The sequence below is a fragment of the Lynx rufus genome, unplaced genomic scaffold, assembly GCF_022079265.1.
Source record: "Lynx rufus isolate CCGP_SWC_20201006 ecotype Redwood Valley unplaced genomic scaffold, mLynRuf1.p SCAF_18, whole genome shotgun sequence".
Lineage (NCBI taxonomy): Eukaryota > Metazoa > Chordata > Mammalia > Carnivora > Felidae > Lynx > Lynx rufus.
In genome coordinates this window covers 30,747,359-30,818,894 of record NW_025814832.1, presented here as the reverse complement: position 1 = coordinate 30,818,894, position 71,536 = coordinate 30,747,359, and positions in this window count along the sequence as shown.

Below are 71,536 nucleotides of genomic sequence, written 5' to 3'. Positions count from 1 at the left end.
CGGGCTTGCGGGCTTCCAGATGGTGTGTGCAACACCTCCATTCTCCCCCTCTCGCTTCCTTCTGATCCGGCCCCCCCCCCCAGGACCTACGGAAACCTTCCTTGTGCTTCGAAACTGACGCTTCCACCATGAAGCCACCCTGGATTTTCCCAAGTGGAACTTCTCCTTCCTTCCCGTAACTTCCGTTTATGTCCCCTCTCCATTTGTGGTTTTGTTCTAATTACAAACTCACCTGTCGCTCCTTGAGCTCGAAGGTCTGAAAGGCTCCCCGAGGCCGGACACCTTTATCTTTCATCGTCTCCAAGAACGTGCCCCCAAATCTGCCTGGTGCTTAGCACGCTTACTGTGTGTGGAGGCTACTGAAGAAATGTTTGTTGACTGGAATTGAGATATATTCCAGAAAGACGTCTTTTACATTATTCCGAGCAGAAAGAAAATCCTTTATTAAAAATAGCAGTCTGAGTAGAAATATATAGTTTGTAGGAGGGAAGGGCCCTGGCCGAGCAGGCAGCACCCAATGGCACAGAGCCTCCCTCCTGGGCGCTCCCCACCCCCCACCGGCCCCCTCGGCACCCCTATAACCCCAGTCACCCACCACACAAAGCCAGCCACCGGCAGGGCGACGGGGGCCTAGAGAACCATCTCTCGAGGGAGGGCGGCCAACCATACTGGAAGCTTCTCAGAGAGCCCCGCAGATGAGAGCCCACCCACCCCACGTCGGACTCCCAGTGATGGTGAAGGACCTCTGAGCAGCCATGGGCCACCGTAAGAATCCGTGTAGCATTTCGAGAAGCCATGTCCCGGCCTTCCTCCTCCCGTCGATGGGCCCGATGCCAACCACGCAGCAGTTGGTGGAGACGGGGCCCAGCCCCTCCGACTGCCTCTGTCGCTATTCACTTGCCCCTCCAAGACCTCCAGGAGGGCCCTTCTTCCAACATATCTGAAAGGCAGTGAGGACTCCCTTTAAAAGCCAAAGGACTCAGTGGCACTGGAGGGCTCAGTCAGTTGAGTGATTTCAGCTCGGGTCATGATCTCGAAGCTGGAGAGTTCGAGCCCCGCGTGGGGCTCTGTGCGGAGAGCACAGAGCCTGCTTGGGACTCTCTTGTCCCCCCCGCCACCCTCTCTCTCTGCCACTCCCCTGCTTGTGCACACACTCTCTCTCTTTCAAAAATAAATAAACATTACAAAAATAAATACACAAAATAAAAGCCAAAGGACTCAGAAGTGCCCTAAAAAATCTAACTTGCAAATCAACTCCAATAAGTGGATTAAGTGGAGTGTGTAACAGGCCACAGCATCAAGGGCTGCGTTCTCCACAGTGAAATTGGGCCATTACCCTCCCTTGATCTTAAGGGGCTTGTCTGTAATGAGTGTGGGGCTCTTCCTCTGAGTAGCTGGCTTCCTCCCCTGCAGGTGGCCACAAGGGATGGCAGAGACCTGGGCTTGGGCAAGCGACAGCTTTGCTGGGGGCTGGCTCGGGACACAGAGGCCTGTTTACCAGGGCTCCAGATGCCCCAGAGATGAGCAGAGACTGTGGGGGCACCTCACCCCCAAGACGTGCACCCTCCCCCCGTTTCTGGGGGATCACAGGAACACTGAGCCCAGCCAGTGAGGCTTGGCTCCGCCCCACCCCCTCCCAAGTCCCCAAGTTGTCATTCCCCTCCAGCAAAGACACGCATCGCTCCTCTTGGCCTCTGCAGGCACCCAATAATAGCGATAATAGTAATAACACAAAATAAAGAACACTTAATGTGGTTTCTACGTTCAACATGCCGATTGCGGAAAACCCGAAACGCACTGCAAGGCATCAGGAATAAAATTAAAATCACGTAATCCAACACTAGGGTAGATACTGTTGGCATTTTGGTACATTTGTGTCAAGACTTCTCCAGAGTGTGTGTGTGCACCTCTGCATCCATACTGTAAAGTGTGGTTGGGCTCGTGCTATATACGCTGGTCCCTTAGCTCGAGATGGTGCACCTTGTCTCACGCGACTGAACGGCCTCGGATTTCCCGCCCACGGCTGCCCCACCCTTTCCACTCGTATGTCGGTCACTGATGGGGTGAAGGTCTGGCTGCCCCCATCCCTGGCCAGGAGAGAACGCCCAGCCCAGGAGGGCAGGGAAGGTAACAGCATGCATGAACCAACCGAGTGGATGGCTTATAAAGTTAAATCTTTAAAAGACAAAGAGATTCAGAGTTAATCAAAGAGTCGATTTAGTCAGAAGGTTGAAGGAGATACAGCCGCTTCCCCGCTAAGCTTTAAATATTTAGCAAGTGAAGTCACCTCCTGTGTCCCACTCAGGAGTTCCACCTCTCTCCAGACTAGGACATCCTACCGTTTTGACCGTCATGGCCCCCCTGCTTGGCTTGCTCACCCCCACATCAGATCCCTTCACCCGTTACCACATCGATGCACCCATCAGCCGCTAACCAACGTGCCTCCCTGCACGTTCAGGAGCTGGTGCTCAGGGAGGCTTTCCCTGGGAGTTTGGTGGAATTAACGGGGGCATGAAGCCTTCTGGGGCAGGGGAGGGTGTGTGCATGGGGGCGGTCAGGTGGAAGGCGAGAGCCCAGAGATTAATACGGAAGGGAACCACCCAAGGCCAAGGGGACAAAACCAAAAACAAAAAAACCAACACTAACTATTTCTGTTCTCCTTTTTTTCAGTGGTTCTCAGCCAGTGATTTGGGCCCCTAAGGGACGTTAGGAATGTCTGGAGACGTTTTGGCCATCACAGCCAGAAGCGGAAGGTGCTATGGCATCCGGGGGGCAGAGGCCAGGAATGCTGTTGAACACACGGCACATGGACAGACCCCCACACGGAAGGAGCAGGCTCCAAACGGCAATAATGTGGAGATTGAGGAAGCTACTTTCTCTTCTCTTCTTTTGTCCCTGTAACACGCACTTACACATTCCAAATTCACAGATGCAGAATCTCATGAATCCCAAAGGCAAGCCTGGGTGGCCAGCCAGAAGCACCCCCCGAAGTTCAAAAAAGTAGAAAAAAACCAGAAGGGGCGGGAACAGGGGACGTGGGCAGAGCCGTGCAAAGTCAAAGGAATTCACACACTCTCCCAAAGTTCTCAAGACCCTTGGAATGTCACCTGGGAAACCGCAAACATCGTGAGGCCCTTATCAGGTTGAGCAAGACGGGATCTGCCTGCAAAGGGGGAGGACATTGCCTGGGGAGCAAGTTGCACTTTGACGATTTTGTGGGCTGTAAAGAGAAGGGGACAGTGGTGGCAGGGTTTTGAAGGGTACGTTCTTTGAACGTTAAAGAGATTTGCTCTTCTTGGGGCTCTGTCCTCCACCCTGAACTCCTGAGACGAAGGATGGTTACAAATGGCCACTTGCTCGTGCATGCCCCTTGGATGGATATTAGGTTGACTTGATGGTGTTTACAAAGGCTGTCCTGTCTGGGGCGCCTGGGTGGCTCAGTCGGTTAAGCGTCCGACTTCAGCTCAGGTCATGATCTCACAGTTTGTGAGTTCAAACCCTGCGTCAGGCTCTGTGCTGACAGCTCAGAACCTGGAGCCTGCTTCGGATTCTGTGTCTCCCTCTCTCTGCCCCTCCCCTGCTCATGCTCTGTCTCAAAATAAATAAAAAGCATTAAAAAAAAATTTTTTAATAAAAAGAAAGAAAGGCTGTCCTGTCAAGGCCACACCCCTGCATAAAGGGCCAAGATCACCCTGTCAACTGTCCAAGAAGACGGTGTGTCCTCAGACCAGAAATTGGAGTTTTGAGATGAGCCTCTGGTCTTCATCTCCTGGCCTAGCCCGGAGGAGGGTGGTTGTCCAGGCGATGGCTCTCGGGAGTGGATGCCAAGATGATACTCGTCCAGCTCATCCTGGGAGCAAAGAGAAAGAGATTGGAGAAGAAACTTCACCTCCCTCGTGGATTATCAGGACAGTGTTTAGGAAGAAACAGAAAATCTGGAATCAACCTGCTGACCCCACTTAGTGATGGAGAGAACACCCCTTTCACAGCAGAGATGCAGGATGGAGTAGGAGAATGGAGAAATACAGATACCCCAAATATCTGTGTATCCTCCCTTTTTTCCCAAGGGTTCAGGTATCTCCTGGAAACTTCTAGAAAAGACCTAGCATTGGCATAAATTTAATCAGCAGATATTTATCTATTTCATGAGCATTTCCTGAACACCTACTGTACCCAAAGCACTGTGCCCCACAGCTAGCACGGTGCCTGGCATATAATAAGTACTTAAAAACTATTTGCTTGGGATATATGAATGGTTAAGAGATCATCCATGTGACCAAGGAGTTTATAGTCCAGTGAAGAAAACAGACATGACGGCTTGTACTTCAGGGCAGAATTCAATCAGTACATCGCCTCAGCCTCCTTCTATATCCACCTGCTCAGCTAAAAGCAACGCACAGCTCCTGGGGCCCAGAAGGCTTAGAAAATTTCTTCGTTCAGTGGACCCTAAAAATTAAATGGGAGGTTTTCCCCCAAATACACCAGCTCACCCTCCCCTCTTCCCTTTGCAGAGTTGAGCCTATGAAGCCACAGTGGTGCCATCATTTTCTGCTTGTCTCCATTGAGACTGCGCTGTCTGCTGGCAATGGAACAGTCTTGGCTGTGGGGACGGGGTGGTTAGAGACCACCCACTGGATGGGGGACACTGGCACTGAGTCTTGGTTCTCTCATCGGGAAAGGGGGCTGATTTTGTCTTCCATAGAGGGTGTTGTGGAACCACAGATGCAAAATGGCTGCACACACACGGTGGTGGGCACCCAGTACACGTGGGCGTGTCTCCGTCCTGCGATGGGCTGTGTTTGTAATACATCACATGGGTCAAGGCTCTCGGAGCCCAGGGTCTTCCTCTTCCGCATCTTCCCATATCTCTCCAGTGTGTGGTGCAGCATTTGCCAGGGTAGGTGCTGAACCAGTGCCTATCGGTCAAACATCTCACACCATGTGCCTGTTGTTACAAGGGTCGTATCTTCAAAGCCAAAACCTGTGACATGCCTAGCAAGGGCAAGCATGTGCAAGGCAGGGACAGATGGAACACTCTCAAGAAGGTCAGGCCTTCGGGTCGCAAGATCGGCACCAACCTACTGGCGTGTCTGACTTTCCCATCACTTTCTGGAAGTGCTGTTTTTCGGGGGGCGGGGGGAGGAGAATGGTGAGGCCCCCAAGAGAAATTAAGTGACTTGAGCGAGGCCACAAAGAATATAATATTCCCAGAATCACTAGCAGCCCACTTCATCCTTCAATACTTTCCTCTCTTCATCTTAAAAAGTGCAAGTAAGGTAGGAGGACATCTACTCAAAAGGAAAGAAAGTTTCCTATGATTCAGATTGCCCCGGGGGGGCAATGAGGTGGGGTGGGGGCAACAGGGTCATCTGGGCAGGAGAGCAGGGGTCAGCCAACATTTTCTGCAAAGGGTCAGATGGTGGATATTTTCGGAGTATAAGTACTCAGCTCTGCCACTGTCGTGGGAAAGCGGTCCTAAACACGTAGATGAATGAGCATGGCCACGTTTCCAATAAAACTTTATTTATGGCCGCTGACATTTGAATTTGGTTTATTTTTCGCATGTCACGGGATATTATTATTCCATTATCATTATTACTCCAATACCAAATGGTTGAAAAAGCCACAATCATTCTTGTCCTGCAGGCTATAAAAAGACATCAGGCTGGATTTTGCCTTAGTTTGTTGATGCCTGCTCTAGAGATTTGGGGATGTCAGCCAGGAGCTTTGCACCCTCTCACTTCATACCCTCATCTTCCTCTTTGGAAAAGAACCTTTGGGCCAGAGGGAAATACCTGTTCCCTTAGACAAGAGGTTCAGACATAAAAATAACGCACTGCCTTCTCTACAAAGCTGTTGGATTGGCTTGCCCTCCGAGAAAGTGAATCCTGATTTGCTTTGCCACTTTTTAAAAGGGGTGGACAGCCGGATATCAAACTGGAAACCTGTGTTCTAGTCCCCCTGGCTCCCTGACCGCAGGCACCAGGGTATGGAACCCCCCGGCTTGAGGATAACTTGTAAGAAATGGGGTGAACTCAAACAGACAAGCCGACAAGCCATGAGTCTCTCTTCGCGGAGTCCGGGAAACCAGATGTTGGAGGGTTACCAGATAAACATGGTTGCAGAGATTCTGGTCCATCGCTTTGAATTTGTCCTTTGTAAATTGAACTCAGGGGAGCATTGAAGGTTTATCCGTCATATTGTGGCAGAAATAAATGAGGAGCGGGTACTCTAGGAACTAAGACAAAAACAGTCTCAAGTCCACGGCGGAGTGCAAACGAATGCTAGGGAAGCCTAAGGCTTGTAAAAAGTAAAAATATCTGAACAGGATGCATGGGCAGAGAACATCGTTATCTGCTCCCCTGACTATTCTAATATGCCGCTTATAGAAGCCTGAGAAATCATCAGAGGCCTTAGGGCCTGGAGAAGATTTGGCTGGACCTAAAAGAAGTCAGACCAGAGGGAAGACAACTTTAGAATAACCTGAAAACAGAGACATGTGTTCACAGACGGACACTTTCATTCATTCATTAAATATTTATTTCCTGCTTATTATGTTCCGAGCGCTAAGCTATAGGTACTAGAAGAGGCACGCTGAACAAGATGAAGTGCCCGGCTTCGAGAGCCCGGGAGTGGGGTGAGGCTGGCAGATACAGGTTGGAAAGGTATCTTAGAGCCGGAAGAGTCGTCAGGGCCTCAGGGCAGGGGTGCTTCACGGGGTGCAGCCCCCTGGGCGGCTGCCCCCTTGCGGAAGCCTGGCTACCTGCAGCCTTCCCAGGGGGGCACCTGGGGAGTCTGGGGAGGATGGCTTGGTGGGTCCCCGCGGGAGGAGTGAGCGCCGGACCTCAGCACCAAGTCTGCTCCCGGGACAGGGGGCGGCCGTGAGCCAGCAAGACCCCGGGGAGACAGCTCAAATTCATCTGCCTGCCCTCCGCCTCTCTTCCTGCTCAGAAAATCACCCCTGCCCTGCTCTGCAGAGGGAGCTGCCCCAGGAGGTAAGAGCCACAGGGCCTGAGGGCTGGTGGGGACAGGCGAGGGAGAAAGCAAGTCAAAGGCTGTGCCCCCACGCCCCTGCGTGCTCCCTCCTGCCTGGTCAGCACCCTGTCCCTGGCATGGATGGTTTCATTTTTCCGAGGAGGAAAAGAACAAACGCAGTAGATAATTGTAGTGAAACGGCCGATAAGTAACGTTTGGTCTCCTTTTTACAACCATTCCCTAGGGCCCCATTATGGTAATTTTTCTTCTATAACTGGCAAATTGTATAACGAGTCAGATGATAAACCAGCAAGCAAGGCAGAAATTTGCATTTTAATACAACTGCCTGTATCAATCTCCCCTCCCCCCCGTCTCGGGAGGTCAAGGCCTCTGGATCCTGGGCCCCCAAGCGTCCTGCCCTCCGGGCTCCCTTCTCTGACTCCCGAGTGGGTGAGTCTGGGGCACTCAGTGAATGCAGCGTTCTAACTTCTACAGACGTTGTGCAGCATAGAGATAAAGCCCCAGGGCCCGGGAAGCAGCCAGCCGGGCCGACTCCAGCTCCCCCATTTACCCACTGGGGGTCCTCGGGCACTATCCTACACTGTGCCTCAGTTTCCTCTTCTGTAAAATGGGATGATCATACCACCTACACTATAAGACTTTTTAGTGGATGCCTGACGCATAGCATATGCTCCATAAATGTTCTTAATGATGTTGTTGCGGCATGAAGATGACGGCCATGGGTTCCGGGAAGGCCCCTGGGTTCTTAGGACAAAGGTTTCCCTCCTGAGGACTGTAGTTAGCAACTCAGCCCCGCTCCCTGGGCCCCTTACTTGTGCTCTTTGGTCCACACCACCCTCACTACCACCTCCCCGGGCCATGACTCTGTCTTGAGCTTCAGAGCCCAGGAGTCCTTGAAAGGCTCTGCAACGTGGGTGTCAAGAAACCAGCTCACGGGGTATGGAAGATCTCTCTCTCTCTCTCTCTCTGTCCCTCCCTCACACGCACTCACACACAGCACATTCATCGAGGCTTCCTCTGCACCACACGATGCAGGTTTGGCCTCCGCTCCATCACCTCCAGCGGTGTGGCTCTGGAGAAGCAAGTCACTTTCCCTGTCCACACACTGGGAGCTACAACGTCTCCTGTCGGGAGGACCGAAGGGGTTAACAGATACCCGTGCCTGGCACCCAAAAAACACCAGTTGAATACACCAATTAGTTGCCTCCAAAAGGCGCTGACAACCTCGGCCAGCTTTTTGGCATGGCGGTTACATTTGGCAGGGACGGCCGGTGCTTTCACGCTCAAGAGAAGCCAAGCGGTATCCAGAAAACCCTGCCAACAACCCGGGATTATTATTTTAGCTCCATAAGTGAGGCCTCTGGGGAGTTGGCACATGCCCTATTGTTTGAATTTATAACGCGGGCTCCTCCAGCAGCCGGGAGGGAGGAAAGGGTGGTGATAACAGCGGATTTTTTGAGGGTTATTTTTAGAATGGCATACAACCCATTGAGACCATTGGAGATTCCAAACCAGACCTCGGAGTTGAGTTGAGATTTGCCTGGTGATGAGGTTTTCGTCCTCCTCCTCCTTACCTGGGGCGGGGGGGGGGGGGGCTGCTTTTCATATGCAAAATGAGTCACAGACCATGATGAGGACTTTGGTGGTGGTGTCACAGCTAAGATCATTCATTCATCCATTCTGCACATATCTACTGACCTCCTATGGTGTCCCAGGTCAAGTCCAAGTGCTTGAGATACATTCGGCCGCAAAACGGACCGCATGTCCTACCTTCGTGGAGGGTACATTCTACTGTGGTGAGACACACACACCCAATAAACACAGAATGTCGGTGAATTAAATTGTCATTCAGAACATGTAAGTGATCCAGGGGGACCAAGTTGAATGCTTCATAGGATGTATATACATATATCAAATTATTGGCCCCAGTTTTCCACTCCCTCCTACTAGAAGAATCCTATATCCTGGCTCCCTGCAGTAGACATAGCAGCCCCCCACCCACCCCCTATCCAGGAAAAGTGAGTGCATTTCCCTGCCCCACTGATCTGGCCTTGGCCACGTGACCGTTTTAGACCATCAGTATGTCATCAACCACGATGTCGCAGAGGTTTTACACGTGCTCCTGAGCTCTGGTGTGGCTTCTGTGTTTCTCTCTGCCAGTGCCATGGAAAGAGCATGCCCCGGGTAAAGGAAGACATGAGAAGTAGACTTATATTCCGGGAAGCTTGGGGTCCGGCCTGGCTCAGCCGTACCCCGCCTGAATGAACCCAGTCACAGCCAACTTACAGACTCTCTGACATAAAATAAAATGCTGTGGAAAACGTTCCATGTTTGTCTTCTGTCGCTGCCATAGCAGACCGCCACACTTAGCAGCTTAAGACAACACACATGCATGCATGATCTCACAGCTCTGAGGGTCAGGAGCCCGAGAGGGCTCCAGGGTTTAGAAGGACAAAACGTACGTATCAGCTAGCAGGGTTCTTCCCAGGAGGCTCTGAGGAGAATATGCCACCAAGCTCATGCGTGTTGTTGGCCAAATTCAGTTTACTGAGGCCCGTTTCCTTGCTGGACATCAGCTAGGCACTATTGTTATCATCTAGAAGCTTCTCCCTGGTCCTTACATCTCAGAACCGGCAATGGCATGTGGAAGACTTCTCACCCTTGGAATCTCATTGACTTCCCCTCTGCCGCATCTTCCTTCTCCCTTTTCTGTCCCGTTGCTTTGACTTTTCTGCCTTTTCTTTCTGGTTTTAAGGACTCAGGCGATTACAGTGGGTCCACCCAGATATACCAGGATAATCTCCGCATCGTAAGGTCATCTGATTTGTCACCTTCATTACATCTACAAAGTCCCTTCACAGTGGTGCCCAGAATCGTGTTCAATTAACCAGCCGTGGGAGGGGACTCTTGATGGAATATCTTTAGAATGCTCTCCACTGCAACCTGTAGTTCGGGGCTGTTTGTTACACACACCATCACAGCAGAAACCTGACCCAGAGAGTGCTCAAGATGGGCCCCACTGAGAAGGTAACACCCAAGCAAAGACCTTCTCCAAGCTGTCCTTTGTCAACCTACAGCTTGAGCCTACTTTAAGCCATCAATAGTCATGTCTATGACAGAAATACCTAGGGTTGGGCACAGCAGCACAGTGGAGGAATGTGATCTCTGAATGACCCAGAGAGAAGCAGAGAGGTCCCACCGATGCCGTAAGCCACTGACTGCACTGTCAGATCCACCACTTTGGCCTGGACCACGGAAGTTCACAAGTACGACAGACATCGTGATCCGAAACAGCACACAGAGGATAGACGGCGTGAATGCCAACTCAGTGGCAGAGAAAAGAAACAAGCCTGATTAAAGACACGCTAAGTAGCAAAGAAGAACAAGTAAGGGAGAGTCAGACAGTGGAGTTGGGGGAGGTACCGTGAGAAGCACAAGGCTCTGCAGTGAGGTTCCTAACTACACGGGGATTCAGGGCATTGTTGGTCCTAGAGGCCAGGGGGTGAACAGTGACAACTACCTGTGTCCCATCACGTATGTGCCCCCCCCCAGTGCCTAACACGGTTACGTAGCACACCTAGGGTGCATGTGATGTGTAACAGGAAATCCCGTTAACTAACTGACTGACAACTCCAAGGAATGAGTCTGACCCCACCACGTTCCCTAGGACCAGGAGGGGGTCCCAGCTTCAGTCACTAGCAAGGCCGAGATGAATGACATTCACATGGTGACACGTGTCCCCAGAATGTCACTAGGTTGAGTTCCTCTTCCCTCAATCAACATTTGCAAGGCCGGGTACGTTGCGGCCATAAAGGCAGATGAGGTATGACTCCTGTCATTAAGAAGCTTGCCAACTCAGAGATGATATAAGATATCAGGTAGGTAACTCGGATAAAAAGGAGAAATTGATGGGTACCATGACCAAGTATAGAGAAAGTGTTCCGAGATTTCCCAGGAGGAAGATTACTTCCCGCTTGGGCGGGTGGGAGGGGGTGGAGAGGAGGGAGAAAGGAAGACACCAAAGCAGCATGGGGGGCATGGTGTTTGAGCCCAACCTTGCCCCAGATCAAAGGCAAGGTCCCCCGCGGAGGGCCTGTGTGAGCAGGTGAGGCCGTGGACAGCATGGGGCGGTGCGTCTGGGAGGGAGGTGGCAGGCTGGGGCCGGGGCCAGGCCCGGGAAGGTTAAGCAGCTGGGCCCAGTTCTCTCTGTGCATACTCCCACTGCCATTCACTTTCTCTACACTGAGGGGCAAATAACAGGTGTTTTCTTTGGAAGCTTCCAAGGATGAGGACTAGGAGGCCCTCTCAGTTATTCTTTATGCTGGAAGACTTAGGGGCTCAAGCTTTCGGGAATGGAAGGGATATTAAGGGTTACCCCCGCCCGGTGGATGCTGAGTCCCTGCCTGCTCTGTGTGCTGTTTCACCCCTGCACGCCCAGCAGACCCGGCTCGGATGTCACGCCCAGTACTCCGGAGTCCGCGGGGGCTAAGATGAGGCATCCCCGCCATTGCCCCCCAAGCCACCACTCTCCTGAGCCCCACTCGATCACTTCCAGTGGTGTCCAGGTTCACACCCCACACCCATACATTGTCTGGGGACACAGTGGAGGGAACAGTACCTTCCCATTCCCACAGAAGGGACCTCCTCCCGCCCTTTCCATCAAGTGCTTCCTTGAGTGTGCACAGAATAGCCCCTCCCAGCTGGCCTCCCCCTGTCCCTTCCTTGCCTTTCTGAGCCAGAAGGTGGCTGGAAGGCTAGAGAAATGTCCCAAACCTTTCAGAACCAAAGATCCAGGGTCTGGGGGTGAGGGGCGCATTCCTAATGGGAGGTCCAGAACCTCTCCAAGTTTGGAAACTGGTAGCTGTGCTGGAATGAGGAGGGGCTAGGAGCTCACTTCCTCCTCATCAACGGGCTGGAGAGAAGGATCCAGAGCCAAAACCTGAGCTCCTATGTTTCCTGTCCACACACTTCTTCCAAACTCTTGTCAAGATGAGACAAACTGCTTTTCCAGAAATCCAACCAGGGGGGTGTTAATAATAATGGCATCTACTGGAAAATGGCTCGGGGGGAGCACACTACATAACTGAAGGCCTTTGAGAGCTTGTGTGGAGAAATTCCATGTCCTAAGAAAGGCAGCTCTGGGCAGCAGCTGAGGACTTAATGGTACACACACAGGGCCACTTCCCAGAAGGACCCTTGCGTTTTGGTTTGTGCCCAAGGCCAGACACCTCTTGCAGGCTTAGTCCCTCCTGGTGCCCGTCCTCAGTCTGCAGTCCCCAAAAGACACACAAGAGGCCCAAGGACACAGGGAAACACACAAGACCCTCTAAATCAGAAGGCTGAGCGGCATCCCTCCCAAACCCCTCACTCGGACCACAGAAGGAACGGCCGGCAACCTCTCTCTGCTTTTCCTTCAAGGAAAGACGTGGAACGTGCGGAGGGGAGAGTCCTGAGCCCCTGGGCCTCCTTCCAGGTATCTGATCCCCATGATGGAACAACTGTACAGGAACCTTCTAAAGACGACTGCCTCGGGGCACCTGGGTGTCTCACTCAATTGAGCGTCCGACTTCTGTTCAGGTCACGATCTCGCGGTCTGTGCGTCGGGCTCTGTGCTGACAGCTCAGAGCTTGGAACCTGCTTTGGATTCTGTGTCTCCCTTTCTCCACCCCTCTCCCCACCCCCCTTTCTCTCGCTCTCTCAAAAATAAGCAAACACTGAAAAAACTTTTTGATAAAAATAAAGGTGACTGCCTCATCTTACGTGGCCCCATCTCCCTTCACGATGAAGAATGCGGAGTCGCAGGACCCAGAGCCAGCTGTCAGAGAGAATGGCATCATGGTCCATGTCCCGGGGGAGCTTGGGTATGCACAGGCGTGCACCCAGCGTGCCCTCTGGTCGCCGGGAGGGCCAGCGTCGGAGGTAAAGAAGGAAGCCCTGTGCTGAGCAGGGATTTTCCCAGGGTCTGTATTCACCCAGGGTCTCCGCCAGGGTCTGTATTCACGCCGACACAGTCCGTGCACTGGCCTCGTCCTGCCCTAAGCCCAGAGCTGCCAGCACTTGGCAGCCGGTACCCCAAGACGTCTCTGGATGCTGCCGGATGCTTTGATCTCCCCAGCAAGTGCCCGGCGGCAGTGGTTTACTATCTAAACACCGCATCCGGAATCTGACAGCGAAACAAGCACTTGGGTGACACCCAACTGCAGCACCAACACAGACACGCTGACATTTCCATCTGCCCCTCCGTCCCCAGAGCCCCCCTATGCGAGAGAAGCCACAGGCAAAAAAGTAGGTCACCCTGCTCCGGGTGGAACAAGGCAGATGCTTACCAGATGCTCAGCTACCTGCTTTTTGGGGTATGAAGCAGAGGTGTGATACGTAAAGGAGGGGGCGATCCTTTGCCCAACTCCCCAGCAAACTGCAGCTGGGTGAGTGGGAATATACTTGGGTCTAGGCCAGTGGTTCTCAACTCTGTTCGAATCTCTAGAGAAGCTTCACTTTAAGTAAAAAACAAAAACGAAAACAACACACACACGCACACAAACACTAACGTCTGGGCCCCACCCAAGACCAATTAATTCAGAGCCTCCGGAGGAGAGGCCAAGGTGTCATTAATAACTGGAATGTCTCCAGATACTCTAAGAATGTGCAGTCATGGGTGAGCGACCGCTGGTCAGGGAGCGGCGGGGACAGCCCGTCCCTTGGTGATCTGCAAGCGGGAAGAAAGGACGGGCAGGGCAGAGAACGTGGCTCTGTTCGGAGGCTCCTTGCATTTTTCTACTTCCTCGACCTGACCTTGAGTAACAGGTGCCTCCACCTGGAACGCCCCCTTCCCTCCCACTCACTGCATTTGACCAATTCGTCCTTCTTCCTCGGGTACTCACAGCACCTGGCGCGCACCTGCTCATCACGAGGGCTGTCTTCCTGTCCGTCATGAGTTCTGCCGAGATCTCCTTTCCCCTGCTCAACGCTGAGCTCTCGGGGGGGGGGGGGGGTCTCGGTCGTCTGCCGACCCCATACCTCCTGGCCTTGTTAGAAATGCGAAATCTCAGGCTCTACCTCAGAGCCCAATTACATTAGAAACCCTGGAGGTGGGCCCGGCAGTCTGAATTTTAATAAGCCTTCTGAGTGATGCTGATGCGGGTTTCCTATTCAGAATCACTGCTCTGGGCGCTAGACCCTGGCTGCTCAAAGTGTGGTCCTTGGGCCAGTAGCCTCAGCCCCTCCCTGGGAACTGGTTAGAAAGGCAGAGTGTCAGGCTATACCTAGACGTGCTGAATCAGAATCTACATTTTAAAAAAAATTTTGTACATTTTTTTTGTACATTCTTGAGAGATAGAGAGAGACAGAGAGCGCGCACGCACAAGCAACTGGGAGAGGGGCAGAGACAGACAGGGACAGAGGATCCAAAGTAGGCTCCGCGCTAACAGAAGTGCCCGACGCGGGGCTCCAACTCACAAACTGTGAGATTATGACCTGGGCTGAAGCAGGACGCTGACTGAGCCCCCCAGGTGCCCCCAGAATCTGCATTTTAAAAAGCTGTGCAGGGGATGTGTGTACGCACAGTCCTGCGTGACAGATGCTGAGATAGGAGATGTCCGGAAATACCCTGACTGGCTCACTGAAAAGGAAGGGCTGGTAAGCAACACTTTTCTTTTGTCATGAGGACCCTATCTTTCAACCCCGCGTCAGAAGATCTAAGCTTTGGGCCATCTGAGCGGCTCAGTCGCTTTAACGTCTGACTCTTGATTTCGGCCTAAGTCAAGATCTCACGGTTCGTGGGATCAAGCCCCACACGTTGGGCTCTGTGCAGACTATGGAGTCTGCTTAAGATTCTTTCTCTCCCTCTAAAAAAAAAAAAGAAAGAAAAGAAAGAAAGAAAGAAAGAAAGAAAGAGAAAAGAAGAAAAGAAAAAAGAAAAATCTCAGCTTTTCTCACAAGCTGAAGGTGCTAGGCGTCCATATATAGGTTCTAGAAAGGTCATCTAACACACAAGTGGCCTAGCCTCTACCTCTGAGTTAGAGAACAGCTTACAAGATCTGGTGCCGTGGTTGCTATATCTGGTCATGGCATCTTGGCCATCCACATTCCTGGAACTGTCCCCTGGACACAGCCCCTTAACATGGCCCAGGTGGTCGACTTGCTTTCAAGGGGCCACCGCTGTGGAGTGACGGCCTGAGTTGCCCCACGGTTGTCATCTAAGCCAGGCTGAGCTTCCCGCTCGTTGGTCCTCTCTCCTGCAATCTTGTCCCTTTTGACGTTCCTCAGACATGCCCCCGTGAAGTGAGCTGAAGAAGAGTGGCATCAGACCTTAGCTCCAAGAGTGGCACTCAGCTGGCGGGGCAGAGACGGGAAAAGGGGGGAAGAGGTGTTGTGGGCTCTCCGTGACTCACTGCCCACATTCCCTTCAATCCATTTCAGCGAACCCTCGAGTGCCCACTGTGTGCATAGCTTGGTGCTTTTCTCCTGCCCCAGCTTATCTGTCACATTAAAGGTCGTTAAAAATTTATTCAACATGAGACTGATATTGAGATGCTGGCTTCCCCTGACAGGTTATAAATAGCTGCTTTGAGTCCAATTTGGGGGTTTGATTTTAAAAAAAAAAAAAAGGGAGTTATCAAGGCATCCATCTGTGATTGAATCAGAGCCTCTTCTCCGTCTTCTCCCAGAACCCATCGTCCAAGGCCATTACTACTCCCCCTGCTCAGAGAATATTGTGTATGGAGCTTTAATGTCCCCTGGGGAAGTGAGACCATTACAGAAAAAAAAAGACGTATTTCCATCTCTATTCCAATACGCACAACCTAATTAAGATTTTATAAACACTCACCCAACAGGAAAACACACACACACACACACACATTCGCGCACACCTAAATTAGCAAGGCAAATATTGTCTAGATTAAGTGGTTTTCTTGCCTGTTTCTGTCCAGCTTTAATTAAGCTTCTGTCACTGGGAGGGTGTCATCAGTCGAATTGTCTGATTTTGATTCTTTAGGTTTGGGTCATTGGGTCACCAGATGCCCCTCCCCCCCAATTGCCCCTTTCCCTGGGAGTCACTACTCCGTCTTCCTGGGAGCCCCATCGGCTGCCTGTCCCTGTGGCTGGGCCCCAGGAGGAAAGAGAAGGGCCTCGCCACACAGCAGCCACATCTAAGTGGCCTCCCCGTGTGGCACCAGCTCACCAGGGCTGTTGTGCAACTGACCTTGGCAGAGCTGTACCTGTGGGACTGCCTGGTGGCAGTGGCATCCTGCCAACAGGCCCTGATGCCAGCTCTGGGGACAGGAAGCACAGGCTCCCTGGGCCCCCCTCCCTTGATCCCCATTTCCCAAAGTGCCAACAGCGCCACCTCTCTGCACCCTAAGGTACCGCCTCGGCTCGGCCCTGCCGGGGTCTGCTCTCCCATCCCGACTGCCACGCTCTTTCCAATGGAAGAAAATACAGAACATAATTAGCTTTCTCTTCCTTTTCGTGTCCCTGGGGCTGTTTGGAAGAGAACATTTTTTTTTCACACGTGTAGAAAATTAAATCTGTTGTGTTTTTGAGCAGCATGGACGGGAGGAGTTGAGGAGACGTGTCCCTGGCTCATCGGGGCAGAGCTGGGGGGATGGGGGACAGGGAAACCGCTCTTGGAGACAGAGTGCCTGGGGACAGAGAGGGGCCCGCCACCTGGCCTCCCGGGCAGCTTCGGCCTGGGAGCAATTCTCTGGTTCCCCGGAAGGAAGCCGCAGCTACACCTACCAGGTGAAACCCAATCAGAACTTCCCAAGAGACATGTCAGCAGTCGCAGGAAGAACAGGCATGAGGTGCCAAGAAGACCAAGCAGTGGTGACTTCTGAGTGCGTCACTCCTAGCTGGACCCAGCCCTCTGCAGCACATACCCTCTCATCCACGCGGGGACCAGGGCTGGGAGGCCTATGAGGGTGAACATAAAGATGTGGGTGTAATGATCCCATCTGAAAGATGGCAAAAGTGAGGCCTGGCGGGGGGAGTAGTTATGAGGACGCACCCCTGATCTGCCCGCTCCTTGCCCAAGAGACAAAGAGAACTCATGCTTCGCTTCCCGCACCCCAGAGGGAAGAAGCTTCAGCTCTTCTCTCCGCCCAGAAGATGCAGAAATCCAGGCAAAGAGCAGAAAGGCTGCTGCACAGACATGAGAAAGAGATTGCTGGTAGGGATTTATTTTCATTCAATGAGAACTTCTCCAGTGTAAGTCTCTCCACTAGAGAAACAAGAGAGTCACACAGCCTGCCTTTGGGGTATTTACAGTCTGAAGGGGAAATGATTAACTCCCAAAGCAATGGTGGCCGGAGAGCCACGTCTAAGGAAACGTGGACACGTGACGGACAGGCTGGCTGTCCGAGCCTTGCTGCCGAGCCTCCCTCGGGCCGCCCACCCGTGTGGCCCGCCGTCCTCTGGTGTCCCCGCTCCGCCCCCGCCCCCCACCCCCACCCTGGGGACAGCCGCAGCCGCCGCCAAGGCAGCCAGGCCCTCGTGAATTAGCTGAAGTGACACTCACTTTGTATACACATGTTTACAATCAGGGCCAGATGGTGAAGTGTTGGATCCGTTTCAATGCCACTCCAGCTTGCTTTGCTGAGCCGGGCTTGGCACGTGGCACAATAGCAACAAACGGGGAGGGGGCGACCCCTTTCTTAGACACCAGCTCTGGATGTGCTCTTGATCTGAGAGGATATTTATTAGCCCCCACTTAAAAGCAGCCTCAGCTTGCCAGCTGTCAGAACTTTTTATCAAGTCTCCTGAAATTCTACAGACAGAAGAAAGAAACATAGCCCATTCTGATATTTTCCAGAGCTTCTTTCCTTTTTTTTTTAAATAAATAAATAAATAAAGCACGCTTGATGGAAAGGAGCTTGCAAGCCATCACCGATGACAGTGTTTATGTTGCCAAATTATTTGTGCTAGCAGGAAGAGAGGGCGGACTGAACGCGGATCAAACGGAATGATTGTTTACCAAACTATAAAGACACCCTTCAGTGACATGATAGGGGAAAAGGGACATGGGTAGGATGCCGGCAATGTGCCAGAGACCGAGTCAGACAAGCCTGTGTGTCGCCAGGCCCATCGGGGACACCTGCACTCTGGGGCCAGAAGGAAAGCCGGACCGCGGGCCCGCGAGCAGAGAGGAGCCAAAGTTTCCGGCTCGCCCAGAAAGGTAGGTGACAGGAGAGCCCCTCTGCACCTGCCCTGAAAACATCCCCTCCCACCAAGACCCATGAAAACCAGCTAGAAGGAAAGAAAAACCAGAGATAGACGCTTGGAATCTCCATAAGGTCTCAGGAGAAAGCACCAGAAGTTTTGGGAAAGAACCTTCCAGAACTCCTCCAACAGAATGGGGGCATCTCATTCAGATTGTCCCTCTGGGAGGTTGTACGTTTACTCCAGGGATGTGGCCAGTATCGAAAACATCTTATTTTGAAATTCAGCTTTTGAGACTGACTTTAGAGTTGGTTCATGAGAAATGTTTTAACTTGAGCTGTTTAGCTTGTGGGGGGAGGGGAGAAGGGGGGGGTGCCGGTGGCAGGATTCCGAATTGGTTGGCGCCGAGCAGGTTCCAAATGGTGACTCACTGACCACTGCCCCCCAAAAAGATCTGGCTCCGAAGAAGCAGCTTTGTTACCTTTGAGAATGTTGGAATCTGCCTGGGCTTCTTGTTCAAGGTAATTCCAAAAGGAAACTCCAGAAATGGTTTCAGCAATAGCAACATGTCTGAGCATTACAGAGAGGCTAGGATGACAGACGAAGGAGAAAATTGCATGCTTTTGAAAGAGCACACACACACATACACGTACACACACATACAAACATATACACACATACACATATGCATACATACACATATGTACACACACACACACACAAGTCAGAGGACACACTCAGAGACTGGCCCCTAGGCACCCCCTTCAGTGAACTGGCCGTGTATTCAGCCCCACACACAAGCACAGGCCCAGTCAGATGTTTGGGTCCATTTCGATCACCGACGAATTCCCAGAGGCCAGGCCAGCCCAAAGCACGTGCTCAGGAAATATTTATGGAACGCGGACCAGGGACACAATGTTAGATGAGGTCTGGAGTAGGAAGAAGCGAGTGTGGTCGCCAGCCTCTAGGATGACCTCAGGGACCCCCCTCCTGGCACTCACATCCGTGTGTCGTCCCTTCCCACACCGTGCCGGGGGGCAGGGTCTCTGGGACCGAGAGAATATGGCAGAAGCGATGGGGTGGCACGTCTGAGATCAGGTTACGAAAGACACGGCAGCCTGGGGGAGGCCAGCTGCCATGCATAAGCAGCCCTGCGGAGAGGCCCACGGGGAGGGAGGCTGAGGCTCCCTGCAAGCAGCCAGCAAGGAACCGAGGCCTCTAACAACCGCCATCTGAGTGACCGGCTTTGGATGTGGAGCCCCAGACCGCAGCCCCAGCCAACACGGAGACACCGCGACCACAACCTCTCCAAAGACCCTGAACCACAACCTCCCGACTGAGCCGCTCCTGGATTCCTGGCTCCGAGAACAAACTGGGAGACAACAAATGCTCGTTTTTTACGCCACTGCATTTTGGGGGTAAATTTGTTACGCGGCACTAGTAACCAGTACAGTGAGGGGATGGAGGAAGCATGGCCTAGATACGTACTTTTGCTTTCAGCCCTGAAGGCTGTATTTTTTACCCAAACTCTGGTCCTTTTCTTCAAAATCTGTTGAGGAGCCCCAAAGAATGATGTGGCTGGTGATACCTATCTCGTAATAAGGAGTCCAGTTTACTCGTGTTTCAGGAACGTAGTCTCCGCTCTTTACGCTCACTCCCCACACTCCTCAGGTGTTTCTCACCTGGGTCAGGAGAGGTGGCTCTATTTCCTTTATGACTTTTCTTTTGTCTTCTTTTGTCATTTGACTTTCCAAGGGACTGCCTGGCCCCAGCTACTGCAGGTGACCTATAATAGGCACTCAATAAATATTCCCTGAATGAATGAATGAATGAATGAACGAACGAATGAACAGCCGAGGCCCCATGTACGCTACTTACAACAGGACGGCCTGAGGTGCACGACCGGGCTCTCTCCCCTGGGATCGGGGCCTGGGCAGGGCGGGAGGGAGCAGGAAGGGAGAGACTGGCTCATTATTACTGCTTGAGCTAATGAGCTGGGACTGAGAAGTAAAACAGCAGACTGCAGGATGGAGAGAGACGGAGACTTCTCTGACCATGATTATCTAGAAGACACAGCAGCAGATTGGGAATGAGCCGGTTTTCATTACTGGGTAATGAACCCAAATGCTAGAAGAAAGGGATGGTTGGCTGGAAAAAGGAAGGAGGCTGTGCTCACGCTCCGTTGTCAGGCAAGAGCCAGGGAAGCCCCGGGCAGCAGAAGAGAGATGCCCCAGACTAGGACGGGGCATGGGGGGGAAGCACCCAGGTGGGCATCCCTCTATTTTGTTCCAGGGAGAATGAACCCATCATCACCTTGAACAAGGAATTGAACCTTTGGGCGGAGCCAGCTTCCCCCTCTGGCTGCCGTCACCTGGGCCCCTGCAGCCTGCTTCCTGAAGTTTTGGGAATCTATCCTGACAAAACACCCCAGAGTCCGTGCTATAAGCGTGGATGTCCTGGGCACGAGCGCTAATGGAAATGACCCGTTGCCCACTGTGGAGGCCACATGACCTCCCTGAATATGGGAAGAGTGTTCAGGGCCTTGGGCCTCTGCTTTCCAGATTTTACAAATAAGAATAAGGATGCTCAGTACAATCTGAAGTCCAGATACACGGCGAGTAATGCATTTAGTATAAGTATATCCCAACTATTGCATGGTATATACTTACAGCAAAATTTATAATGAATGCATTTCTGGAATGTATCTGGAATCCAAATTGAACTCCGTCATCCTATATTTTATCTGGCAATCCTATGATCATCCTCCTCTACAACCCACCTCTTCTACCCTCTCCCATTCCCTGCAACGACACGGGTGGTTTGAGATACGGAAGTTCACCGCCTCTCGGCCTTTGGGCTAAGATCAAGCGTGAGATACGGAAGTTCATCTCTGTGCCAGCCTCAGAGAGATGCAAAGATGAACTGTATGATTTAGTGAGAGCGACAGTTACTCATGGTCCCACTTACTGTCGCTGCATGGCAAACCACCCCAAAATTTAGTCGCTTATATCAACCAGGTTATTATGCTCAGAGAGTCTCGGGCTGACCTGTCTCTGCTCCGTTCTTTGGGGCTTCGGCTGGGAAGACTCAGTGGCAGGGGACACTCACCTGCTGGGGGCTGGAATCACCTGTCTGGGGGATGACGCTGACTGTCTGGCTGGGACCTTAGCCCCAGGAGCCCCTGCACATGGCTTCTTCTTGTCATCTGAGCATCCTCACATCCTGGTCGTGGAACTTCCAGGCAGCTCAGGGATCCAAAGGTGAGTGTCCCGAGAGATCCCAGGCAGACTTCTGATCTAGTGTTACTTGCCCCGTAATCTCTTGGGGGAAACAGACACGGTCAGCCCAGATACAAGGAGAGGAGAACAGACCCATCCTCTCTGGGTGGCTGGAGGGTCAGAGGATCTCGGGGGCGGGTCCTGAACTACCGCAGGTGGAAGGGAGGAGTCCGCAGGAGCGGTGGGAGGAGCAAGACGGAAAAGGTGGGAAAGTCCTGGTGGCGCCCTAGGGACTGGGAGGGGAGGCCTGGCAGGGGCGGAGGGAAGCTCCGAGAGGCCAGGAAGGCCCAGGAATCAGGAGACCCGGGCGCGGCCAGGACCACGCGGGCCGGGCGCACGCACGGAGGATGGCGGGCATGGGTCCCCGCGGAAACCATCGGCGGAGGGGCGGGGGTGGGAGGCGGCCGGGAGCGCCGGAAAAGCTCCTGTGCCGGGGAAGGTTTGCCCCGCGCTTTCTCCGAATCGTCTGCCACCGACGCCGCGTTCGACTGACACCATCTGCGCTGCTCCTGCTCCCGGCCCCCCGGGCTCCCTCTCCACTCCCACCCATCTGCACACGCGGCTCCGCGCCCCCCACCCCGGCTCGGCTCAAGAACAGAAAACATCTGCCTGCAGCAAAGCCCGCTCCTCCCACCTCGCCTGAGCCGGGTTTTGGCTGCCAACACGCGGCCTGGGACCGGATTCTGCAAACCTGGGGACGGCCCTCCCTTCGAGGCCGCGCGGAGGCACGTGGGGACCTCCAGAGGGCAGAGAGTCGGGCCAGAACCAAGGCGCGCTCGGCCAGGGTCGCGGGCCGCCAGAGACCCCACACAGTGCCTTGCGCCCACACCCGCCTTGCCACTCCCCCCAGTGCTGCCTCGGGGAGGAGGCAGCCGCGTTAACCTTGGGCCTTTTTGCCTGGATGCTCACAGCAGCCCGCCTCCCCAGCGCACCTGCCTCCAGGACGCCAGCAGCTCGCCTGACTGTTGTTTGTGGTGGAGGGAGCTGGCACCACATGGAGACCGTGCCTTTTGAAGCCTGAGTTAATTGGATTTTACAGCATCTTCCCTTGCCTGCCTCGTCCTTATTAAATGGCAGAGAGGAGAGAAGGAGAGGAGCAGCTGATCATCATACAGGAAGAGGAAAAGGTTAGGACAATGGCCTCTTTGTGGAAAGTAATCAATGCTCAGCCTCCCCCCCCATCCCCACCCCTCCCAGTGCCGAAGCTCAAACAGCGCCTAGAACCTGGGGAGAGCGCGAAAAGGTTAGCTGTCTTTATTACTATTCTTATCATTACCGGCCTCGAAGAGGGTTGTAATCTCAGCCACATACCTACGTAATTGTGTGTGTGTGTGTGTGTGTGTGTGTGCGCGCGCGCGCGCGCGCACGCACAGGCATACACGCATGCATACATCTCATGCATTCGCACCCAGCTAACACGTGACCCGGGATGCCCTGCGAAGGACCCAGGGGTGCAGCACCCTAGATCTGCTGTTTGGATGGAGAATTGCCTCGTCCAGCCTGGAGTTGCAGCCGCTGAGTCACCTTGGGCTTCAACTGCTCCTGTGCATCCTACACGATCCGTGATAATGGGGTCCGAGGAGCATTCCAGAGGGATTCCTTCACCGTGCTCTCCGAGGCCCTTAGCTGAATCGAAAAGGGGTGGCTTCTTCAAAAGAGCGCTGGCAGCGTTGACTAGTGCAGTAGATTGAATTTCCAGCCGGGTGTGCCACTGCCCTGTGGTAGAATTCCACATCCTCACCTCTGCCGTGGCCTCCAGGAAGGTGGCGTGACCTTCCCCACCCTTGACATCAGGCTTGCCCGGTGAACCCGCTTTGGCCACGGGGGTGCAAGCAGTTGCAAAGTTAGTAAAGGCTTGAAATGAGCTCGCGTGGCCAGCTTGCCCTCTTACGCCCTGGCCGTCCCCAAGGAAAAAACATCCGTTCCTGGCTTGCTGGTCTGAAGTGGACAAGGAGACTGGCGGAGCAGACCTGATGCCGGCCAGAGCCTGAGTCCGGCTCGACTGAGCCCCAGCCGACCTGCAGAACCACCCGGCCAACTTCGGAGACTAAATGAGCCCCGGGTCGGAGGCTTACTGGCGTGTCCCATGGAGACCTCATGGTTGTTTCTACACACCTCTCCCATGGCCATGAGGAACCCAAACAGGGCACCTCACCCTGTCTACAGAAACGCATTTAGATAGATTGAAAACTAAATGAAAAACAAATATCAAAGCACAAAGAAGTTTCTAAAGGACTCTCAAATCTTAAATGCAACGAAGGGGCGCCTGGGTGGCTCAGTCACTTAAGCTTCCGACGTCAGCTCAGGTCATGATCTCGCGGTCCGTGAGTTGGAGCCCCGCATCAGGCTCTGTGCTGTCAGCTCAAAGCCTGGAGCCTGCTTCTGATTCTGTGTCTCCCTCTTTCTGCCCCTCCCCCATTTACTCTCTGTCTCTGTCTCTCTCTGTGTCTCTCAAAAATGAATAAATGTTAAAAAAAATTAAAAAGAAAACTTAAATGCAATGGAAAGCTATGAAGAAAAAAAGGCCAGTGGATTAAACTGTGGAACTATTCAACGTCCCTGCGTCATAAAGCATTATACGCATATTGCAAGTACAATATAAAGCCTGGTAAAACTTCAACTTAATTTTTGTCCCACTTCTTTAAGACACTAAAGCTAACAGCCTATCCGAGGAGTGGGGGGGGAGGGGGAATTTAGGGCAGCCTCCCTTGGTAGAGAAGTAGGAAAATATTTTAGCTAGCCATCAGAATGGCAGAGGGAAAAAGGAACAGCTCGTAGGGTCAAGAAGAGAGAGAACAGAGCCTCGAGGAGACAAAGAGGGAAAAAAGGCTTCACGCAAGGTCTGGACACAGGAGCCCATCCTGACCTGCAGTATGATACGCAGTCCCAGCCCAGAGCTATGGCAAGGACACCACTCATGCATCCAAGAGCCACTGGACACAGAACCATTTCCAGCACTTTGGGCCAGAGTCACAAACCTGTGCGTGTTCACGAACAGTCGTTTCTTTTGCCTCAGAGTCAGGCCAGCAGGTGCCCAGCCACTGTGTTCGTGGCAGCCAGCGTGGCCGGCATCCAGAGCCTTCACGTCTCGAATCGTCTGGCCCCTGGGAAGGAAATGCTTTCACGTCCCCAGTCCTATGTGTACCCGGAGGAGACCACAAAGCACCAAGGGGGCAGGGGGTGACTGAGACAAGAGCCCTGCACTGGAACTTTGGGACTGTACAGGGCGCCCCAGGGCACGTTGAACTGGGGTGCAGGGGTCGGCAGACACCCTTGGTACAAGAGGAACCAAACCGTGCATCAGAGGCCCTCATTATTCAAGAAAAATTGGGGTTAGAACCAAGAGGCCACAGAGCGAATCCATTTAAAAGATGGAAAGAAATAAATGTTTGCAACTTTAGATTTTAAAAGAAACTATAAATTATGAAACACTTTGTCTTAGCTCGCATTTAGCCAAGGTGGGCTGGGAATGCAAGAATCCTACATTTCTCTCAATGAACAAAGAATAAGTCACATGTTGATTGGGGGGCATAATTTTTCTGACAAGATTGTCTGATACGACATCCTCGATTCCGCGTTTGACTTTCACAGCGCAATCATAAAGAGGACATTTTTGCAAAAAATATTTGAAGGCGTCATCAATTTTCCCAATGGCCTGTCTTAATCCTCTAGAATTCAAATCTCTCTCTTTTGAAGTTTCTGTCATTTTGTCAGCCTTGTAGATTTTCTCTCTTCGGTAATTGTTAACCGGCTGAATCCTGCTCTTCCCTCCCTTGCTAGGAGCCCTGCATGAGATCCCAATAATTCTCCGTAATCACTTTGATCAACCTCAAGAAATTTTGCATCTTTGGCCAAATTTGAAATTGTTTCGGCGTGCTCCCTCAAAACATCTGTAACATGTGGTAACAGCAGACCAGCGCTCAGATCTGATGAAGGAAGGTGGGAGCGGAGGCTGGCGGTGGGTGTGAGAGAACGTGCGGGAAGGACAGCCCACGGGCGGGTGTCTTTGTGTTATGGCAAATTTTTATTCCCACTGCAACCTTATAAATTGAGGGAGTTGGGTCGTGGGAATGCGGAAAACCAGGACCTCTATCGGTGATCAAGGGACATTACCTGTCATATGTAAAGAGCTCGCGCAAAGCAATGAGGAAAAAACAAAAAACGGACACAGACCAAAGCCTCTTCTGAAAAACCAGGAAGAAAGGCGAGGGGTTAATAACCAGAGAAATAATGTTCCTCTTCACCGTAAACAAACGCACAGCAAAGCAATATTTTGCCGCCAAATGAACATTTCTTAAAATTAGAATTCTCAGTGCTGCTAAGGTTACGAAGAACCGGCCCTCCTCAGACACCGCTGCTGCTGCGTAAATTGGCACAGGCTTTCCAGAAAGCAAATGCAAAATCTGTATCCAGCCTTAAAATTCTTCCAGCGGTATCATATTTTTTTTATAAAGTCCCACGTCGCCTGTTCATATCCTCACATCATTCTTAAAACGAACAAAGACTAAATCAAATGTTGATTTTGAGGGCGTCATTTTTCTGGGGGAAGGAAAAAAAATCGTCTGGTGGCGCAAAACAATATCCTCCACTTTGAGCAGAGTTAATTGCTTTTTCAGCTCCCTCTAAAGTTTGATCTCTCACTTGGATGCCACGTAGCACAGGAAAGAAAGACTTTCCGTCCGAGTCCCCACAGGAAGGGGCACGGAACCAGGCTGGGCTGTTATCGAGGCCCCAGCGCTGAGTTAGAAGCAGCCCCTGCCCCAGCCAGGGGGCTCCTAGCTCACCTGCCTGGGGTTCCCTCCTGGGCAGAATCAAACACTGTAAATTACTGGCCTGTGCGTGCGCCCCCAGGCGGTGAGGGGCTGGAATGTCAAACTCTTGCTGGCCAGGAATCCCCCAATGTGCAAACAGTTAATACCTCAAGGATTTCTCCAAAGAACATTTTATTCCCCTCCATTTCCCCACTGGGCCCTGGAAGGCCGCCAGGCTCCTCACTGCCTGCAGAGATCAACACTCTTTCTTCCGATCCAGACAGTTCTGGACCCTCACTGCCTGATTCCACCTGTCCCACCGGCTACTAAAGCTGCTGGTCTAGGAATCGTCTTGACGTTTTCTCCGCACCTCACCTCCCCCGTCCTGATTCTGTGCTTTGCCCCTGCTAGGCCCATGTTTGCCTCCTTTTTTGCAAAAATCTCTTTTTGTGATTGCACATGCGATGCTTGCTCATTGTAGAAATTCGTAACCGCACAGAAAGTTTGAAGGAAGTTTAAAAGCTCCCTAGTCCCAAATTCCTTGTCCTGACGTTCAGAATTCTTCATGACCTCAGCCCAGCCCACTCGCCCCGTGAGAGTCCCCAGTACACATCCCCCCCAGCTCCCTGCTGCCCACAGGGGGGTTCCTCTCACCTCTGCACCCACACCTCCAGGGCCTGAGGCTCCCCTTGTCTCCATCTGCCCAAATCCTAGGGAGGAGAAGAGCAGACAGGGAGGCGATGCAGCCTCACCCCAATCGTTCCACCTCCCGGGGCCCGGGGCCCTCGCCAGCTAGTGGGACAGGCCCTGCATGGCCAGGCTGGGGTGAGTGGCCCAGAAACCACTGACACAGGCCTGGGAACGGCCTCTGAGAGATGCCTTGCCCCGGTGAGGGGCCCATCTCTTCCTAAGGGCCGAGCCCAAGTCATGTGCGCCCCCAGAACCCCTTCCCGCACCCCTCCCGGCCCCGCGTCCACACTGACACAAGACAGGAGGCAGTATGGGGCTAAAGGGGCCAACAACCACCAGAATGGCACCGGGCAGACTCGAAACTGAGGACTTCGGAGATAAGGCAAATGCGGCAGGAAGCATTTTCCGAGCTTCCTTTATCCTTTATCTGACCACAGCCCAGCTCCCTGAGCACCCAGCCGCCATTAGCTGCGCTCTGAGGTGTCTCCAGACAGGGAGACCGCCGACCTTTAACACCATGACATTCCAAGACAATTGTGTAAACGAGCTGTCTGTGTCAGCCCAGCCTGCCGTCCCAAAACACCACAGCCTGGGGGGGCCTCAGCAGCAGAAATTAATTTTCTCACAGCTCCGGAGGCTGGAAGTCCAAGGCCATGGTGCCGGTCGGGTCAGATTCTAGCGAGGGCTTTCTTCCTGGCTTGCCAATGGCCACCTTCTCCGTGCATCTTTGCCTGGCAGAGTGAGAGCAAGCTCTCTGGAGCCCCTCTTTACAAGAGCACCAGGCCCTTCCTGAGGACCCCACCCTCCTGACATCATCTAACCCTATGACCTTCCAAAGGCCTAATCTCCAAATACCATCACACTGGGGGCTAGGGCTTTAGTGCTTGGATATGGAGGACACAAATATTCAGTCTATAACCCAACTATAACCAACAAGAACCCAGGTTCTTGTCAGAACCTTGCACACTTTCCCAATGAAGCCCTAAGCATCCCCCCCTTCCCACCCCTATTAAAGCCAGGCTTATTGCCACAGTGTGTTTGGTTCCTTTGGCCCCCCGGGTGCCCCAGTGGAGACTGGTGTCAGAGGAAAACAAATCCAAACTCAGTAAGGAGGGACTTTGTTTGAAAGGAGTATTACTGCAAGGGACCCTGTTGCAATAGGGGCAGGGGCCAACCACAGTCCAGAGAAGCCTTTGACCGTGAGATTCACAAGCATCCCAAGAGTTCAGCAAAAGGAGCTTTCTTGTATGGAGAGGAGAAAACGAGGCCAGAAAGAAACCAGTGTGGGAGGTGGGATGAATGGTGGCGTGATGGCAGAGTAGATCAGAGAAGGTCTTGCCCTGAAGGCAGCCTGCTCTCAGGAGACCGTGCGCAGGCTCAGGCAGGGGGTGGGCCCGTGTTCAGGGGCCCGGAGGAAGGAGAGAAGCTTAACCTGGCTGAGGAGCATTTTGTTCTGATTGATCAGTGGGGACAAGCAGTTCAGCTCATCATTTATGAGGCCAAGAACGGGAATTTGGAGGGTCCGAGTTGGGCCTTCTGGTCGTTCCCCGAGCCTTATCTAAGTCACATGGGGAAGGGTGATACTTTGCAGTAAGCCATTTTCAGGAGCAAAAGGGTGAGAGAATTCTATTCATCTTCGCTGTTTCCCAGGTACACAGGGCTCAGGTAAAATTCAACACACACACACATACACACACGTGCACAATATACACATGCATGCACAGATACACGTGCACACATGCATGCACAGATACATGTGCTCAAGTATACGCAGGCAGCAAGGAAGTCCTGTTTTTAACGCTTCCTACAGTCATTGATTTTCTTTTTATCTAGAGACACAAATTGGAATCTCCCAGTGAGAGCAGGCTGACCCTTTGTTTGGGGGTGGCCCTCTTAAATGGACCTCATGGTTTTGCAAAGCTAGCCCCCACTTCCAGAGCGAGAATGAACACAATAAGGAGCTAATAAGTTTGATGTGGAGAAGAGCCAATGCTTTGCATATCAATGAAAATGTCCTCTGAAATTATGATTGCTTTAAAGTAAAAATAAAATTTCCTCCCCCAAGGGTGCTTCAGAGGCCCAGAGTCTAAGGAGGGGAGAGCTGCTTGGGCACTCCCCCGGGGGAGGGGGGAGGTGTGGGGGTGAGCGGTACACCAGGCCTGAAACAAGGCCGTGGTGGGGGTCTAAGAAAACTGAAGTGAGGAGGGGACCCGTCGGGCCCCAAAGTAAACTGGCCACTTTGTGTTTTCTTTCCTAGATTGTAATTCCCTCTGTCTGTTCCAAGCCTGCAGGGAAGAAGTTCAGTCCGTGGGTGATTAAAGGGGTACCCAGTGGTGGGTTGCTAAATATTAATAATGGGCTCTCTGTAAAGGAAAAGGGGTCCCCATCCCCCAAAACTTAACTACTAATAACCTACGGCTGACCAAAAGCCTTCCTAATAACATAGTTGATTAACACTCGGTTTGTATGGTAGATGTATTATATACTGTATTTTTATAATCAAATAAGCTAGAGAAAAAAATGTTATTAAGACAATCATAGGGAAGAGAAAATACCTTTACAGGATTTATCAAAAAAAAAAAAAAAATCCCCATATAAGTGGACCCGCACAGTTCAAACCTATGTTGTTCAAGAGCCCACTGTACTCCTACCATAGCTTAAAAAATTCACCAAATTCAACAATCTGCATTCATATACTGGGGTAAGCCAGCTCCGCGGCACACATGAGTGCAGGTGTGTCGTACTTTGGGCACACTATGCGGGGAAAGTGGTGGGCGGCAGCCCGGTGGGGTGCCCTTCATAAAATGACCAAAGGCACAGAGCAGCGACCGACCTCCGTAACTGGCTGAGATGATCCAAGATGGGAATGTGTGAGAGATCCTCAGGACTTCCCAGCAACCCTTGCAGCAGGGAACCCATAACAGGTGCAACTTCCTGCTGTCACAGGGGTGGGGGCTCTGCTGGTAACTGGGAAGCATAGGTGCCAAATGCTGGACCCCCTGTGGCTCCACAATAGCTGTTGGAACGTGCCTTGCACGATCCCGACCCTTAGGTCACCCCAGTCCACGTTCACTGCGTGAGTCATGGGCATTTGGTGGAAAACACCCAAGAGTGTGCTTGTGTGAACACACAGAGCCGTGTGGGAATAGCCCACCCAGAACAGGCATCCTCCAGGTAGCTCAGCGTGGCTGTTCCCAGTGTCTCTGGGAGGAGGTCCCTCCAGGACTCGGTGCATGTCAACTGACGGCCAGATGCTTTTTAGATTTTTTTTTAATGTTTTCATTTATTTTTTGAGAGACAGAGCAATTCAGAACACGAGCGCGGGAGGAGCAGAGAGATGGAGACACAGAATCCGAAGCAGGCTCCAAGCTCCGAGCTGTCAGCACGGAGCCCGACATGGGGCTCGAACTCATGAACCGCGGATCATGACCTAAGCCGAAGTCGGACACTCAACCGACTGAGCCACACAGGCGCCCCTGATGGCCAAACACTTTTAACCAAGGCCCAAAACTGGCACCACTTGGGAGCTCCCCTCCACCACGTCCATTCACTGGTCAAGGTAGCAGCAGATGAACCGAGCGATGGAGTGACCTGGGAGAGTGAAGCCATTTGTTTAGTGAAGCAACCTTGTCTCCTCCTTCCAGGGCTGGGCGATGGAGTAAATTGGCAATCTCCATCTCGAGGGTGCAAGTCATGGTACATGACTCTATTTTCTTCAAGTCAGAGTCTGTCGAACTCCAAGTCTGACTCCCTTGGGGGTGGCAGGAAGCTCACTTCTTGTTCAGCGTTGGGGCTCCCGCCCTGCAGCCTCTCTCCCCGGCATCATATGAAGGAACCAGCAAGCCTTGGAAGGTAGAACATTCGGGCAGTCGCTGGTCTGCACGGAGCCCCTGAAGGCCAGCAGCTCCACACCATCTATTCCAGGTTCGGGCTTAGGCTCTGCGGGGGAGGGGAGGCCTGGTGTCTGATCACCATCCCCACAACCCCACCCCCAGAGATCCTCCAGGGAGCAGACCTCAAGGACCGCCCCCGTCCCCATCTTCTCGTTCTTTCCCTCAAGGAACCTCCCTCCTTTTACTCCTTCCACCTCTGTCCCCGCAAAGCTCGGCCCTCGCTTCCACGCTGGGCCACCCAGCAGGATCTGCTCGGTGAGCCAGGGCTTTCCCGGGGAGCAGGAGGAGAGAGGCTCCCAGAGAGCAAGTGCCCCAAGACAAGCAAGCAGAAAGACACCTTGGAGTGGGGAAGCAGAAAGAAAACCCAACCAAATCCTTCCAGACAGTCTGATGCCTCCACTGCGATGCAAAAACATGCCAATTTAATATTGCAATACATCATCCTGTCCTGTGTCGTCGGGGGGTGTGGGGAGGGGGAGGGGGCTCCATCTGCAGAACTGGGGAGCCACGGCTGTTCGGGCTCTGCCTCCGGCGACATTGCAGTGGAGTCTGGGGAAGCAGTGGGCAAAGGACCCGAGGCCTGGCCGAGGTGGTTATCGTTCTTCTCTAAGCCTGGCGATTCCGCTTGCCAGGAGCTGATTGTCTCCTCCAAGTACTGAGCCCCATCTAAGGGTGCATGGCCTGAACTGCCAGATCACCTTAGCAAGACGGTCTTTCCTTTCCTCTCGCACGTCGCACCCCCCATCACTCCCACCCTGCCTCCCTCCACCCTCTCCCATCCCACCCCCACGCCCCTCCCCAGCTCCCGTTCTGGTTGTGTCTTCTACACCATGGAACACCAAGACTGATTCACGGGAGATGAGAGGAAGAGAAGGGACAGCCATGGCTGCCACGCCCTCCCCCACCCCGCTTCACCCCGTGCGGCCAGTGTCGCTGCAGGAATCTGGCAGGACCACCCTACTGAACGCGTTCAGAGTTCCTGCTCAGGCAGGGCAGCTGCCGGGACCAGAACCTCCCACCCACCGCACGCTCGACCCCATCCTCCCAAGTGCCCGAGTGGCAGAGGTCACCAAGGGACCGGGACGGAATGTCTGGCACCACCTTGAACCCCAAGCCCATCGCTCAGATCTCCTCAGTCCTGCTTCCCAGCCAGAGAAATTCACAGCACTCTGGAACTCCGGAGCTGTTCTAGAGAACAGCACTCTAGACTCCCCGGAGTAGCCTCCACGGCTGGGTCCCAAGGTCCCCACTTCTGCCTAAACAGCCCTGGCCACAGATGTGGCTTCCCCGGGTGCCTCCCGGGCCCCGTGTGCTCTGGTCCGCTCGTGGCGATGCCGGGGCCAGGCCTGGGACTGAGGCAACCGTCATCGTCATAGCTGCAGTGAACTGAGTGACGGGTGCCGGGGCGCTCACTGATTCTTCAAAGCCACAAAAGAGCGGGAGCATCCCTTTCTGACCCCTGAGGACACTGATGCAGCGAGAAGTCGCTGAATCCAAGTCTGAACACGTCATAAGCCTCAGAAGAGGGAAAGCCTCAGGTATCAAATGCCCTTTTGCGTCGGAACTCTGTGACAGGATCAGGTGGTGGGGAACACCACCCCACACCCACGAGCCGTTAGCCTGGGTGCGTTTGCCAGATTACGCACGGTCAGACGGGAGGGAACAGATCGAGCTCTGGACGAACCCATCTCGAGGGCAGGAAAGCCATCGCAAAGGGCCAGGCGCTGGGGAGGAGCCTGGGAAGCTAGGGGACGGTGACGGGCCAGGTGAACATCTATTTTCCCGCCACGTCAAGTGCCACTTAGGGTTTCCAGAGCACTTGCGCCCACGTTATCCTGACCAATCCTGACAACGACCTCGAGAGGCGGACAGGGCAGGAATTAGCACACCGAGGACCCTGGGCGAGGGGGGTGGAGGGGCTTGGCACATGATCACGCCCACCAGCCGCATGGGGTCGGGGGCGGGGACCCAAAGTCAGGCCCCACGTGGGCTGGCCTGTCGTAGGCCACCTGCACGGCATACACGGGGCCCGGGAGAGTCGGCACAGGCAAACTGCTCACCGTCCACTGGGACAGCGCTTCTCACACTCCGACGTGCACCTGGGGACCCTGGGGATGTGGTTAAGATGCAGATTCTAATTCAGCAGGTGTGGGGTGGGGAACGAGGGTCTGCATATCTAATGAGCCCTCGGGTGATGCTGATGTTGCCGATCCATGACCGCAGTGGACTAGCTGGGTTTAGAGGCTGTTCCAGGACTGAGAAGGGGAACCTGTCCGTGGAGCCAGGTCCCCTCTTGGGCTCTCAGGAAGGGCTGCAAACCCTCAAGGCCCGGGTGGCCTCCAATGCCCCCAACGAGCATGCCCACAAGCCAGCGGTCCTCACCATGTTTGGCACGGTGATTGCCAGCACCAGAGCAGCTTAGGGTACCAGAGGGACTGGGAAAAGTAATATCTTCACAGCCTGGGGGGTGTAAATAATGAAAGTCGGATCCATAAGTAATTACTTTTTAATTAATTAGGAATGATGAATAGCGAAGACCCAGCGACTCCGGGCGGAGTGCTGTTAACTGTAATAGCCTTGTTCCTTTCCCTGCTGAAATTGATTTGCTGGGGGAGGAGGCAGAGGGGAGGCGACACCCTGGGTCTGGGGGACAGAGGAAGGCAAGGCAAAGACAGTCTCCTCCCAGGGCCGGGCCGGGAATTCTCTCCACCCCAATGAAATGTCTCCTCCCCTGGGGAAGACACCTAGAGAGGAAAGGGCCACACTTCCAAACCCTTTACAGACTTGCCTAATTAACCTTCACACACTTCCTGGGGAGGGAGCCCAGTGCTCCTTCCTCTCTGCTCAGCAAGGAGCAAAGCGGCCGCCCAGGAAGGGACCGGCTCAGCCCTGCAGTTCCTTGGGGCTCCTCAACAGTAGCGGGGGAGACCCTTCCGGAAAGCAGCCCCCAGGTCAGAGGAGTCATCGGCAGGCTGGGAGAAGGAGCAAGGCCCTCCCACAAGGGGGCAGGCCCACTCCCCGAGGCCAGAGGGGTCCAGGCAGATCCTGCCACCCCGTTTTCCTCTCACCCGGTGCCCTGAGCCTCCTAGACCCTCAGGCACCTGTGTATGAACTCAACCAGATAGCAGGGCCACTCCAGATCTTCCCCCCACCCCCCACCCCTGCTTCTGGAACTCATCACATCATTCAAAGGTGTGGAAGGCAGACCATTCATCATTTTGGCTCCCTGGTCTGAAAAGGAGGCAGTAGAAGGTTGGGTCTCCAAGTGGCCTTGACTCCCCCTGCCCCCCGCCAGCCTCTGAGGACAGTGGGGTGGAGGGGACCCCCCCTTCCCTGCAGCTCAACCAGGATGAGCTCAACTGGAGAGGCAGGCAGGTGGGAAGACGAGGGGCAAGGACGAGTTTCTTAAGCATTTGAAGAAGGGATGTGGTGAGCCTCCAGCAACCCGCAAAGCTCAGCACGGTTCCGCCGCGTCTCCCCGAGACGTGAGACGGCCGAGGGCGTCGCCAGCAGATGCGTGAAAACTCGCTGCGCGTGTGGGATCCTGAGGGATGAGCTGTCTCACAGGCGTGGGGACAACCGAGTTTTAAGCAGCTTTGAGGAAGGAAGGAAAAGCAGACGGAATAAGAAGGAAGTCAGAAAAAGGAAAGGATAGGGTGTTTATCTAGTGCCTTTGCGCACCACGGAGGGAAGCGCTTTTACCCCATCCACAGGTGCTGGAACAGAGGCTGACTCGGTTCCCCCACCCGTGTAGGATAGGCCTGAGCTGGAAATCCACGAGGAGCAAAATATCCAGACGTTTAAAAAAAAGAAAAGACCAGATCTCGCCCTGCACGCGGCTCACCCTCCTCCCCTGATCCTGGCCCTAACGGATCCTGACTTCATTTGGAATCTGGATAATTTTTTCCATCGTGGGCATTTGGGGTTAATTTTTATTTTTTTTTCTCAATATGGCATTAAAATGCTATCCATCTTGATTGCTGACATTTTTGTCCCCTCTCTTAAATCTGGCACTAAGCGGAGGCCTCCCGTCGCTCTCCCTGGTCTCTGTCCTCCTGCAGGCCAAACGGGGCAGTGAACAAAGAGCAGTGACTCTGTAATCGGACGCAAAGCCAAGTCCAGTGTCGTGGCTCCAACCAGCTGAGCCTCGACTCCTCCCCCATCAAAACGGGCAAGTGAGGCCGTTAAGTAGGGAGAGGGTGGACGAGACGGCCATGTTCACCCAACACGGTGTCCAGCATGTAGCAGAGGCTCCGGAAGTGGCTGCTACCCTCAACACCACCCCTCCCCCACCCCAGCCCCTGGACTGCAGGGCACTGGGAGCCACGGGCCCGCAGAGCCCGCCAACCGGGGAGCCCCCCCCCCCCGCCCCCACCTCGCAAAAGTCCCTTCCGGATCTTTCTTCGGCAAGTCGAGAAACAAACCGCAGATTCTGGGTGAGAAGGAAAAACCGGTGTCAAACCAATTTGTTTGTGTTAATTACAGCCAATTAAACTTTTCTGTTTTTAAGTTACCCCCGGTCAAGCTGTTTTAGAGAAGGTGATTTCTGGCCAGATGGGAAGAAACGCCTGTATCCACCCTCACATGAGGTGGAGGGAGAAACGTGAATTTCACAGGCCCTCCAAAATGATGAACAGATGGACAGAGGGCTGGAGAGGACGGGCCAGGTGGAGATGAATGGCCAGGGCAGTGTGACAACCCAGCCCCCTGAGGGGCGCACGAAGAGGGGAAGGAGGGCGGAGGCTGGCTACTGGGTGTGTGGTCCTCAGACCAGCTTCCTGGGCACCACCCGGGAGCTTGTTAGAAATGCAGCATCTTGGGCCCCACCTCAGCCCTGCTGAGTCAGAATCTGCATTTTAACGAGATGTCCGAGGGATTCTACGTATCCAGCACAGTTTGAGAAGCGCGGGCCTAAACCTCTCCAGATCCGCCCATCCTGGATCCGTCTGCCCAGGCACAGAATGGCGACTCCTTATAGTCTGGAGACTTCTCTGAATCCCCCCATCCTTTTCCAGAGCTCCTGGCTGTTCACTAAGAAAGGTCCTCTTTGGGGCGCCTGGGTGGCGCAGTCGGTTGAGCGTCCGACTTCAGCCAGGTCACGATCTCGCGGTCCGTGAGTTCGAGCCCCGCGTCGGGCTCTGGGCTGATGGCTCAGAGCCTGGAGCCTGTTTCCGATTCTGTGTCTCCCTCTCTCTCTGCCCCTCCCCCGTTCATGCTCTGTCTCTGTCCCAAAAATAAATAAACGTTGAAAAAAAAAAAATTAAAAAAAGAAAAGTCCTCTTCATGGGGTCACTACCCTCCAGATCCCTTCACCCTGCCCTGCCCTGCTGGGGATCCAGGAACTGTCCTCAGGTGTCTGCTTTGACTCGGCCAAGGGGAGGCCCCGGCTGGAGACGGGAGCAGGGAGAGAGAAAAGCAGGGGTGTTTACTCCCCACCCTCTCCCTGCAGAACTGCAATATGGCAACGACTCTGCCTCTGTCCTGATGGCCACATCTGGCGGGAACCCACTACCCAAGCTCTAGCTCGAGCTGTGTCCATTAGTGATGCCCCCTCCCCTTGCCCCTGCAGATCTACAGATGCCAACGCTTCCTGGCTTCTCCCTGGATGGCTCACTCTTCCCCGTTGTCTCCCTTACCCCGATTATTTTAGCTGTTGTCATTTTCGCAGATATTATTCAGGCCAACGGATCGGGAGATGATGGCCATTCAAAAATCTATTATACTCACAGATCCTAAGGTACACAGCCTCAGGGTGGGCCACGTGGAGAAGAACCAGGGCTGGTCACGTGGCAGAGGGGGAGGGAGAACTGGGGACAAGAGTGGCTGGTCTGAATCATTTCAGAGGGCTCTGGGGCTGTCCCGGAGTGATCTGGTACCTGCTCCCGGAGTGTATCATAGCCTGGAGTGTCAGAGTCCAAAAAGAGAGGGGGGTTGGGAGTGTAGGCTCTGCACTGGTTGGAAAAGCATGCCCCTGGGAGGAGGACTCTTCCCTCAGGAGGGACAGGGGTGAGGGGGGCAAGGCCAGGCGACTCAAGTTCATTACTGAGCTCAGAGCATGCCGAGTCCGGCCTGTGCCTGCAGGGAGGATGTTACAGCATCAGATTGACAGAAGCCAGAACCGTGGCTAACGCACCTATCTCTACCTCTAAAGCACTGCTTCCAGAAACTCTCTCCAGTTAACCCTTTGAATGTGCCGGCCGCTTCCTGCAGGGCTCCGATTAAATCAAAAGGCTCATCTTCTTTGATTCTGTTCTCTGCAAACCTTGAAGACACCAGCGTTTCCTCCACCCGGACCCCGGGCCCTTCAGTCATTAACTAAACCTGTAACCGACGTGGAGTCTCTTTAGAACACATCTTAAGTGTCTGTGCGTGCCTACTAGTCATTTTCAAGGGTGATTCCCACTCGCGCCAGACTCGGAGAAACCGGAAGCCTTAGGCACAGTTATGCGAGGCAGAGCAGAAGGAAGGGTTTCTTCCCAGCCAGGGGCAAGAGGGACCCTGTGGGGAGACATCAAGTCCTCTCCTAGCCCCTGAGACACGGGGGCTCGTTGCCCCCCGCCCAGCTTTGCCTGAACTCGTTGGTGTGGTCAGGAGCCCGGAAGGTGCCGGGTATGTTGCCTGGAGCTCGGAGGCTGAGGATAATCAGATTTAATAATTATTAGTGATCTGCACACTTTCTGCAGCAGATGAAATAATTGTATAGGAGGGCTGGTGAAAGGAGGAAAACCATTAATGCCTTTCCCTTTCAGCATTAAACAGCCAAGTTACAGAGCTTGCCGCAATTAATTAGCACTCTGTCTTATTAGCACCTTTGTCTACTCGTCCCCGTCCGACGCAAATGTTGTGTATAACAGCAGACAACTCTCTGCCTTGGCTGCTGCTGGATTTCATCTAAAGGAGCCCCAGGCCTGGGCAGAGCCAGGGAAGGGCCTTCCTGAGCACCCGGCTGGGACCTGGGGGACAGTGCGTGTCCTTAGGGGTGTTGCCTAAAGATAGCTGCACCTCCAACAGAGCAGAAGACTGACTCACCTGGGCACTGGGCCTGTGCAAGCAGCCCAGGGAATCTTGCCCATGCAAAGAAATGCCAACTGCCAGCAAGTGGCCGGGAAGACCGGGCGGCATGATTGCCTTTCCAGGAGCACACGAGCTCCAAGATGGGCCGTCAAGACCAGCGTCGTGGGCGTGTGACCGGTGCGGTCACACAGGGCTCCATGCTCGGAGGGTCCCTTCTTAAAATCCTTAATACTTTTAGCTTTGAACTTGCCATTTGCAAGTGAACTCCGATGGGACCAGGGAGCGTGGTGGGGGGCCTCCTTGCTTCCCCACCTCCCTGTGGGTGAGTCTCAGCCGCTCACTCTCCCACCCACTGCTGCTGCTTCCCATCCCTGGTGGGGGGCCTGGGTGTCAGGGTGTGCACCCCACACCCCCGAACTGTGGGGTGGGGCCCCTGTGCCTTGCACCCGCCCACAAGTGTTCCCACAGGGAAGGAGTGCGACATTAGGTAACAAATAAACACATCCTGACCCATCGCAGAGCTAAAGAAAGGGAAAGGTTTGTTTTGTTTTGTTTTTTGCTTTTTGAACTCGAGGCTCTATCAGGTATGAAGCTGGCCTCCGGGCTGCTTCTGGGCGGGAGTCGGGGTGCTTCCGAGCCTCACCCCGCCATCCACCCCACGACTGCTACACACCATCTGGGTGACCCCTCGGGGGGGTAGAAGACGGACATCACAGCTCCCTGAAGAAACCACAACCCTGGACTCCACCGCCCCTCCCGAGCCCCTGAGGACCTGCCGCAGAAAATTCAAAACTACTCGTAAATTTGAAAACATGAAGGTCCAGAGCTCTCCAGGCGTTGAAGCCCGGAGCCCCGGCTGGGATTTTACCCAGCTGGGAGGTGGGGACAAAGCGACAGCACGGAGGTGGTGTAGAGGCTGCTCAAATCTGGCAGGAGGGCAGCTGGATGGGGAAAGAGGGAGGAACCGGAGTCAGAGCTGGTTCAATTCCTGCCTCTGTACTTACAATGAGATTCTTGGAAGCCCTTTAAAGTCTTGGGCCTCCCTTTCCTCACCTGTAAACGAGTGCCCTTGACTCAGACAAACAGGTGGATCAAGTAACACAGGACGTGTAGGGCGGATGTTCATTGGCGGTCGGTCCCGGCTGCTGTAACAAAGTGCCACAGAGGGGGCTGGTAGACAACATACCCATGTTCCCCACGGCGCTGGTGCCTCCTGGAAGTCCGCGATCAGGGGTCAGCAAGGTCGGGTTCTGGCGAGGAACCTCTCCCGGGGTTGCAGGCTGCTGGCTTCTTGCTGTGGAAAAAGGGCAAGAGAGCTCTCCTGGGTCCCTTTTCCATGGGCCCTAATCCTCTTTGCAAGGACTCCACCCTGCTGACGTGGTCACCTCCTGAGCAACAGAAATATCAAGTAACTTGCCCAAGGTTGGGATCCAACTGATGGAGGTTTTGGAGTGGTGGACGTCCAGAGCTGACGGCCAAAAAAGAATTCTGGAAGACGGCTTTGGTGCAAAAAGGTGATTTTCTTAAAGCACGGGGACGGGACCCGTGGGCAGAGAGAGCTGCACTGGGGTTGTGAGGAGTGATTGGTTATAAACTATGGAGTTGGGCGAGGTAAAGGCAAAAGGGAGGGCTCCATGGGGACTTTTATTTGCTAAAGAGGACTCAGAAGATACCAGAGGCCTTGCTATTGTCAGGCTAAGGCTATTTTCCCTCTAGTAAGACATTAACATTAAGACAGGGTGGGGGGCGGTTCCTGGAGAAATGTTCTACTCTGTATTTGCCTCAAGTATTTGTCCACGGGCTGCAGGTTTCAAAGAAATTTCATTTTACCTGCCATTTCCTTCTTGTCTTTGTTCCCACATCACTATGGAGGGGAGGGTGATGCTGGGCTCCAGGAAACTGAGTCTATAGGCTGTGTATGAAATTGTCTTTTTCTTGTAATTCACTAAGACAGTTGTAAAGTGATGGAGACCCACGTCTACATGACGGGGAATCTCTGTCAGTTAACCATTTGCTTTCCCCTTTCCTTTGTTCCCGGGCAGCCAGGAGAGCCTGAGGAATGTCACACAGATCCCAACTGGGTGGTGGGGCAGGTGTTTGTCTCATGCTCCCTTAACACGACTGCTGATAAGCAGGCATACTCTGCCACTCTGTGAAATGGGCCCGACAACCCCCAGTGCTGGTAGGCACAGGGTGTTGGTCTTTAGGTGAAATCCACAAGCACGGAAGTGACGTAAAGGAGAAAGCGGGAGTTCGCTGCAGGCGAACACAGAGAACCACGGCCGGGCCTAGGCTGAGTGCTCCCTTCAGCAGAGAGGGGACAAGAAACAAAGAAACAGAAGACAGACCTCAGCGGAATCCCAGGCATCATTACTCCCCCCACCCCGCGCCCGCAGCAGCTGTCACACCCTAAATCTGGGAGCCCCTCGCCCCACCCCATTCCTGGGAAGGCAGACCGGGTGAGCACGGCTAGTGGACAAGGACACTGATGTCCGTGCTACCTGTGACAGTCAAGTCATTCCCTGGGAGCAATCCAAGGCCCCCGAATCTCCCAGTCTGTCTGAGAGCCAAGGTACAGCAGAAATCAAAGCATGTAGCATCTGCAAAAGATGACAATGACAACGGTCCTGCCGAGATCCACAGCCCCCTTCCAGCCCAGCCCAGGAAGCAAGCCCGAGAGCCGACTCCCCTGGAGCTAATGTGCGCCCCTAGAAGGAACACCTTTCTCCACCTGTCCCTGTCTGGGGTAAAGGAACCAAAAGTCCCTAACAGAGACAGTTCCTGGTCCTGGCCACATCCGGTTGGCCAAAGCCCCGAGGCCGCCCAGGACCACTTTTTAATTCTTTTGCAATCAGCATTTTCCTTTCTTCATTTGCTGGTTGAATAATGCAGCCTGTAAGAAAAGGGCCCTCAGCACAATTCTGGTGCTCGTTTACAATGGAAATTGGGAAAACGGGCGAAACGCATACTGCAAAATGCATTTAAAAGAAGATGATTCAATTGGATTTGGCAGCTCTGATATTCAGGACCAGAAGGAGAAAATCTGTCTATGATTTGAACATGTATAATTAAGATGAAAACCTTAAGTACCGGGTGCATTTCTTAAGATGTCACCGGCTCTGTTGACTCCGGGCGTTCCGATCAGTGGTGCAGAGCATTTATTTCTGAAATCTGAATAGCATGAGTGAGACGCCTTTTTAAAACCAGCACTGGGTGCCAAGTCACAGCCTGACACTGCACAGCTCATCAAGTGGGGCGAAGGCAGGGGCGGAAGGCAGCGAGAGTAGAGTGCCTCGGGCCCGGCTTTGATCTTTCCCCGGGGTGTACCCCCGAAACATTCGCAGGCTGACTGCTCGGGCAAAACTGGATCCGTTTGCTGTGTCCTATTTTGGTTCTTCTTCTGGTGCCGACTGGTGTGCCAGTGCCCTGGGAACTGGTCCATCCCGAAAACAGAGAGCCCGCTGTGAATGCTTGGAACCGTGGGCTTTCAAAGACGCAACCTGGTTTCGTGGGAAAAGCCAGGCGTAAGAGCCAGGAGATTGGGGCTCACACCCCGTCGTCACTCCTCGCTCCCCGTGTGATCTCGGGCAGCTTCCTTGGGCTCTCTCTCCCTGCCTCAGCTTCCTCATCTCGGAAATGGGGCTAAATGTCAGCACCTCCCCCGTGAGACAGTCAGGACAACTATGTGAGGTTGCTGGGCAACTCCCAGCACCAAAGCGCCACTGGCTGCTTGTGAGCTATTTTTCTCCTTCTCTTTGGGCCCCTCCTTGAGCCACTCGGAATGAGCTCCACTAGTCCAGCTCGCCTGGCCCACCGGGCCCTCGGAGCTTCCGATCTGTGCAGAAACCGGATATCATGACAAACTCACTTGCCGTTCGAGATGACTCAGTGACAGAATTTCTGGCAGCCGGACAGCCTTCTCCATGGAGGGCTGGGAGGCTTCCCGGGAATGACTCACAGACAGAACCTGGAGGCTCGGGCGAGCCACGTGACTGCACCTGCCTCATGACTTGGGAGCGCCTCTTCCTGACGGAGGCTGGAATCCCTCTGGGGACTCCTAGGGTCCGCTCTCTGTTCCTTTCCAGATGGGAGAGGAAGGAGGAGCCCTGGCCGTTTTCCTTCAAGGTCTGGCCTTCACCGGAGGGAATGTGGCCGGACTGTGTGTGACACGAGCACTCTCTCCACCCCCTCCCCGAACAGCCTGCCTTTTTCTTGGGGTGACAGGAAGGGAGGAGGGGAGGGCGCATGGGGAGCCGGTGCAGGGAGAGAAAAGGAAGAAGCAGTAACACAGGAAGTAACGTCTCACAGCTGTTGCAAGGCCCCCAGAGCGGCTGCACTCCCTGGGGCACTGGCCAGTGCTTCCCTCCGCACACCTGCAGCCTACCCAGTGGGTGCAGCCCAGCCCCGATCCCCAAGGCCGACAGTCCTGCATCATGGGACCAGAAGAAGCCAGCCTCCCTGTTTCCAGCGAGAAACCACAGCCCATGTGGTCTTCATAGAGCAGGGAGGAAGCCCCTCCCACCGAGAGTGGTCGCTGGAAACGAGCTCAGGCCAGTTCTGCACAGGTGGGGGAACTGAGGCCCGCCGTGGCTCAGCAGAGCCCAGGCACGGTGGGAACCCCGCACTCCCAGGCCTCCTTCTGGCCCAGACCACTGAGCCACACTGCCCGCCTGGGTTCCAGGGCTTTGGGGTTGTCTACGCAGGTGGCTTCAAGCCCTCCAGCCCTGCCTCTTACCGGCTCTGTGACCTTTGGAAAGTTCCTTAGTCTTCCTTTGCGTCTGTCTCATCACCTATAAATGGGGTTAAAGCGCTTTCCTCTGAGGTGTGCCAAGAACCCCGCGAGCAGAGCAAGCACGAAATAAATGTGAGCTCCACCGTCCTTTTCCTTCCCTGTCCTGTCTGCGTTTCTCCCCTTCCCCAGAGCCACTTAAAGCTCAGTAACACCCGTGCCCCTGCTCCCACTCATCCTCCTGCACAGCGATGCCCCCGCATGTGACAGGGAGCCCCTCGGCGATGGGGAGGCAGGGGCTGGAAATACGGGAGGAAACGCCCTCTGATTCTTAAGGAAAGCCCCAGGCTTCATTCCCTAGGAGAAGCGAGAAGGGGCCCGCGGTCCCCCCCACCCCCAGCCCACCCCGTCCAGAGCTTCTGATGTACTATAGTGTGAAAAATTAATGTTTCTGCTTTCCTAAGTTTTGTTTCTTGCTTTTTACCTTCCAAATCAGGCATAGCTTGCAGGAACCAAAGCAATCCCGACGAGCAAGGAGGAGCGAGGGAAGGAATCGGAGAACAAGCGAAGCAGAAGTGACAAGGTGATGTTCTGTGCTCGACAGCTGTCCCAGGGGTGGGGGGTGGGCGAGGGCGAGTCTGGCCGCTGTGGCCCCTTAGTGCTGGGGACGATGGCCGGCCATCAGGTTGACCAAACGGGAGGGGCTGTGTGGGTACCAGCAGCGGGAGGCGGCACCCAGCGGCTGACAGTCCCAGGGTTCAGGGCTGCTGTCTGTTCAGGCCTGAGGGTTCGCAGACCTCACCCCCAGCGGCGTGGAGTGTCACCTTGCCCTCAGTGATTCCGTATGTCAGGGAAGCCAGACCAGAAAACGTAGGAGGAAATGCCCTCTGGATGCTGAGGATTGTCCCGTAAGACTATATTCTATGGGGGCGCCTGGGTGGCTCAGTCGGTTAAGCGTCTGCCTTCGGCTCCAGTCATGATTTTTCAGCCCGTGAGTTCAAGCCCCGCGTCGGGCTCTGTGCTGAGAGCTTGGAACCTGCTTGGGATTCTCTCTCTGCTCTCTCTGCCCTTACTCTGCGTGTGCTCTCTTTCTTTCAAAATTAATAAATAACCTTAAAGAAGAAGAAGAAAGAAGAAGAAGATGAAGAAGAAGAAAATATTAGAACTTTTATTGGTGGGCGGTTTCTGTGAGGCTGGACTTCGGCTGGTTTATTAAGAGTTCTGTTTTGTTCGTATTTGTTTTCACCAAATGCACACCGTTCTCCCTCCTGCACGAGCTCTTTGGCGTCCAAAGGGGGAAGCTGATTCTGGCTTTTCTTACTTCTCCACCCCCCCCCCCCCCCGCCTCGCCCCACCCTCCCCACCACTGCCTAGGGAGGACCCTGAACTTTGGCTTAAGAGTTCAGAGTATGCGTTCTGGGGACAAACCCAGAACCCTGGCCGGGCACCGCTTAAGTGATAGTCTCAGGCAAGGTACTGAACCTCTTCACGGCACTGCCCGTCACCTGCCCCCAGAGCCAAAATCACCAGGGACTCCCCTACCCCCTGTAGCTAGGTCTTGAACATATGGGCAGTCCTGGTCAGTGAGAGGCAAGGGAATCCACTGCGGTCTCTGGGAAATATTGCCTCGCCTTACTTTTTTTTTTTTTAATTTTTTTACATCTATTTTTGAGAGACAGAGACAGAGCACGAGCAAGGGAGGGGCAGAGAGAGAGGGAGATGCAGAATCCGAAGCAGGCTCCAGGCTCCGAGCTGTCAGGGCAGAGCCCGACACGGGGCTCGAACTCACAAACCGCAAGATCGTGACCTAAGCCGCAGTAGGAGGCTCAACCGACTGAGCCACCCAGGAGCCCCAGCCTCACCTTACTTTTTAAGGGAGAAATGGAGGAGGAGGAGAAGGAAGAAAGAGCAAGAGGGAGAGGAGATGGAAACCCTTGCCTGTTACTCCTTGCTGTCTTTGAACACAGATGGGTGAGGAGGTGAGGCTTGGGCCTCTGCCACCATCTCGTGATAAAATGGAAAAGCCGAGAAAACCTCAAGAGGCTGCCTGGCCAGAGCGCGGGCGTCACTGTGTTGATGTGCCCCCAGATTCCGCACCAGATTCCTGTGATTTCAGTCACTCGTAGCTGGGTGCTGTTCTGTGTGGCCGGATGCATGGCATGCACACCCTTCCCAAGCCCTCATGTGCACAGCCACAGGGTAGGGAGGAACAGTACCGGCCCTGGGACGGCATAGCTCATGTAAAGTGTGCGGCAATGTGCACTGCACGAAGGATGTCCCCAGAAGGCACTCCCTCTTCTAAGCCCAGGCGTCGAGCCCCCCCACCCCCAACATTTCTGGAAGGCTCCCTGAAGCCCAGCCCGGTTGCCAAGGCAGCCACCCCGGGGCCAGGATTCAGAGGGAGGCTCACTGGCCCAGAACACCATCCGGGGGGAGCTCCTGCCCAGCGACCCAGGGAGGTGGGGGAACAAAGCATGAGGTCTTGGGAAGGGAGAGAAAATGTCAGGGAAGTGAGCCAGAGGGCTGCGAACATCTGACCCCTCCAGAAAGTGCTGCTGAGGCGAAATGCCAGTCGGGCTTCGCTTTCAGCCCCTGATTGCATTAATAAGATAATGATGAGTCATTTTGCTCTGCATCCGAAGAGTGAAGCAAATTACCTGTGTCTATATTGCTTAATGACGGCGGCACTAACAGGACCTTTGCAGCCCGCTGGACCGAAGTTGACCTATTGCAGGAGGCACGCTCGTGCCCATGGGTTTGCCACTTGACTGAAGCCATCCATCAGGCGGGGAGTGCACCCCTACCACGCGCTCCCCATTAGCCCCTGTCCTCCGCCACACTGCCCCCACCTCCCTAACGGGCTCTGGCTTTCTTAACCTGGTGATCCCAATACCATTAGCTATTTCCCGGACGCGAACCACTGGGCCCCTGTTAGCCAACGTTCAGGCATCACCTTCAGGTGGGAAGTTTCCACTTTGGCTACATTTCCCCAGACAAGTGTTCATCCGAGCCAGAGTCCTGGACCCCCTCTCCCCACCGGCAGGAAATGCCCTTGCCTCCTGTGGCCTTCGGAGCAGAAGGTGATGAAGAGATTGGGACACAGCCAACCACGAGAATCTTCCAAAGGCCAGAGAGGCTCTTCCGGGTTTTTTCATCATTTCAGGGTCCATAGACGTTTTTGTTTCATTTCCTTTAATTAAGATATTATTTCCATACAGTGGAGTTGACCCTTTTAGAAAGTGGAATGCTCTGGGAGTTGTAACAAATGCATACTCTGACAGCACTATTGCATACAAGATGCAGAACAGCTCCATCGCCCCAGAAAGTTCCTTCGTGCCCTCTGCGGTCAACTTTTTCTCCCTCTCCCAACCTCTGGCCACCACTGACCTGTTGTTGTTAAAGTTGTTTTTTTTAAGTTTGTTTATTTGAGAGAGACAGAGGGAGCATGAGAGAGAGCAGGGGAGGGACAGAGAGAGAGGGCTAGAGAGAATCCCAAGCAGGCTCCGCACTGTCAGTGCAGAGCCTGATGCAAGGCTCAGTCTCATGAACCGTAAGATCATGACCTGAGCCAAAATCAAGAGTCGGATGCTTAACAGACTGAGCCACCCAGGCGCCCCAACCCGGTTCTTTTTCCCCCAATGGTTTGGTCTTTTCCAACAGGTCACATTCACTGAGTAGTGTTGAATCTAGTTTCCTTTGCTTAGTAAACTGTATTTCAGATGCATCCATGGGGCTATGTGTACAATAATTGACTCTCTTTTACTGCCCAGTAGCTTCCACTGGGTGGGTGGAGCAGGGGCAGCTTGTAGGGTCCATAGGTGTTGAATGGGCACTTACCTACCCTGAGCCAAACACCTGACATCTGTTATTTCACTTAATCCTCAGGAAAAAACCAAAGGCAGGCACCACGATCTCCATTTAGAGATGAGAACATAGGACCACAGGGCTAGAAAGAGGTGAGGGTAGTCTGGATACCATAGATGGGGCTGTCCGATCCACCTTCTGTCCATTTCTCGAATGAGCAATTCTGGAGTCCCTCCTGGAGGTGGGGCGGTGTACGGGGTGTGGGGGTGCAATGCAGAACCACACACGGTCCTGCGCCCGGGGACTTAGTGTCCAGGATCGCCCTTCTGCCTGCCTTGCGGGGCGAGTGCTTCGAACTCTTGCGCCTGATGCTTCAATGCCCCATTTCGTGGGTGCGTGGCCCTGGAAGAATGGCCCTCCAGGATGTGTAGGGAGCAAAGATTCATCCATAAGACGCTGGGGAACCACTAGCAGGAAGCAGAAAGAAGAGGCCATCAGAGATGTGTTTTCCTGGTACGTTTGTGCTCTTGAAACAATGAAATTGCAGGTTTCACTAGAGACATGGCAGCCAGTGCCTGCGAGTAAATATAGTTATCCCCACGGCTTGCCGCCCTCTGATGCCCACTCTCCATCGTTTGTACTTAGGCGGGAAAAACAGAGAAAGGAAGGGAGGGGTGGGGCGTTGGGGAGGGGGCTGCAGTCCCAGCTCCACTGACTAGGATTTACTGCCACCCCCTCCTTGTTACCTTCCATACCCCCGTCCTCACCCCTGCTCCAGGCAGCACTGCCCTGAGCCTGCTATCCCAACTCCCAGGTTCCCATTATCAGCCATGAATATACCCAGGGAAATCCCAGGGCAACACACCGTATAAGCAACTATTTGCCAGTTTCTATATCCCCAGGGGGACACGCAAGAGTGGCCCAAGGCCCTGAGGCTCTGCTTAGGGACTTGGGCTCTTGGGGTCTGCCTAGCTTTCTCTGAGCAATGACTACCCTCTCCACACTATGCTTCTTGGCCTGAGCCATCAGAGTGTACCCCAAAATGGAGAATTCGGGGCTACAGGTCTCCAGATCATTTCCTCCTGGGATCCCAGGCAGCAGGTTCACCGGACTTCACTCCACAGGAAAGCGCCCTTAGACATATTCGTTCTCTCCACCTCTAGCATAGACCTAGTTGAATAAAAAGCATCAGAGCAATATTTAATGACAGATGGGAGGGAGGAAAGGAGAGGGGAATTGAGGGAGGGAGGGAGGAAAAGAAGGTTGCAGAAAGCCAGTCTCAGTTTCTTATTTAGCCAAGAAAAATGTGCATCGCTCCAACGTGGTGAAGAGCGGAAATATTGGAATCAAACACTAGGTTGGATCCCTATTCTACACTTGTGAGCTTCACTGTACTTTTCTGAGACCTGGTTTCCTCTCTCCAGATCTTGGAGGAGGGTGGCAGGAGATCATTTAAAAGACAGCCAGCGTATGGCCCACAAGAGCAGCCCATTCAGAAGTGTTGGTGACGACTACCGCTTTGGGTTTCCAGAAAGCTCTTCTGAGAGGGCCTTGGTGCAAGCCGGCCTGCACACAGCGTGTGCCTCCAGAACATGTGTTTCCAAGATTTCTCCCAGAACCGGGCCCTGTGTGTCTATATTCAGTGTCTGCCCTGCTTGTGGGCGGGAGGCCAGGGCGGATGGGAGTGTGCGGGGTTTGTGAGAGCCCATGGTCCCCCCCGGAGCCGGCGCTAGAGGAGGGTAGAGAAGGACTTTATTAAAATGGATGTCAGAGCTCTGGTCAGGCCTCATCCAGCAGCTAACGCTAAATTATTAAACACTGGCAAGGACGCCGGGGGCTTTCCCACTTGCTGACAGATGGCTTTCCACCGAATCTCTGTGCATCTTCTTGATGTAATATCAACAGGGGGTTGAGCACAGCCCGGGGGAGGCAGCACTGGAGAGAAAACCCCACTGCAGACCCCCACGTTCGTGGAGAAACCCCCCCAAGATGGAGATGGTCTGCCTTGTCCCTTCAAGCACCTATCCTGATGCACCCACCTGGGTCTGAGCTCCAATTTCCCCCTCGCCCGGGGGCTCCCTGAGTCCAACAGGGCCACCAGACCTGCTCACAGCATCAACTGCAATAATTAATGTTGCATGAGGGCCTACTCTGTGCTCAGGATTTCACATGCATTGCTTTATTTAATCTTCCCACTGGTCCTCAGCGAGACCGATGCCATTAATATCCTTTTATAAATGAGCAAACGAGACTCGGAGCGGTTAACGGCGCCGTGTTGAACACTTGCTATGTGACAGAGCCAGGGCGGAGATCTTGTCCTCTGACGTCAACAGCCCTGCTTTTAGCCTCCCGGATCACGGTCCGCAGGCCCTGGAGGCCCACGCTGGCTCCCCTTGGCCTGTCCAGCCCCCAGATTTCCAGGCTCGTTAGCATGCAGGGACTGACCCATGGGGACTCAAAATGCCATGGCCCTCCCTGGAGACCCAAGAGAAGGACACAGAGGTGGGAAAGAAAACTAGCCCTCCCGTCTAGATGGCCCCCCCTCAGGAAGGCGGGACCCCAAGAATGGAAAAGGTCTGTTGCCAGAACCCAAGACATGCGCCCTCTGCCCCTGTGCCCTGGTCTCCTGAAGTAGTGCCCAGCCCGCCCCTTGTCATTACTATTTACTGTAATCACTGCATTTTATTGAGCAGTTACTCTCTGGCAGACATTAGGGTAAAGTTATTTAAGTCACTTCTCTAAGATTTGTCATAAGGAACGTAGGGCCAGTGAAGCGATCTGAATATGGCCGATTTTTAGGCCCCTCCGACTCAGGGGCTTGTGCAGAGCCGGGATTTTATCGACTTTGCAACTGAACAGAACCATCGAAGGATGGAAATCCCGGGCAGCGGCCGATTCCCACTCTCCCTAGAGCCCCCAAGCACCTGTGTCTCGGGAAGAATGGCGTGTGTCCAGGATCCCCACCCTGGAAGGAGGCGTGTGCCGCGTGCTCAACAGTCTCCCCGGGATGTCTTGCTCCAGCCACAAGGTCTCAGGAGGGTCCTTGCACTGAATCCGGTTTCTCGGTGAGGACAAGGCCACCCCCCAGGGTGCCTGCCAGATGACGCTGTGCCTGCCCTGGCCTGGCTCCCCAGGGCCTGCTCGTGAAGATCCATCCCTCCATGGAACTTTCCGGCTCTAGAGAACCCCGGCCCAGAATCCTTGCGAACTTGCACGTGCTCCCCTCCATCTGGTCCTCTCAGTGGACGATCACATCCCATCTGAGCAGAACACATCTAAGCCAGGCCTTTGCCCCCGGCAAGGAGGGTGAGACTTTCTGGAAGCTTCACCCTCCAGCTTCTTCCTTTCCTCTCCTCACACCTGCTCACGGTCACTCCCGGAAGGAATTATTTTTAACAGATGCCCCCTGCCCTTCCAAACCCCCAAGGGGGAGAAACCCGTAAGGCAGCTGTTTATTAACGGTACTCGGTGTCATTAACAGCCAGGCATGTGGTAAAATATAGATTAAAGCGGGGAAGGCAGGAATCACGCTGCCATTTGTCCTGTTCCGAATGTCATTATGCGTTCCATCGCGGCGTATTACCGAGATGATTAGTGGCATCAAATGACTTCTGAAAAATGATTATGTGCCATTAAAAGCATTAGTCTGTCTGAAACCAGCACAAACAAATGGCCGTGCAAGAATGAGTCATTAGCTGGGGAGGCTGGGTGATGTGACAGAGAGCTGCCCGTGCGCCAGGCAATTAGCACGGCCAACAGGTTGGGGAGGCAGGCCGCCGAGCCTGGAGCCCATGCCCGGCTGTGGGAGCCACGGGCCCCGAGGACAGCAGGGCGCCTGTGGGAGTCCAGCATCTCCTGGGGAAGCCTGGGCGGCTGGGTTTGCTTAGAAGGGCCTGCCTTCCCCACGGCTGCGGTAGAAATGCCACGGCCAGGCCCGGGATGATGGCGAAGCGCGGCTGATGGTCTCCGAGGCTACAGGAGGCCAGACTGGGGGAGAGACAGAGAGGCGGGAGCGACACAGTCACAGAGGTGTGAGCGTGTGGGTGAAACTCCACAGCAGAGGCCCCCCCGGGGGGAGTCTTTTAATTGACACCAGCAAAAAAAAAAAAAAAAAAAAAAAGCTCATGGAATCACCGTGTAATTTACAATGACAAGAACATATAGAGAAGCTATAATTTGAGAGATTAAAAAGCATTTCTTGAACATATACCAATAAAATGGCTTTGATGTGACAGCAAAAGAAAGAAAGAACAAGTGAAAAGGGGTGGTCTTTATCCGTTTTTCCAGAAGAGCCCAGCCCCAACCAGTCCTTAGGGGGAGCCAATGGCATTCGTGTTGAGTTGCGCTTATCGGGGGCAAAGACTTGGTTTTGAGGAGATGTCAGGTGCGGTTCCCCTGTTTCCCCTCCCCTTCCATCACGACAAGTGTCCAGGCCTGTTCTGTGGGGGTCATATTCCTGGGGCGGCCACCTCAAAGCTGGCTGGGCACATTCTGGGCACCGCTAACTCACCTGGGTCCCTGCGGCCGCTGCATAATCCCACACGGGCCTCCCTCCCCAGGGCTGTCGCGGGGCCCTGGTGTGACCCCAGTTACAGGGACTCAAGTGTCCTCGGCTATTCCTGGTGGAGAAGTCTGGACGCAGGGCCATGGTGCTACCCTGTGGACTTTCGTTTTCTCATTTTGAAGAGTCTGTAGAGATTGCCAGGGGCCAACGTCCAGCTGTGTAGGCCTGTGGTTCTCCACCCAGCTTTGAGAATCTTCTGGGAAGCTTTTAAAAACCAGTGATGCCCGGGCCCTGCCCCTCCAGGGTGAAGAAACGATGATGTAGCCCACCCACTGCCTGTTACAGATAAAGAAACCGAGGCTCACAGAGGGGCAGTGCCCAGCGCAGGGTCAGAGAGCTGCTCAGGGTAACAACCAGGTCAGGAGCCAAATGCCTCCGAAAAGCAGGCTCCCAACCGTCCTGCCTTTCCTCTCTCTCGAATCCCAAAAGCTGCTCCTACCTGCTACTCCAAGGCCGATTGCGGCAAAGCCCTGAACCCGGCGGCTGTCAATGCTGATTGACACCTGTCACAACCTTGCTTGCACCGCACACCTTTGAGGCCCAGCCCCTCGACAGCCTTCATCTGCCTTTGCTGCTGCCTTTCCATTTCCAGAGCCAGAAGCATCTACCGCCTCAAAAAAGTGGCCGATTTCCAAAAGCCCTTCACCTCTCTTCCCTCCAGGCCTCACTGGGGACGCGCAGCTCATTCTGGAGAAGCCGTCGTGCTGTGCTGTTTTTCATCTTTATCGAACTTGGCTTTGTGGTTCTTGTTGCTGGGGGAGGGGGGCCTGTGCTGGCAGTTCCGAAGTGCTGAGCTCAAATTGTCTTTCCCGCTCCTTACCTTATTCTATTAGAAAAACATGAAACCTCTTTCCTCCACTTCTTTGTTTTCTTTTCTCTCTCTTTCTCGCTAAGACGGAGAGCAACGTGATATTTGATGACGGCTGTGTTTGTGTCTTGCTTACAACAGGTCGTGAATGTCTGTGAGGTTAGTCCGCTCAAGACCAAGCCCAGCGTCTACAGATTAAAAGCAGCCATTCGTCTCAGCCCTGCTTCTGGGGCTGTTTGCCCTCTATCAACCCCTTCCTGACACTCAGAGGAATTCATAAGACTCCTAATGGCCTAGAAGCTCTTCAAGATGTCTCACATCAGTCTCTCCCACTGCTGCTCAGTCTTTCTGCATCACACCAGTTCCCATCCTGTCTGCAGAGGTTAAAGACACACAGGAAGACCACAGGTAGTCTCTCTCTTCCAGCAACAGCCTGCCACAGGCAGCCTTGAACTTGGTTGGGACAGCAATCTCAAGCCCTGCTGTTCTGGGAAGTGCTGAAATGGTACCTGGGATGCCCAGCAGGTTCAAAGCACTCCATACGCATGTTGACATTCTCCCCTTGTTTATAGAACTTTCTCCGGAAAAGATGGAGAATGTGGGTGGACTCCGTCCAAAAGCTCTGATTAAAGCACCTCTCCATTCAGGATCTGCAGTGGTTCACAAAGTCTAGGGGATGCCAGAAGCACCTACTGAGTGGAGGGTCCTAGTTCTGAGCCACATGAGCCTTTCAACATGGGCAGTTTGATGCATCAAAGTGTGCAAAGAGGCAATAGAGTCTACAAATAAGACAGAAGTAATAATCTCTTGGAACCTGATCACAGAAGTGGCATCCCACCATATTAGAGGCAAGCAGCTGTGCCCACACTCAAAGTGGGGTGGCGGGGGATTCCACAGGGAACAGCAGGAGGTAGGAAACCTTGAGCGCCATCTTGAGTCTGCCCTTCACAAGATTATTTATATCTGTGCTTCCAGGGAACAGCAGTGTGAGGCAGGGAAGGAGGAGAGCCAATTCAAGGATGTGCTCCGTGTTGAGCTGGGCCGCAAGGACAGGCGCCCAGAGCTCAAGCTTACAGGGCTCAGGAGATTGTTTGTCCCAAGAAACACAAGGGAAAAGCATTGACCATTGGTTCCCGCCCCCCCGGCCTCAGCTCCTCCATGCTTCCAAGCTGTAGGTGTGTGATTCCTGAGCAGGCCCCTCTGACATCTCATATGGTGCCATCAGAAAGCCAAGAGCAGGATCAAGAGTGGCCTGGATGGGCCAGGGGACAGGCACTGACAGGGCCAGCTAAGGGCCACACAGAACGGACAGCCACAGCAGTGGCTAAAGAAGGAGGGCCAGAGAGGAGCACAATGATGTGCATGGCGTGTCTGATACAAACCTCTCCCCGTAACATGTGTGTCTACACAGGCCTCTGCCAGGGTGGGGGTGGGGGGAGGGGGTTGGACAGAAGCCACGGCATCACCATGAGTTCGAAGAGACCTAACACAATGGCGCCACATCCAAATTCAGTATTTTCTCCCACCCACAGAACGCTCTTCCACTGACCATTCTCCTCCTGGACCCTCGGCTTCACCTCAAAGTTGACCAACCCCCGTGGGTTCTCTGTTCTCCTTTGCAACCCAGGCCTAACATGCAGGACCAACCACAAAGCTTGGGAGCCCAGCGCAGAGTGAAAATGAGGGGCCCCTTCTGAGCACGGGGCCTGGTATGACTACCATGAAGCCAGCACTGCCTGAAGGTCTGCAACTTCAGGCCCTGCTCCAGTCCCTCTCCCTCTTGGTCCTGAAGCTCTCGACATCCGTGGCTGCCCTTTTCCTCTCAGCCTCCCCAGGTCCTGCTCAAAGAGTCTTCTATGCATCTGTGCTCCTGGAAGAGGGAACTTCATCCAGGATCTTGCAGATCGCCCATCCGTCTTACTGCAGACACTGCTCGCCACGACCGTCTTCCTGAAGCACTGGCCTAAGTCCTCCCTGGGAGGAGCAGAGAGGTGGGTGCACAGAGTCGGAGTGTGCAGTGTGCAACCTGCATAGCTGTATGCAGCAGCCTCGAGTCAAAGGAGGATTTGCCCAGGAACCAAAATTAGGTGTCCAGGAAGGTCTTCAGACAGAGTTTATGTGCCCAGGACTAGTAACAAGAAGTGACCCTCAGATATCATATCACTTACTATACCCCAAGCCCTGGTTAAGTTTTTTGCACGTATTAAATAATCGATTTCTTTCTCACAACTTTGAAAGAGTTACTTGTGTTATTCCCATTTTACAGAAGAGGCCCTGAGGCAGAGAAACCTGTCCAGGGCCACAGGGTCAGCAGAAGAGCTGTGATTTGGGCCCAGTCAGTCTGTCTCTCAAGTCCATTTCCATAACCACTACAACACACTGAGAGTGACAGCTTCAGCTACCAGGGGATCAGGCAGGTGTAAAATTTTGAAAGCCTGACTGTGTTATGCATTGTTTGCAGTTTGAAGAGGAAGGTTTACATTTCATGTATTTATTTCCTTTACTTTTTGCTGAAATTCCTTTGGGAAATTCTAGCCTAGATCAAAAAAGGGGGGGGAAAGGCAAAGGGAGATAGATAGGTAGGGTGGGTGGATATCTAGATGGATGGGTGAATGGATGGATAGATGGTGGGTAGATGGATGGATAGATGGGTGGATGGTGCATGGATGGTGAATGGGGTGGATGGGTGGGTGGATAGATGGGTGAGTGGATGGGTAGATGGTGGGTGGAGGGGTGAATGGTAGGTGGATGAATGGGTGAATTGAAGGGTAGATGGTGGGCAGATGGTGGGTGAGTGGGTGGGTGGATGGATAGGTGGGTGTAGTGGATGGGCGAGTGAATGGGTGCATGATGAGTGGGTAGATTGCAGGTGGGTAGATGGGTGAGTAAATGGATGGCTGGTGGGTGGGTGGATGGATGGATAGATGGGTGGATGGATGGTGGGTAGGTGGGTGGATGGGTGGATGGGTGGGTGGTGAATGAGTGAGTGAATGGGTGGCTGGTGGGTGGGTGGATGGATGGATAGATGGGTGGATGGATGGTGGGTAGGTGGGTGGATGGGTGGATGGGTGGGTGGTGAATGGGTGAGTGAATGGGTGGATGGTGGGTGGGTGGGTGGATGGATAGATGGGTGGAAGGATGGTGGGTGGGTGGGTGGATGGACAGATGGGTGGATGGATGGTGGGTGGGTGGGTGGATGGATGGATGGGTGGGTGGTGAATGGGTGGATGGTGGGTGGGTGGATGGATAGATGGGTGGAGGGATGGTGGGTGGGTGGGTGGATGGACAGATGGGTGGATGGATGGTGGGTGGGTGGGTGGATGGATTGATGGGTGGGTGGTGAATGGGTGAGTGAATGGGTGGATGGTGGGTGGGTGGATGGATGGATAGATGGGTGGAGGGATGGTGGGTGGGTGGGTGGATGGATGGGTGGGTGGGTGGTGAATGGGTGGATGGTGGGTGGGTGGGTGGTGAATGGGTGGATGGTGGGTGGGTGGGTGGTGAATGGGTGGATGGTGGGTGGGTGGATGGATGGATGGGTGGGTGGGTGGAGGGATGGTGGGTGGGTGGATGGATGGTGGGTGGGTGGAGGGATGGATAGATGGGTGGAAGGATGGGTGGGTAGATGGTGGGTGGAGGGCTGAATGGTAGGTAAATGGATGGGTGAATTGAAGGGTGGAAGGTGGGCAGGTGGTGGGTGACTGGATGGTGGATGGATGGGTGGTGGATGGGTAGGTGGGTGGATGGATAGATGGACAGAGATAGAGGGGCATAAATGTCCGAAACTGAGGCTATAAAGAAAGGGAAAGGAATGGGGAAAGGGTGAACCCCTAGGCCAAGCTTGGTGGTCACTATAGAGAATAAAAGATAGAAGGACCCCCCCCCCACTAAGGTCAGTCAAAATCCTATTTCATTTCCAAGGCCCAACAGAACTGTTGAGTGCCCAGGAGACCTCCCCCTTGAAACTGACATGGAATCTACCTAAACAGGAGAGTGGGAGGCTGTTTTTTTCCAGAAGAGAGTGTATGCCAGGCCTGGCACCCTCCTAAGAGGTCATCCTGACCCAATGAGAACAGCAGTGTTGCTGGGGGATAGCCAGCCTGTAAGGTCTCACTTCCAGAAGCAGCATCTGGCAGGTTGCCATGGGTTCAGGAGTCCTAGCTGACATGGAGTGGTTGCCTTGGGGACGTTGGAAGAGGCAGCCCTTCTGGCCAGCCTAGGTAAGCAAAGGAAAATTCTCCGGGGAGCCTAAGAGGAAAACCACCAGGCCACGTGGAGCGGGCCGTACAGTCACTCATACTGCTGTTTCTTTTGTCTATTAGGGGGGTGCTCTGTCTCCACCAGCTTCCACCAGCTCAATGGCAAGGATAATGGGGTGAGGGGAGCCCTGTCTGATCCAGCAACTTGGGTTTGAGTCACTGGAGCCTGCATGGAGGACTCAGGTAAACGGAGAGTCACAGCATCATGAGCTTGGGTATGAGTGGGGAGGTCCGTGGCCAGCTATATCCTTGAGACAAGAAGGACAGCCACCTCCTCCTGCCTCTGGTGATCTCTTCGGTCATGTATCCTGTGGTTGATAAAGTCCACGGTCGTTTTCCCCGGGCCATCATTTGTCATTTCCACCTGTGGTAAGTCACAATCTGTTTTTCTCCAATTGGTCAAGACTCAAAGCCCTCTCCCGACACACCCTACTGGCCCCTGACCCCACACTCTTTGCAGGATCACCCTTGCCACCCTTGCCCATCCCTCCTCAACTGGCCGAGGTGACTCTCCTGGCCTCCAGCTAGCTTCCCAGCAGCTACTTTGGACAAGTGCAAATCGAGGATGATGGGGACAAGGGGCATTGGGGTTCCTTTCCGTCGAGCATGCCAATAAGCTGTCTGATCAGTTTGGATGTGGTCACACCCAGCCTATAGTGGGGCAGGAGCAAGATGCACTCGGAAACACAGAGGAGAAAGTCCATCTCGGGTCAAAGCCAAGGAAAGCGAAGGCTAGGAATGCAGTCGCAGTTGGGGATAAAGCTGGGGGACGGGGAGCAATGTGTTCAGTACAGAGGCCCTCGTGGCCCCGTGCTCTGTGCGAGAGCAGTTCACCACTTACCACCTGACACAGTGTGGTCTTCCTCTTAGCAGACAGACCCATGTTCATGACAGCATCCGGGATTTCTTCAGGGCAAGCTATTGGGGGGGGGAGGGGGCCACACAGCTGGGGGACAAACTGACAGGTGCAGCATGGAGGACGCTGTCCTCAGAGCCACAGGTTCACATCTGCCGGCAAAACGCAGCCTCCCCTGGACACAAGCAGACATGCCTGGGTTCCCGCCTCTCTCTGGCACCTCCCTGACCACCCCCTTCTACCTACTGACAAGTCCAAACCTCGACTCCACGTCAATGTACTTCCTCAAGTACTGGATGCCAAGTCCACAGCTGTCCCCCACGCTGACTGCACTTTGGGTGGGATGTGCCTGCTAACATTTACGGGGGCTCTCAGTGCACCGGTCATGTGTGGCTTCACTCAGAGAAGTCTCCCCTCCTCCTCTCCTCTCTAGTTGCAGCCACAACAAGCCTTAGAGAACGCATGGTGCCTCTTGTCCCTCTCCCTACATTCCATGCCTGTGACGCCACTTGGCTGTTGTTGATGCATGACCAGGGCCATCTGTAACACCAGCAATAACCCCAACCCCATGCCTGCAACAGCTCCCTGTCACTGCACATCTCCTATGTGCCCAGATGTGGGCCAGATGCTTTCCATACCTTTCTTGGAAATTCTCACAGCATGGCCTGAAGTATGTAGCGTTTCCCATCTTACAGACGAGAAAACTAAGGCCTGGATGAAGGTCACACCGCTAGGAGACCGGACCACGGTAATTATTTTGCGGTCTGCCTAGTGACCTTTCCTATCGTCGGACGTGTTAAAGGATAGCTTTCTCTGAAAGGCAAGATCATGACGCTCGTACCTGAACACGTGTTAAAGATTTTATTTGGTTTAATATTAGTGATGGAACTAGGCGGATATTACAGCTAATCCAAAGGAGAAGTCTAAAAGGCATAAATTCATACACAGCAAAGGAAAGTGGATGTGAATTTACAAAGGCTGCAACGGACTCATTCCTTAAAGAAGAGGGAAATCAATTGAACCACTGGACAGAATTTATTTGCATGTCTATAGACAAGAGTTATTTTGCTTTGCTATCAGTTATCTACAACTTACGGAGCCATAAAACAGCTCAAAGACACCAAAAGGCTAGAATCCAATGGCCTGCAAGGGTGTGCTCTGAACTGCCTGGTTTTCCATCTGCGACACCCGGAGACCTTTTGGGCTCATTCCAAATTTCCTTACAGGGACAAGTACTCTAACCAGATCTAGACAATCTTAGTACCTCCCTCTGCCTGATCATAGTGGCTGATATCAGGATTGGACAGTCAGAATCCTTCCTGGGGATGGACTGGTTCACGGGCTCAGAAAGGAAGATGATCTCAGATGATCTGGTCGAGCTAAGGCTGCGGGCCATGAGGAGGAAAAGAATCTGGAAGAGGAACCCTGATTCCCAACTGGACTAAGCACCCGCCACATGCTGGGCACTGTTCCACACGCTTTCTATGTAGTGAGGAGAATTTAATAAACGTACGAGGAAGGTTCTATCGTCATTCCACTTCATGGATGAGGAGAAGTTCAGAGATGCTAAAGGCCTTGCCCCAAGTCATGTTGCTAGTAAGTGGCCATCAGGTGCAAACACGGGCAGATTCCTGAGTCATTGCCCCAAGCTCTGTGCTATCCTGCCTTACAAAGTAACCTGGAAAAGGGGCGCTGGGGTGGCTCAGTCGGTTAAGCAACTGACTTTGGCTCAGGTCATGATCTCACAGTTTGTGGGTTCGAGCTCTGCGTGGGGCTCTGTGCTGACAGCTCAGAGGCTGGAGCCTACTTTGGATTCTGTGTCTCCCTCTCTCTCTCTCTCTCTCTCTCTGTCCCTCTCCTGTTCGAGCTCTGTCTCTGTCTCTGAAAAATGAATAAATGTTAAAAAAAATAAAAATAAAAAATAAAGTAACCTGGAAAGGAAAGCAGAGGTACACAATGACAGGTGATGACAGAGGACAAAATTACAGATGGGACAGAAGGGCTTCCAACCCCAAACATGCTGGAGACTTTAGGGGCTTCTAGAATACTCTGGAAGATTCTAGAGCCTTTCCTCTCTAGGATTCCTTGAGCAACCCCAGTATCCCTTCCAACCACCAAAGTCAATATTGCCACCCAGTTTTTGCTGAAACTCCTTCAAGTTGTACTTTTTTCCATGAACAGTCTTGACTTACACAGCCATTAGGTGACAGAACTGAGTTTCGAACCCTCACCTGCTTAAAATGTATAGCTGTGTCTCTACATTTCTTCGCCTGCAAACGGGACTATTATCATACTCATCCCGCTGGGTTATTGTCAGGATTAAGTACATCAATCCATGGAGAGCTCTGAAAAGAATGCCTGGCACCTAAAGGCACTCAACACAAGTTAGTTTTATTATCAGCTCCATTTTGCAAACGGATACACTGAGACAAAAGGTGTTATGAACTTGGCCTAAGGTCATGCAAAGGTCATGCACTTACCACCATTTTTTGGCAAATGACAGAGCCACCAGCTGAACCCAGGCAGTGATCAGAGCCTGTGTGCTTCACCTGGACCCCGGAGAGGCCCTGGAGAAGTCATCTGGCCCTTCCTGCTGCCTTGAGCTGATCTGGCCCCTTCTGGTAGCCTGGGCCAAAGCACCATGGCAGGAGGGCTCCTGAGCCTGAGCTGGCTCCTCTCCCAGCCCTCGTGCTAGAGCTGAAAGAACCACAGGCCACTGGGGCCTTCCAGCACTGCAGCAGCCAGGTGGGCAGAGCAGAGGGTCATCAGCTCCCATCTGGGGTGTTCTACAAATAGACCCACTCCCATCAGCCTACCCAGGTTCCCCGGAAGCACCTGTCCTGCTAAGGCTGCCTCCACCTCTTCTCCCTACTGTTTCCACTGTATGGAAGCATAAATCCAGTTAATGTGTCCAAAAAAGAAAAATCAAAATGTCAGATCTGCAGAGATGGTTCAATTGAAGGAATATTGATTGTCACAGAGAATATTCTCACTTTATTCACCTACTTAGTCTGCTCCCCTAGGCACATATGAATTCATCAAATATTGTCACAGCACATAATAATGCTCATTCCCGACATTGTTGTGACTGCTCAGGCTTCGGTCCTGCTCACGATGCCTGTCCCAGTTGGGGTGATGGCAGGGGGTGGGAGGAGGGACACAAGGGCAATGCCAAAGCATCACGTCATGGCATTTTCCCCCAGACAAGGTGCTTTCCCATATAGTGTCTGCTCTGATCTTCAACACAACCATGTGAGAAGGTCTTGAAGGATATAGGCATTCCCATTTTCCAGATGGGATCAAGATGTTTAAGCAACTCATCCAAGGCCCTGCTTCCAGCAAACTAGAATTTGAACCTTGGTTTTCAGACTCCAAATTCAGGGCCCCTTCCCCTCCGCCCTGGACTTTGCTGCAGATGGCGGCTCTGTTCCAGCCAGAATTGGAGCTGGGTGGTGTTCTCTCAGCTTCCGCCATGTTCAGTTGCCCCATGGATTATGCACCCATTGTTTGTTCATCCCTGGACATAGACTCAAGGAGATGATCCCTGGCCTTCAGTGGATCTCCATATCAACATGGAGAAGTAGATAAAATGTCTGGAGACTAACATGTTGAAACTATCAGAACAATGGACACCACTATCCACCATGGAGACTTGAGCCCTGACTGTGGGAAGTGGTTTATCAAGGTGACACTGGCACAAAGTTAGGGCTAGAGAACCCTGGGAAAGTAGCACAAAACTCCTGAGGAGCATCTTGGCCCGTTGTGACCCAATTGCTGAAGAACTGACTGGAAAGAGGGGTCAGGTAGCCAAGCCCTGGAGTACACCTACACATAAATTACAGGGTATCTCCAGACACCTTTGAGGAAAACACAGCCTTAGGGTGTTTAGACCAGCATTTCCAAAAGTATGTCCCGAGGAACTGGCCTTCTGCAGCTCTGAAAAATTTTTGTTGTTGAATATGTTTGAGAAGCTCTGAGCTAATCAAAATTAAAGAGATTATTTAGATTTAAAGTTTGTCAAATCCTTAATCATTTCGATGACAGTGATAATGGTTGTGGTGATAATGATGGTGGTGGTGATGAGGAGGATGGTGATGATGGTGGTAGTGATACAATAATCGTCATCCATGGAGACTACAGCCCAATGCACCCAGCACGATACATGTACTAACACATTTCAGCCTCACGTTGGTGCTGTTGTTACCCCTGTGTTACAGCTGGGTAAACCAAGATGCAGAGAGTAAGTGACCTGCCCAGGGTCAAGAATTCTTGGGTGGTGGGACAAGATGAAAACACTGGAATCCCCAGGATGGGTGACATAACTAGAAGAGGTGTGTGTGGAATGCAATACTTCCCAAAGTTTGGTGGCTGTGAATCTACCCCTTTGTTTCTTCCCAGAGCATCTGCTAGGACTCAGGCTCTATGGAACTTTTGAGAACTCTGGTTTAAACAGTTGCCCTGACTAGCTAGCTCCAGTATTTCTCGAGCCCCCTTCAATGTACACTTGGAAGCAAGTGCAGGTTGATAAGGTTTCTCAATAGCTACTCTTATTCTTGTTCCTGGACTGCAGCTGGACTGCAGCTGGTCTGAATCCAAAAGTGGGAACTCCTGGAAAAATCCAGACATGCTATCTGGGCTGAGCCCTTCTTCCTTGGCCACCTTGAAGCAGGTAGCTGAGAAAAGCAGATAGCCTTCACTGTCTGCTTCCTCACCACCACCCTTGGCTGAATACTTGTTCTGGAACTTCCCAACCACATGCAAAAAGGAACTTTCCAGGGGTTAGACTCAGCCCAGAGGAATAAAGATGCTAATCACTTTGGGCAGCTATCCCTCTCTCTCCACCTGGGTCTCAGCCACACCCACCCACAATTTCTGGCTTGATTTAACATCTTGGCTGGCATCCTCAACAGGTGCACAAAGTGGGGACTTCATTCCCAGGAGCCTTTGCCAAAAGCTCCCATTCCCTCAGAGGGAGGGGGAGAATATGGCCTCAGTAGAATATCAATAAGAAGCTATGGTGAGAAGACATAGTTGGCCAGAGCTGGTGATGGGGTAATTAATTCTACTTAAGAAAAATGTTACTAATAATTAGATGTACTAATTAAGAAAAATCGGATCAGCTGTTGTTGGTGTAACACAGAAGCTGCAGCTTTGCTGACACATTTCTTGGGTAGCTTCCGGCTGGGACTAAATGCAGCAGACACTGTTGGAGCCCAAGAGAAGCCAGAGGAGATATGATCTGGAGAGGCCTTCATGGAAGGAAGCAGCACACTTGGGAGGGTCTGGTAAGGTGACAGGTCCAAGAGGAGACGCTAAAGTAAGATAGACCCTGGTGGGCAGTTCAGTGATGGGAGAAGGGACACAGGGAGAGGCAGATCAGAGGTCAGACAGGGCAAGGTATCTGATGGCCAGTAGGTGGGTCTTCAGTGGTTAGAACTCAGGTCAGGTGAGCAGACGTCATAGAAAGATGCAGAACTAGGGGCTGCTGGGTGGCTCAGTTCATTGAGTGTCCAACTCTTGATTTTGGCTCAGGTCATGATCTCACAGTTTGTGGGATCAAGCCCCACATTGAGCTCCATGCTGACAGTGCTGAGCCTACTTGAGATTCTTTCTCCCTCTCTCTGTCCCTCCCCTGCTCACATGTATTCTATCTCTCTCTCTCTCCCAAAATAAATAAACATTTTTTTTAATGTTTTGGAGCTAGATAAAGGTACCGACTGTCCAACATTGGGAATGTACTTAATGATACACTTTAAAATGGTTACTTTTAACCATTGAGAATTTTACCTCAATTATTTAAAAAAAAAAAAAAAGTGGTTGCCTAAGATCTAGGCAGGACAGGAAGCCAGTGAGGATGCCCAAAAGTAGGAAAATGGGATCTGTCCCTTCTGAAAATATACGCCAAATAAATTTTTTGGGAAAGGCCCGGCTTCCTACTTCACCTGTCAAGTGAGTGCAGTGTTAGTGAGCTTTGTTAACTGGAGAACTCTGTATAAATGCAAGCACTGTTACTGAAGCACTATATCTGATCTCGTTGGTATTCTCCTGGACAAGCCAGCTCAGGGGTTCTAAACACAGTGGTCCAAAATAGCCATTGTTATTTAGGATGATGTAAATTAATAATGAAGCGGCTCTTCCCTGTTTTCTGGGTGCCCAGCACTGTAAAACATACCTTACATGTACCCAATCAGTTAATCCTCTCAGCAACCCTGTGAGATCGTAGGATCAGAACTGGTTTCCAAATGAGAAACAAAATCCTGAAAAGTTAAATCGTTCGCTGTATGAGTTATCTGCTGCTGGGTAACAATTCATCCCAAAAACTTAGCAGCTTAAAAGCCACAGTTACTATCTCACAGTTTCTGTGTGTCAAGAGTCCATGCCTGGCTCATCTGGGCCTCTATTCAGGGCTGCCATCAAGGTGTTGGCCAGAGCTGGGGTCTCATCTGAAGGCTTGAGTGGAGAAAGATCCAAGTCCAAGCTCACGTAGCTGCCGGCAGGATTCAGTTCCTCGAGGGTTGTTGAACTGAGGTCTCAGCTGCGAGCTGGCTATTGGCTGGAGGTCAGTTCCTTGCCGGGTGAGCCTCTCCAACAAGCCAGTTTCCTTCATCAAAGCACGGAAGCCAGAAGGCAATGGAATGTGCTAACAACACAAATGGCAATCTTATAAAGCCTGATCACAGAAGCGACGTTCCTTTACCTTTGCTCTATTCTGTTGGGTAGAAGCCCACACTCGAGGGGTGGTGGCAGTGTGGATTTATACAAGCACATGAATATCAGGAGGTGGGGATCATGGAGTGTGTGTGCTGGGGAGGACACCTGCCAAAGGTCTGCAGATAGTAGAGCTGAGCCACATAGGCCTTGGGGTTTTGAACAGGCTCAGTTTCACACCTACACTGCATATTCTCCATGTTCTTCAAGGGTGTACAGGGGGTGGGAGGAAGCAAGGAGGGAGAGACAGAGACAGAGACAGACAAATAGACAGACACAGATATTTCTTATAGAAAAAAGGCTGTGCTGAACTCTTTCTGGCCAGGCCTCCCTGATGAGGCTGGTCTTCCAGGATGCAGCCCAGAGCTAGGGCTGCCCCCAATATTAATGGTGTCCTCATTAGAGTCATGTGCAATGCTGCATTTTAATTGCCTAGCAGAGCCCTGAGCACCTGAAGAGAAGGCTTTCCACATCCTTCTCGTCATGACTATTAATAGGCTGGGAACATTCAGGCCTCCTAAAGCCCTGTGTTGGCAACCCCCCTCCCAACACTGGTAGTTCAAGTCTTCTTTATACCAGCCCCATAGCTCTGCTGTGACCAAGGGCAGCACCTGCTCTGTCCCTGAGGCTGGTGCCTGCTATCTGGGTCTTCTGAGCATCTGGGAGCCGGGGAGGAAGGATTCAATCTATCACCATCAGATCTGCTCAAGGAAGGACCTCATTTTACCCCTCATATTCCTGGCAGCCAGCACAGTGCCCAGCAGGTGGATGTGAAATGAATCAATGGGTCATCTGTGCAGATGTACTGGGACACCCGTGAAGCCAGGTGTGAGCGGTGAGGCGCCATCTCCACGCACTTGTTGTTTCCCTTCAGTTCTTGAATGAACGGCGCTATTGACCTTCTTGTGCTCCAGAGACATCACTGTACAAAATACGACCTCCCAGGAATCCCCCAGCTCGGGCTGGCAGAACTACTACCGTACCTCTATGTATCTCCAGCCCTGGCAGCCAGGGGAGAAGTGAGTACCTGTGCTGTTTCTCCCCCACTCCTTTCTCTTGCAATCGCCAGTCCTTAAAACATAAAAGCCTTTGGGCCACCCACCTCCAGCCATGAAGTGGGGCCATTGCTCCTCAACCTTGCTTCTAAATAAGACTCTGGGCTGGGTGTGGGTGACACTACATTCCCTCCTACAGCAGTGGATCCACAGCGAGTTCTCTGACTTCTTTCTCACTAACACGGAGATGAAAACGAATTTAATATCAGGCAGGGCATCCCCTACTACATACATATCAGTGACTGTCACCCGCTCTGGACCTGCAAGACACCTGGGTAACAACTTGTATAAACAGGCAGCCTGAGAGTTGATGCCAAATGAGTGGTCTAGAAGCCCCCCTTCACTTTCATGGCCTCTGTAGGTTGGACTGCCTGGCAAAGATAGTATTCTTATTTGCAAGACTGAATTAAATCTTGGAGGACGTGTTAGCCAAAGGCCATGGAGACCTCTTGACTCCTACTAACAGGAGCAGGGGCAACTGCTGGCCATGAGAGCCTTGACCAAGCAGTGCTAAGACCAGCCCCACCCACCGTCTGCCCTCCCTCCCCATCACATGTCTCCCTTTCCTTCCTTCTCTGCCCAGCTGCCTCCTCCTGCCTCCTTAGGCCGGGCTTTGCTGTGCTGGGAGCAAAAGCTTTATTGAATTTTTGCAAGTACTTTGCATGGCGTCTGATTTACAATTCATAACCTGGATTATACTGCAAGTTCTGCCTTCCGGGGTCGGTGTAATTTAGATCTCGGAAATATTTGCCATGCTTTCAATTCCCCTGACATCTGAGGGATTGGAAATGGATTCCACCCTGGAGCTTTACAATTTGGAAGGGGAAGAGGGGGCGAAGCACAAAACGGGGTGGTGGCGTTGAGGGGTGGGCAGCATAGAGTGAAAACTGAGAGGTGAGAAGAGAAAGTTAAACATAAACAGGAGGGAATGGTGACATGAATGAGAAAGAGGGAGCAGGGAAGGTGTGACTATCTCCTGAACACATTGCCTCCCCATGGCACCACTATGACCTGGAACATAGGGCCCAGATGCCAAGGGCCAGTGGAGAAAAATGCTACCTGGGGGAGCAGCTTGGCATTATGGAATAGTCCAGGCTGAAGCAAAACTGTCCCTCTTCTGATCTGCCTCTGTCCCTGGCTTGCTGCAAGAGGGGAAAATCTCCCCAACTACTTTACTTTTAATGATTTTGTTGAGATATAATTCACGTACCATACAGTTCACCCATTTAAAATGAATAACTCGGGGTTCCTGGGTGGCTCAGTTAAGTGTCGGCCTTCAGCTCAGGTCATGATCTCGCAGTCTGTGGGTTCAAGCCCCGCGTCGGGCTCTGTGCTGACAGCTTAGAGCCTGGAGCCTGCTTCGGATTCTGTGTCTCCCTCTCTCTCTGCCCCTCCCCAGCTTGCACTCTGTCTCTCTCTCCCTCTCAAAAATAAATAAACATTTAAAGAAAATCTTTTAATAAATAAATAAAAATAAAGTGAACAACTCAATGGTTTTTAGTTTATACACAGGGTTGTGTACTATCACCCCAGTCAATTCTAGAATATTTTCATTATCCTGAAAAGAAACCCTGTACCCCTTAGCCAGTACCCTCTGAATTCATTTTCTGGAGCTGCGGTAACAAATTACCACACCCTTAGTGAATTAAAATGACAGGAATTTATTCTTTCCCAGTTGTGGAGTCCAGAGTCTAAAACCGAGGAGATGCAAGGGCCGCGTTCTGTACAAAAGCTTTACATGGGGATCTTCCCTTGACACTTTCACCTTCTGGAGGTTCCAGGTGTTCCTTGGCTGGTGGCCATGTCACTTCAGTCTCTGCCCCCATCTCCGTGTGATCTCCTCCAGATGTCTGGGTTTGGGATCTCCCTCTGCCTTTCTCTTATAAGGACACATGTCACTGAATTTACATCTTGCCCAAAATCTAGGATGATCTCGAGATCTTTAATTACATCTGCAAAGACCCCTTCTTCCTAATAAGGTCGTATTCACAGGCTCTGGGTTTAGAATACGGACATATGTTTTTAGGGCCACCATTCAACCCACTGTACCCCCCTGGTGCCCCCAGGTCCCCCAGCCCCTGGCAACCACTAATATACTTTCTGTCTCTACACATTTGCCTATTCTGAACATTTCGTGTAAATGGAATCATACAATATGTGGTCTTTTGTGATTGGCTTCTTTCACTTGGTATATTTTCAAAGTTCATTCATGTTCTAGTACCTATCAGTACTTCATCTCTTTTCATATCCATTGTATGGATATACCACATCTTTCTATCCATTCATCCAGTGATGGACATATGGGCTGTTTACACTTTTTGATTATTCTGAATAATGCTGCTATGAAAGTTCATGTCCTCTTTTATTATCAGCAAAGCAGAATCTCACATCTGCCTCCCCCAAATCCCATGGCCGTGGTGTCTGTGATAGGCAATTTCTAAAATGGCTCCCAGTGATTCCCATCTCCTAGTATTCATGCCCTGTGTAAAATCCTCACCTTAAATGAGAGTTGCACTCAGTGGCCTGTGTCTAAAGAATGGGATACGACAGAGATGGCACTTCAAAGATTCGGTGGTAAAATACTGTGACTTCCACCTTGCTCTCATTCTCTTCTTGTTTGCTCACTTTTTCATTATAATAAGGGAAACTGTCAGATCATGACTTGTCCTATGGAGAGGTCCACAAGGCAAAGAACTGAGGGAGGCCTCTGGCCAAGATACAGTAAAGGCCTGAGACCTGCTGACTATCATGAGTGAGCCTGGAAGTGACTCTTTCCCCAGCCAAGACTTCAGATGAGACCGCAGCCCCAGATAATAGTTTTGATTGCACCCTTGTGAGAGCTCCTGAGCCTAGGGCCCAGCTGAGCTACACCAGGATTCCTGACCCATGAGCTGTGAGATAATAATATATGTATATGTTGTTTCTAGTCACTAAGTTTTATTGTAATGTGTTATGTAGCAAGAGACAATACAGTGAGGATAGAAGAAAAGGTAAGTTTGGGAGACTCTGGGCTTCTGGAACGATGGTGAGCCAGGGATGAAGTTATTGGGAATGAGTTCTTGAGCCAGAAGAGCTGATGTTTGGAGGGTTGTGGCTGTGGATATCCCAGCCCCAAATCCCATAAAATGATTTGACTTTCTTCTTTTGGGTGGAGAAGTGTTGAGCTAATCAGAGTGGAAAACTCAGGTATAAAATACCCTCTTCTGCCTCTGAGTCTCTGTAGTACTGAAGGTATGGAAATGGAGAAGGGGCAGTGAGTAGCTCCAGACTGGCTCAGAAGCACCACACAGAGTTGGTTCAAGGAACCAAAGATCTGGGCTCCTAGGACACTGCTGTCTCTAATGCAGTAGATTTCCCAAAGGGCACAGAGAGGGTATTGTCTAACCCAGAAAGTACCACTAAGAGGGCTAAGAGGGTAAATACCAGAGGACAAGAAAACATCAAAGTCTAATGAAGAGATCAAACTGTGGAAGATTATATTCCAGAAATGGCTGCAATAATATCTCCTCCTACATAGTCTTCCTGCAATGTGATTTGGTCTCTCCCCCATCAAGATGAAGGGTCCCTTTCCCTTGAACCTAAGCAGACCTAAGTGTCTCCCTCAATCCGTAGAGTATGGCAAGAATGATGCTTTGTGACTTCCAAGGCTACGTCAAAAAAAAGGCAACAGAGCTTCCATGTGGTTACCTGTTTCTTGGGATGCTTGCTCTTGGAACCCAGCCGCAATGTTGTGAGGAAGCCCAGGCCACACGGAGAGGTCACATACAGGTGTCCCAACAGACAGCTCCAGCTAAGGTCTCAGCCAATAATCTGCATCAATCACCAGACATGAGAGAGTGAGGAGGTCTTTAAGATGATTCCAACCACGTTCTGACTGAAACCACATGAAAGAACCCAAGTGAGAACTGACTGGCTAACCCCAAAACCATGAGAGATAGGAAGAATAAATGATAATTGTTTTATATCACTAAGTTTGGGGTTATTTGTCACACACCTATAGATAATCTGAACCAAAAAAAGATGCTTTAATCATGAAGATGATACCTAGACAGTAAAGATAGACAATAGACAGATGGATGACAGGCGTCCAATGAGCATTTACTATGTACCAGATACTAGACCAAGTGGTTTATTGACATCAGATTCTCATAATAATCTTATGAGGTTGATATTCTTATCCTTAACCACTTACCTGGGGTTACACAGCTAGGATGGAGTAGGTCCCCCAGACTCCAAGCCCATGCCCAGTGCAGGGTGGGGAGCACAGGTGAGGAAGGGAGGGTGAGGGAGTTAAGGATGAAAAGTGACAGAAGTTCCAGGCCTTATGAACTCAAGAAGAATTTAACCACTCACTGAACCAGTCTGACCTCTTTTCTGAATGCCTCACTTTAAGATTTTTGTCTGGAGCACAACTTGTCCCTTACTCTTCTTCTCCTGGAGACTGGAGGAGAACCTACCTCTTGACCGAAAAATGAAGAACCTCAGAGAGAAGGCTGCCAAGTACTCTGTTGTGCCATCTTCTGTTCTGGAAAAAAGGTGGCCAAAATAAGAAAAGCAGTTTTCTGTTGTTGTGACCATCATGATGGTGGTGATGGTCATGATGGGAGTTAAAATTCGTGGACTTTCTTTGTAGAAAAGGGAGGCCTTTGGCCAGAATCATGCCAAGCCCTCTTTTCTAAAGCAAATCCAACAAAATGATATGGGTATGACATGTGACATCTTTAGAACATAGGCGGTTATAGAAGTCCCTCCCAAACCCATCCAAGCAGCCAAGAATCCTAGAGCCACTGACACTCGCCACTCCTACGTGGCTATTCTAAACTTGGTCCATTGTGGCTCAGGGGTCATTTATGATCCTAACTGAATAGCCCAATGCAGAAAGAGAGTCCTTGTAAGTTTAACACAGCGTCCCCAAGGCTCAGCATAGTGCCTGGCTTATGTTAGGCCCTTGATACACATTCATGAGTAAAACAAACCTTCAGCAAACCGCAGTCTTACTGGGGACCAGGGATATCCATGACTGGATTCCCAAGACCTCACCAGAGCTCTCAGAAGGGGTGGTTGAGGATGGGAGCTGGGCACATGGGCCTCCCCTGGGACAGAGATGGCCTCAAGGTCCTTGGAACCACAGAAGAAACTGTGTCACAATCACATTATTCGAAGACAGATGGAGGTTGATGGCTGACTAGGCCTTTTGTGTGACCTGGAAGAAGATGTGTTTTGGGAGAATATACCACCGTAAGAAGAAATAGCTAATGTTTCTGGCAGCTTGCGATGTGCCATTTTTTTTTTTTAATTTTTTTTTTTTACGTTTATTTATTTTTGAGACAGAGAGAGACAGAGCATGAGCGGGGGAGGGGCAGAGAGAGAGGGAGACACAGAATCGGAAGCAGGCTCCAGGCTCTGAGCCATCAGCCCAGAGCCCGACGCGGGGCTCGAACTCACGGACCGCGAGATCGTGACCTGGCTGAAGTCGGACGCTTAACCGACTGCGCCACCCAGGCGCCCCGCGATGTGCCATTTTAAAACTTCACATGAATTTACTTATTTGATCCTCAAAATGACCCCGTGACATATGTGACATCATTACCATCATCAACATCATCATTTTATGGAATAAAACTGAAGCTGCATAGAAAGGATCACAAGTTGTCTGAAGTTCCATGGCTATTTACTGGGTGGTAGAACTGGGACAAAACCCCAGACGGTCTAGTCCTAACCACGCTCCCTGAGTGCTCCCTGTGGGCTCCCCTGCCCTGCATTTAACACCTTCCAAGAGTTGTAGCCTCACCACCAACGCCAGCCCCATGCGGTGGGTGGACAGTCAGGGTCCTGGCACTCCCTAAAATACTGATGGAAAAGAGTCAAATGAAGGGACCATTGCAGAGGTGAAGCAAGGCTGAGGGGCCCAGGGAATAGGGTGAGTGGACACCAGGGCCCAGAAGGGAGGGAAGCCATTGCACGCCCAGCGCTGAGGACAAAAGGAGAACTTGGGAATGGAGGTGACCATGGAGAAAGTGACAATGGTAGTTAAAGCCAAGCCACACCCTGGCAGGGAAAGAGCTGGGGAGCCCAAGTCCTACCTGCTCTGGCCACCTTTGGAGCTCCCGGTAGTGCCAGAAGCCAGCAAGCCAGAGGCCGCCTCCCGGGCCAGGCAGAGAAGAGGTGGGGGGGAGGGGGAGGGAAAGTGGGGAGTGGTCTGGAGGGCAAACAGAAGGCATCCGGCACAGGAGAGCTTAAGTTGAGGCCACAGGAGTCTCAGCCACTCACCCAAGGTCGCCAGCCCGAAGGCGGCAGGTGGCGGAGCCACGTTGACTCGACTCCAGAATTCTTTCCACGGCTGCCTGTGTGGCCTGGGTCACAGCAAGGAAGGTTTCGGTGTGTGCACATTGGTGTAAACGATCATCAACAAGGCTGCCAGCAGCCTCTGCAGTGTTTTTGTAATGGGATTTTAATTCGCTCCCCCCATCGCCCCGCTGAGCTGAAAAGCACTCCTGTTTGTCTACTTCTTGTTAGGCTGTTGCCTAAAACAGGAAACAGGAGGCAGCAGCCCCTCTGGTCTGCTTACCTCGGGGAGGCCATTCACACTCTCCAGGCCAAACCCCTTCCTCGGGTTCCGCGGCCGCTCTGCAAACACCACCAGCCTCCCTGCAGCCGGGGAGGAGAGGTTGTGCGCAGGGCACCATGGGAACAGGGAAGGGAAGGGAATGGGCTGCCACCTCCAGATGCTCCCCACAGTCCCCAGAGGTGGCCGTCTCCCCAGAGCAGAGCTTTGGAGTCCACCAGAACCTGATTCCCAGCCCTCGTCAATTGTCAGGCCCAAAGCCCGAATGTTCCTGGGTCCTGTGTCCATCACCCCCACCCCCGGTCTTGAGCAAGTCCTATAGATGCCAACTCGTCCTCCCCCAAAGAACCAGTCCCTCTCAGGGCACACCAGGGTGGAGTTCTCTTCCTCTGACTATTCCCTTTATACG